The 60,381-nt window shown below is 40.7% G+C and overlaps 4 protein-coding genes across 4 annotated transcripts in view; 2 read left to right on the top strand and 2 right to left on the bottom strand.

Annotated features, from left to right (window-relative positions):
• Window positions 1–5,097: 5,097 nt before the first annotated feature.
• On the top strand, window positions 5,098–9,053 carry mnx2b (motor neuron and pancreas homeobox 2b). The gene is made up of 3 exons (XM_010796460.1): window positions 5,098–5,529; window positions 6,879–7,039; window positions 7,999–9,053. The coding sequence occupies exons 1-3, from the start codon at window positions 5,124–5,126 to the stop codon at window positions 8,392–8,394; spliced, it is 963 nt and encodes a 320-aa protein (XP_010794762.1). The 5' UTR covers window positions 5,098–5,123; the 3' UTR covers window positions 8,395–9,053.
• A 4,708-nt stretch (window positions 9,054–13,761) lies between these two features.
• atic (5-aminoimidazole-4-carboxamide ribonucleotide formyltransferase/IMP cyclohydrolase) lies at window positions 13,762–20,608 on the top strand. The gene is made up of 14 exons (XM_010796461.1): window positions 13,762–13,933; window positions 14,129–14,255; window positions 14,362–14,505; window positions 15,423–15,511; window positions 15,629–15,780; window positions 17,327–17,483; window positions 18,176–18,301; window positions 18,397–18,590; window positions 18,681–18,770; window positions 18,866–18,991; window positions 19,080–19,172; window positions 19,257–19,439; window positions 19,961–20,116; window positions 20,261–20,608. The coding sequence occupies exons 1-14, from the start codon at window positions 13,915–13,917 to the stop codon at window positions 20,378–20,380; spliced, it is 1,776 nt and encodes a 591-aa protein (XP_010794763.1). The 5' UTR covers window positions 13,762–13,914; the 3' UTR covers window positions 20,381–20,608.
• Window positions 20,609–21,197: 589 nt separating this feature from the next.
• fn1b (fibronectin 1b) lies at window positions 21,198–41,312 on the bottom strand. The gene is made up of 45 exons (XM_010796462.1): window positions 41,004–41,312; window positions 40,645–40,770; window positions 40,301–40,438; window positions 39,620–39,751; window positions 39,096–39,233; window positions 38,867–39,013; window positions 38,566–38,754; window positions 38,173–38,355; window positions 37,591–37,767; window positions 36,985–37,140; window positions 36,762–36,890; window positions 36,501–36,644; window positions 35,079–35,200; window positions 34,125–34,293; window positions 33,860–34,036; window positions 33,556–33,684; window positions 33,348–33,437; window positions 33,060–33,254; window positions 32,060–32,338; window positions 31,688–31,951; window positions 31,513–31,607; window positions 31,097–31,265; window positions 30,623–30,709; window positions 30,254–30,445; window positions 28,909–29,100; window positions 28,695–28,784; window positions 28,037–28,303; window positions 27,799–27,915; window positions 27,550–27,711; window positions 27,295–27,450; window positions 27,080–27,196; window positions 26,724–26,993; window positions 26,448–26,635; window positions 26,276–26,363; window positions 25,702–25,881; window positions 25,499–25,588; window positions 24,917–25,105; window positions 24,717–24,806; window positions 23,826–24,280; window positions 23,564–23,702; window positions 22,809–22,970; window positions 22,580–22,705; window positions 22,379–22,485; window positions 22,166–22,252; window positions 21,198–21,854 (listed from the first exon to the last, which is right to left on the bottom strand). Exons 1-45 carry the CDS (start codon window positions 41,143–41,145, stop codon window positions 21,786–21,788), a joined length of 7,110 nt encoding a protein of 2,369 aa, XP_010794764.1. The 5' UTR covers window positions 41,146–41,312; the 3' UTR covers window positions 21,198–21,785.
• A 16,152-nt stretch (window positions 41,313–57,464) lies between these two features.
• psmd14 (proteasome 26S subunit, non-ATPase 14) overlaps window positions 57,465–60,381 on the bottom strand; it is an 11,413-nt gene continuing 8,496 nt past the window's right edge. The window contains exons 6-11 of the mRNA XM_010796463.1: window positions 59,604–59,754; window positions 59,410–59,517; window positions 58,952–59,026; window positions 58,748–58,873; window positions 57,850–57,912; window positions 57,465–57,639 (exon numbers count right to left, since the gene is read on the bottom strand). Of these exons, the coding sequence (XP_010794765.1) occupies window positions 57,541–57,639; window positions 57,850–57,912; window positions 58,748–58,873; window positions 58,952–59,026; window positions 59,410–59,517; window positions 59,604–59,754 (622 nt within the window). The 3' untranslated portion in view covers window positions 57,465–57,540. The remainder of the gene's footprint in view (window positions 57,640–57,849; window positions 57,913–58,747; window positions 58,874–58,951; window positions 59,027–59,409; window positions 59,518–59,603; window positions 59,755–60,381) is intronic.

Genomic DNA, 60,381 nt, shown 5'->3' on the forward strand with positions numbered 1-60,381 from the left:
GTGGACGCTTCGGAACGGAGCGTCCACACAGCAGCATGCGTTGACGCTACGGTATCCGGTAGATGAACAGAGACTGATCATACAGCACCGGGTGATTCACTACCGCTATAATGAATTTTCCCTCCATTTTTGGGAATATGAGGAAATGACCTGCGTAGTCTCTCCCAGCATACACACGGTTTGATTGGCTAGCGCTTGTACTGGCAGATTTGAATAAACGCGATTTCATTGGCTGACGCTTCTGCGAGGCGCCAAAATATGAACATTGCTCAACTTTTGACGGAGCAACGCAAGCAACGCGAGCAACGCGTAGCTACGCTCCCCATAATGCAGTTCGGCGAAGCGTGACGTCACCCCATTCAAAGTGAATGGGCAGAAGCGTTGAAGCTTCAACGCACGCCGCTGTGTGGACGGGCCAGAAGTGGCAGATTTTTTACGGCTGTGTATTTTCAAATTCTAGCGCACTCGAGCTGGTTTCTCCAAAATTACCTACCCCACCTTTAAGTCTGATTGTTATAATGGTAATGATTGTAGTCCAGCTTGCTGTTGGCCATGCTTTTTCAACTACTTTGACTCATTTTTCCTTAAACACACATGTTTTTTCTAGCTCGATAATTGAAGAATACTGTTGCTTTGGTTGTAAACATCAGGGGCTCAGCAAACAACTTCATTTACTTTCCAGAAAGTGCTGATAAACACCTGATAAGAGGAGTGGGAAGAGGCCAAACTAGCAAAGACAGACAGAAGGAGATTCACATCCAGTGGGCTGGATGTCATATGGCAAAGCTCAATATTGGTTAATAAATGATGTGTAGAGGGTAAGGAGGCTGCAAAGAGAAGTAAAATTCCAATAAATAACCTTTATCTGCTTAATGAGACAACATTAATTTTAGTCTCAAGGTCTGGCGGAAAGCGAGTAGATTTATCGTCTGCCTCCAACATTGTGGGAATTAGTCTAATTACCAGGGGTACAGAGAGATGATTTTCACTGCACAGAAAGACCATTGTGCACCCGAATCATTTATCACAGCCGAAGTCAGGCATTGTACTCCAGCCCTGGTGGGAAAACTAGTGCTGATGGACAGTGTCCCTGAACGCCACATGTCACAACAAAGAGCAGACACAGGAATGTGCTCATATGAAGCCAGTTGAATCGAGATAAATCAACACATTTTACAGTAAATGTGGCTTTCATGGTCCAGTGCATGGTGTTGACATGTTTTCATATGATTCATGTTATCAGACTGACAATCTGTAGAAGCTCCTGAACTTGTTTTTTAGTCCCATTGTGTGAAGGGTCTTTAGGTTAAATAAACCAGGGAGGATCAGTGACCCATTGGGAGTCAATAATGTGCTGACACACAGAGGGCACATGGATTAGTTTAAGGACAGAGAAGGCTGTCTCAGAGCTGTGGTAATGATTGAAAAATATGCCTGTAATTGCTGATAAGCTCTTTAATGTTTCAGTAAACTCCTGTTGGCCGCTTAGTTTACTGACGCATAACTTGTCGATAAGCTCTGGCTTTGTAGTGTAACGTCAAGGGCTGGCGGTGGCGGTCCCTTTGAACACATTGTCTTCTCACGGTGTGAAGGGTGTGCGCCTCATTTTGAGAGTTCTGCAAAGGGTTCAAAAGGGTATGTGTTTGTTAAGAAATTTGTGAAAGGAGGGAAAGGAAGTAGTGAGAGTTTTAGTCAAACAGATCAGAGTCAGTGTTACTTTCAGACAGTCACATAATCCATCAGATGAGCTACATCATGTTGTTGTCTTTGACTCAGGTGTGAGCATCATGCAAACTTCTGAAGTTGCTGTCAGCTGCACTGTGGCTGACCCTGACCTCTGAAAGGCTTTTCAAAAATGTATCAATATAGGATTGCATCAATATCTCTGTTATTTAGCTTCAGGTGATACATAAAAGATAGACAAAACAATACATTTGCTTAAAAACCTGAGACAGGTAACTTGAATTTATGAGTTTACATTTCGAAGGGTTGCTATACTTCTCAACTTAAATGTTGTCCACTCATAAACAAAGTTAGTCAACTAGAAACAAATTGTACTTTGCAAAAGGGTGAGAGAAATGTTTGATTTGGGCTCTTGGCAAAATTTCCTCCAGGGCAAGTCTGGGTACAGGTTAAGATCCCCATGACCCCTGGTTGAACTGCATGTCAGGTGATTGATTATTTGAAAATAAGGGATTTGCAACACTGAAGGTCAATCAGGTTCTGCATTAGGCCCATTGTTATTCGGCACTGTCTTGAAGAGGGGCACTGTTTAAAATCAAATCTCAAGACCATAATTAATTGTGTTTGTTTTATGCTAAACCAAAATTCCTGCTGGGGCCCACATATTAATTCGGAACTATGATGTAAACCAAACTTCTTGGGACATTTTGTTTGTTTTCTTTGCTGTTTTGGTATACAGCGATAATGGGCCTATGGTGGCTAAAATTACAGTATAGGCACGGCACCATTTGCTCTTGTCAAGGAGAGCGACGTTGTGCACAACACTGCTCAGTTTCAGGCACCCATTCAATTTAATTTGTCCACGTCTGTCAACAGGCCCGGGTGACGGATTTACCCATGGCTTGACTATTTAAATTACTTTCAAATCATAAAAAGCAAGGAGCATGAGGGGGAGAGGTTGAGAGAAACAGGCAGAAAGCAGCACTGATTTCCCAGGAGCAAATTACCTCTATATCAGCGCGGGAGACAGTCGGTAATCTCAGAGAGAGAGAGAGAGAGAACGAAGGGCGAGAGACAAAGAGGGTAAGAAGGGGCTGGAGAGAGAGACCGCTCCAATTTCCTGGAGGTCAAATACGCGCGTGCACGACGCACGTGCACCAGCCAATTACATATCGTGAGTGGAGGTCTTATAAATATGCTGCAATGTATTTTATTCATATCTTCAGACTGGATTTCAATTTCCGGAGACACACGATTTAGAGCTGTTTTGTTGTGGAGGCTGGAGCTGCAGTTTGATTAGACTGTAACATTGTGACGTCTGCACTGCTGTTTGTTAGTGAGGCTGTTTGAAGTGGTGCAGCACCGATGAAGCCACTTGGAAACTCATGAAACTCCTTGAACAGAAACGAATACTCCTTCTCCTAATAGTGCTGCACCTGACAATCATTTGTGCTATTAATTAATATGATTCTTTTATCGATTAATCATTCAGGCTCTACAATCTCAGTATATTAAACATGGCTCAGCGTCGGTTTCAGAGCTAAGGTGTCACTTTAAAATGTTTTGTTTTGACTGAACAATAATCCAATAAAACACAATTCAAATGTAACATTTTTACATTGAAATGCTGAATTTGTGCCAATTTTCCTTCAAGCAATGTCAATTTGCAAATTGAATGACTTGCTTCATCTCCATTGACTAATCCAACTCAAGTATAGGAGAAGTCATGCAAATGAAGATGTACAGGGCCTACAGGACAATGAGGTCATGTGCTCTAAACGGTGCACATGGTGTAGGCTAGTGTTTTTATACTATTTGATTACTTTTAGGTAAATCTCAGTAAATAATGAGAAGGCCTAAATAAGCCATCTAGTATTCAGACTCTAAAACGACATTTGGAAATTATAGGAAATGTACTAACTCTAAATGATTAACAATTAAAGGCTATATTAGGTGGGGGAAGCCCCAGCACTTTTAAATGCAATAATTTGAATAATTCTGAGCATCATGATGTTCCTGTTTGCATCAACATGCAGATTCTGAATACAAAACAGTTACATTAAATGTCTCTAAGAAGCATATCAAAATTCAAATTTTCCAACAGATTAAGCCCATTTAAAAATGTGTTATTACATTTACATAATTTTGAAATACTGCTTACTGCACATATTCTTATTTCATATTTCATATTTTATATTCTATAACTCATTGCATTCAATTTTGATGTAAATTACTGCTTTATGTTATTGCTATTTACCTATATTTTATTACAGTGTCCTTAAAGATTTTTAGTTTTATATTAGATTTCTTGTTTTATATGGAGATTCTTTGTTTTATATTTGATGTATGCACCATGACATCAAGTCAAATTCCTCGTATGTGTTACCTGGCAATAAACCCGTTTCTGATTCTGATTCTGACATGGTTGAATTTTGTCAGTGACATAACAGTGAATTAGACCACATTCAGCTGACAGACATAAAACCATGTTGAAAAGAACAAGTGAGACTCCACTTCCCCTTTTCAGGTCTTAAAATGGCATTAGTTCACCTTAAGCAGAGGACCAATTAACTTATAGCCTTTTCTGCCAAGTCATTACACTTTTATATGGTTTGTGTGCAATTCCTGATCGTAAACTTTAATGGCATTGGTATGGCCTGAGTATGAGAATGAAGAAAGCCATTAATATAAATGTTTTAAATACTGGAATGGACACAATGCTTGAATTTTTTAACGTCACACAACCAGAGTTAAGCAGAAACATCCAGCATGCTGAAAAACGGCCAATATGTGTTGCCAAGGTGTGGAGGATGTTTGCAGCACTAATAATTAGTTAACTATAATTCTTTGTTTATGGCAAGGTAGCTAGGAGCATCTGGCAGTAAGATAGATACTGAAAATACAATCTGCTAATCTTCTAATGTACCTCCACGCTTTGATGCAGTTGAAGGTGTTTGCAGGCGGGACAAGGGTTGGACATTACCTCACTCTGAATGCTTTCTGGGGGGAGAAACGAGCGAGTAATTAGCTGATTAGAGGCCCGTCACAGCAGCCAGCCTCCAGCCAATCCCAGCGCACACCAGCCTGCAGGGGGGGGGGGAGGCACAGCTCATGCAGGGAGACGCATGCCTCTTCTTGAAGTTAGTGTTAAACACCAGGACGGACGCAATGTTGCAGAGTGACATGTGCAAGTGCAATTTAGCGTCATAGATGGAGGAATGCACACGCAAATGTCAGTAATTTAGTCATAAGATAAGATCATGCTTTAATGCTTACTTTTGATAATTAGGCTGTAACTTGTTTTGACTTGCCTAAACTTTTTTTGAGAATATAAAGAGAACGTATGAGTTTGTGACGCACGGCACAGGGTTACGGTTAGGGTAGGCACCCGCCAAAGTTGGCATTTTTTAAAGACTGCTCTCCTCCTAAGTGAAGTCGTGATGGAGAAATCCAAAAACTTCCGAATTGACGCCCTGCTCGCTGATGAGACTCACCGGGTGAGCCGAGACCTCTCCCCCGGTCTGAGCAGCGACAGCCCGGCAGGCAGCCCGGTGTCCTGCCGCCGCGCGGACACACCTTCTCCGCGGGCCGCACAACTTCAGGGACTACTTCACAAACCGGGTCTCCTTAATCTCCCTCATCCAGGACTGGCTTCAATCCCCGGCATGTATCCTGCCCCCATGTACCCTTTATCCGCATTGGGTGGCCATCACCCCGCGTTCGCATACACCGGTTTCACACAGACCTACCCGGACCACCTGAAGATGGCTGCCATGGCGGGCTCTCTGCCCCTGGAGCACTGGATCCGCGCCGGGATCATGATGCCAAGGCTGCCAGATTACAGCAGTAAGTATAATCAATTTAAAATGTCAAAAATATCCACACTTAAAAAGTCAAGGGATAAGCTAATTGAGAGAAATAACTGTCCTGTTGTGAAAATATTGTTTCATTTTCTAAATCACAGACAGACCCAAATCAATCATGCACCGCTTTCCCTTATCAGGTTTTACAGTTTTTAATTACACTGCTTCACCTCTGAAGAACTGCCAAGATGCTGAAACGAATTTAACAGAAATACTGTCTGATGAAAATGATTAAATTGTTGACTAAGCTTGATTCGTGTTCCGTTTCAATTATTCATCCTGATATTATCGTAACCCAACTGTTGTAGTAGTTAAAATAAAAGGCCTAATTAATAACGATTTATTAATCCTTTGTTTTTTTGCTGGCCTATTTATTGTTTATGGTGTTTTCGTTGTAACATTAATCAATTAAGTAGACCTTAATTATCACGTAGGCCTATTATCAAGTCTACCGAAAATGATCTCTCTTTAAGATTCAAAAGGATTTAAATAAAGAAAATATTATAATGTCTAAGATCATACAGAAACATGCAGTTTCAGCGTTTGACTTCCTTTTTTCAAACTGATAATTTCCTGTCCTAAATTAATTTAGCTTGTATACTAATACTTTATTTTTGTTAGTCGTACTCTGTATTATTTTTTATTTTACTCAATAAACGAGATCTTCATATATTTAGTGGTAATAACAGCCCAACCTTGTCCCGTACAGTATAGCTCTGGTCTGTGTTTACTGCTTATCTGTATTGTCTGTCACATTTAGGCCTACATTTTGGCCCATTTATTTCTCTATAAATGCCAACTCGATGAAAATTTTCTTTGTGTGACGAAGAAACTATAAACAAACACCTAAAACGTTCTGTAGTTCATCAATAAAATCCCAAAAGCCTTCATTGAATTTTCATTAAGTTAATGGCATGCCTGTGTTTTTATGGCCTCTGCGCCTGCTTCTGCCGTGTCCCCCCGTCAACAATAAACTGGAGTAAAGCTATTATAGTTAATGATGGCGAGAGAGTGCGGGCATATGTGTGCTGATCCCTCCCACAAAATATATTGAACTTCCTATGTCCTTGGTATTATAAAAAAGACAGACAGCAGTTGCTTGCAACATATTTAATTTAAGACTTGAAGCTTCTATAAAGGGCAGATATTTCAAAATAAGTTTGATTTGATTTGTCAAAACAATCATATTTAGACATTGTGTGTTAAACTGAATATAACTGAAATAACCAGGAATCTGTGATGTCAAATGAGAAAAAAAAGTGGAAATCATTATTAAATGTTACCGTCCCACTCACATGCCCCACACTGATGCCTTTGCTCTTCCTCCTCCAGCCGGCCCTCAGGCAGGTCTCCTGGGGAAGTGCCGGAGACCCCGCACCGCTTTCACCAGTCAGCAGCTGCTGGAGCTGGAGAACCAGTTCAAGCTCAACAAATACCTGTCCAGGCCCAAACGCTTTGAAGTGGCCACCTCACTCATGCTGACTGAAACACAGGTAAGAAGCACCAGACCAAACTTCACCAGAAACCAGGTTATTTTTAAAGGTGATTTACAATCCTAAGAAACAGAAATGAGGAGCGAACTGAACGTGTTAAACTGAACATCAGACAGTCTGCTACAGGACAGCAGCAGCACACTCTATCAGGATTGCTGGATCTTAAATCACTTCAATAATTAAGGGCAGGCACATTTTGTTTCATCATGAAAAACAACATCACTGACACCTTAAAAACAAGCCATGAGTTCCCTCAAAACAAATAACAAGCAATTCAACATTGCACGAAGTGTAGGCATCGGTATATTGTAGTTAAGTGTATTTGTGAAATGTCAAATTAAATATACCTCTATCATAGCAAAAGGGATAAATTGACAGATGTTAAAATGACATTCTGCAAAAGTGTCACCTTACAGTATGTACAGATTTAAAAAAGAGGAGGATTTTGAATGCATGACTGAATGTCTCCACTTTATGATGTCCAAAGTGAGTTTATCTTCACAAAGAGCAGAAAAAATACATTAGGGTATTTTGTTTCCTCTACATTTTATATGTAAGATTTAAATAATATTATATTTTAAGCACTTATTTTATTGTTGGATGACACAAATTAAGGGAGATCAAAGATACAGAGGGGAGTTTCTTATGCATTGTGGAAGTTCCACAGTAGAGAATTAGTCTTTGCTCTTTAGTTTCAGTGGGAAAATAAAAGGTACAAATATGCTCCATATATTTTTCTTTGCAGCTATGGACAAAACTTGAAACGGAAGGGTCCCACTCAAGACTCAAAAACAGAGAGAAGATATTATACAAATCAAAATAAACTGTCAGTTTTAAAAAAAGAAGTAATTGTTGTTCTAGAGCTGCAAATAAGATATCTGTTCAGACAAACTCTGGATGAAATATCCTAAGTATTACCGTGTTGTAAACATTTTTTTTACTCTGTTGTCCCTCCCCAGGTCAAGATCTGGTTCCAAAATCGCCGGATGAAGTGGAAACGCAGCCGTAAGGCGAAGGAGCAGGCTGCCTCTGCTCCGTCCGACGCACAGAGACTACGCAATGGGAAAAAAACAGTCACGGACAAATCAAATGAGAGCAGGCGAGCTTTGGATCAGGACGACAGAGGGATGGATCTTGATATGGAGGATGTAGAAGAGGAGGAAGAGGAGGAGGACGAGGAGGAAGAAGAAGAAGAGGAGGAAAGCCAGCATGGTTTTCCTGTTGGGAAGCCACGATCAACAAACTTCTTGCAGCGCACCACTGATGTTAGCTACAATCCCCACAGCCCTTTCTCTGATGAGGAGCTGGAGGGGGTGTCAGTAGGAGGCGACAGGAAGATCGGGGCGGGACTTTGAACAGACATGAAGGAAACAGGTTTCACTGAAGAGACATTACACTGGGACATATCTCTGTTTCTGCAAGAGACAATTTCCAAATACACACAAATGACACAAATATACTGTATAAACTGAATAAAATCATCTTTGAGTACTGTACATGTCATAGCATGCCGGGAAAAAAAGGTGCTCATTCCCTTCCTTCCATGTAGCTGTTTCTAGGCCATCACCTTGTCAATTTGTCAATTTGCTCCATCCACTGAAAGCTGGAGCTCAGCCCAGTGAACACACATGACCACATAAATGAAGGATGCAAATTGAACTTAGGTGCGTTCAGACAGCAGGAGAATGTACAGCCTCCACTGCATCATGAAGACAAAAAAAGAAGTTAAACATACTGTGTCACTGAGGAAACAACACAAGATCAGAAACATCCGCTGCTCCAGATGTTTTTGGGGACAAATACTTTGCTGACTATCTTCTGTATTACATTTAGTTTTGTGCATTTTATGTGTAAATATTGATGGGTTTTTCTGTGCTTGATGGTGTTTCTGAATTTGTTCTTGTCACTGACATGTAAATGAAAGTAATTTATTTGAATGGTTGAAAAGATGAATCATCCGTGTATTTATCTGAAACGTGTTTGTGGTGTAACTGTGAAATAAAAAAATGAAAAGGAATTTATTATTGATCAATGTTCCCATGTATGTCCAGTCAAATGTAAATACAAGGGAATTAAAAACATTAAAGTGATATCAATATCTTAATAATGGGAACAGCTGAAACATGCAGTAAAGACATTCGGTCAATGGCAACTCTCCCCAAGGTCAAAGTTGGATGACGCTTTTTAAATGCGTCTAATGTAAGATGTTGAAGAAAATACATTCAGATGCGTTTTGAGATGAATTCTAACATTTCAATTGTTTTGCAGGTATATCTTATATAAGTGTCAACTTCTGCTAAAGTAAGAAAAAAAATGTCAACAAAGACATTAGGATTCATCCGCTGGGGTTCATAAAGGACAAAGCTTCAAAGGGGTAGCGGGCCTGCTTGATTTAAAGGGGCATAAGACAACCTAACATTTGTTTTCAATATTGTATTTGTTATTGTGAAGAAAACTTAATATATTATTAATGTAGGTATCAAATCTCAAAGATATACCATAACGATCTCCTTAAATCTCACCTGCAGAACATCTGTCCATGTTCTTATTGACATGCAACATAGTAGAGGAAAGGTTATCTCTTCTGTTCACATCTTTTTCAACTGCTTCCTGTTCACAGCCACCGCGTTGACTCTGGTAGCAAAAGTCATTCCCAGTTCACCGACTTATTTATTACCAAGGCTCTCAGATATTAATTACTCGAAGGAGTTTACTGATAGCCAAATAATTAAGTTAATGAAGAGGAAGTAAAGCAATCAAAAGCCTGATGGTGATGTCACACAGGCCCATTTTAATTTCCAAGAGCAACAGCATGATGAGTGTGTGTAACTGCGGCGGGGCGTTTTAATGGCCACCCTTGTAAGGGTGGTGATTAAAGAGCAGATTGGAGGACATGCAGTATGGTGTCATTTAGCCCCTTTTCAGACCACAGTCACATGTTTATATAGTGATTAAATGCACTCTTAACTAGCTGGACACACACACACACACACTCACACACACACACACACACACACACACACACACACACACACACACACACACACACAAACACACACACCCCTCTTGTGAAAAAAACAAAGCTCTGCAGTGATTGGAAGTGCCTTTACACACTGATGGGACTTTTAGTGAAGACTTAAGAGGCAGAAGCTTGTGTTTTCTGACAAACACTGACAACAAATCTCTGTTTTATCATGTGCAATATTGGTTTTCAGTAGGGTTTTTGTGCAGTTTATGGGAAGGTTAATGCAAATATATTTGTGTATCCCCAAATCACACAAATCAGTCTTTATTTAGACCGTTATGAAACAAGTTGCCATATATTTATTGATACAAGGTCACACATTTTGATATATGTGATATGGTGTGTAGGGTGGTAACATTTGTGACCCCTAAGATTCTATGATATAAGGGGATAAATTCTAGGAAAAAGACCAGTGGCAACCGTACATTGTCAAGTGTTATCTGCTAAGTATGGAGTCACAGTTGGTGACCGGTTGGTAAATAACTCTCAAAATGTGGGTCCCTGGACCATGAGGGTCCAATAAGAGTAAAGCATGCAAAAAATATTATTTTGCCAAAGCCTGTGTCTTTTTATTAAATGTTTCACTGTCTATCGAATCACTCAGCTCACCCCTGAGATGTCAAACACATAGCATTTACCAGAAACTCCCTTTATTTGCATGCGATTTTAAACATATTTTCAGTGGCAGTGCATTTGCCTGAAAATGAAATTCACAGGCTTGACAAAAATGAAGATAGGAACCTCAGGTAGTGCATCAGAAACAATGGTAAATTAAGAAACATTTATAAATGCTCTGGAGCTTTTTGCAGTTTAATATCTACACAGGAATTTAAGTGACTTCAGAGCTTTAACCATGCCTGGGAAAGGCCTGAGATGTAGCAGCAACAAAAAAAACATGTTCAATTCATAAAATCTACATGTTTAACTTAAATGACTTTGAAAGAGTTTTCGTTGAACTTTTTTAGAATTGATTTAATAGCGTGAGTAGAATACATAACAAGCTTGCAGTCTGAACCTCCATCAAGTGCAGTTTTTAATTTGGCTGATGAAAAATCATGGGAATCAATAGGCGCTCATTTAGTTGTGTGACTTGTCAGCTGCATGACAAATGCCATCTGGCCTGTTTTATGACACAGGCCCTTCTGACACAGTACAAAAAATCACAGCTAATTGATAAGGCAGTGCAGCAATATATGGAGGTCATTGATTACGTCTCTCTCCTAATTTAATCGGAAAACACCAGCCATGTTGATTAAAAATTCCCTGCGTAAATTACAGTTCTGCTGATAATTCTGTCAGTTTTCTCAAGGGCCAGCCCAACTAAAGTGCTGACGGCCTTCCTGCCTCTTTCCTTTTTACCCGATAATGCATATTGAATCCTGTGTCTTTCTATTAAAATGTTTCACTGTCTATTGAATCACTCAGCTCGCCCCTGAGATGTCAAAAACACAGCGTTTACCAGAAACTCCCATTTTCATAGTTAGACAAATAAATGGAGATCTTTTTTGCTTTGTTAGATCATAAATCAAGGAGCCCTTAAACATATTTACACCCTGTAGTTTAATCAATCAGCAAAATGTCGGCCTCATTACGTAAATATGAACAGATTGTGCGATCTTTTAACGTAATCACACGTATTGGTGCAGGTTTCCCGGGCGCTGTCCTGTCACTTAACTAATGGCCGAGTAAAGGAGTGAGTGACGGGGCCCAATAAATTCACATCTGTCCGACTTAAAACGCTGTTCCAAAGCAGCAAAAATGCACCGTTTTTTGCCAATAAAGTTTATTGTTGCAGGAAATGTATGTTACAGGTGTTTTACCAATTAGGCTACAGCCGACATAAGTGATGATGTTCGTGGCACTGCTTGGTGACAATATAACCTTCAGTTGTGCTGATTAGCAAAAAAAATCAACCTGCCTGCATCAACCAAAAGAAATGGCAAATAATCTTCGTTTTTGTATTGCTTATCAATCAATAGATGTGCAAATAAACAATGAACATAGGGTTCTGAAGATTTTTTGTATTTATCTATTGGTTTTCATACCATCACTGTTAAATGATTTAATACATAAATAGAACATTCTTTATTTATCATATATACAATAGTTACAGAGAAGCATTTGTTGACATAATCCACAATCAGGTGTAAGGCTCCGTCCAACAATGCTCAATGAATAAGAGAAAAATACTAAGAAGATCACACAAGTAAAAAATAAAATAATCTTCACGTACTAGTTTAGGTTAGGTTACATAGGCCATTTTTAAAGAAGAATAGACGATGTGCAGTGACTCACAAGTCCAGGCACAGCAGCGTTGCACATACATCATATAGAAATAAAATATAAAACAATGACTGCTTTCCTCCATACATGTGCATGAGCAAGGTCCTTGACTGCCCTCTGGTGGCAAGAAAAAAGAAGACACCGCGTCTGATCTCACTCACTATTTGTTGTGTTCCATGCTTTGTGCAACCCTGTTACAAATACTCATTAAGCAGAAAAATATTTTCAAAAATATTCTTCAATAAATTATTTACTATTAAGTAAAGAAAGTCACATTTACATTAAATACTCATGTCATTTTTGGATAAAACTGGTTTAATTTTATTATTTGAATAGAAAATGATATAGTAACAGGGTTGAAATTAGAGTAACAGGGTTGCGTAAGGTAACAGGGTTAAATGGCTACATTACTTTTGATTGTAGATAATGACATAAAGGTGACAAATAAATACTCAGGACAACAGAAATGTTGTTTGATAATATTGTATTATTTTCCAATGAAGAATTAACCCTGTTACGCTAATTATAGTAACAGGGTTGCAAATCAATGCTAATTTTTGCTTTTACCTCAGGAATTAATGCTAGCCTGCAACAATGTTAACATGCTATGTCAGGATGGAGCACCACTTAGATACTGTACTAAGAAAGATAACATTTCAAAATTAATTTGTGTTTGAGATCTCCCCATAATGTGNGGGTTGCGTTTGTATGAGTGCCACACTCCTTCAAGAGTGACAAGATTGGATATATATTAAAAATAAAAGAGAGGACTTAGTTTTGGTCTACCAATGGCTTGCTGATGTCCTTTGTTTCCACTGTGTCATGTGACAAACAGCTTTTTCACTTCCTCTGCCAAGCTAAAAAAGTTGGGTTGCGCGCATACAGCCTATGGTTGTGGGACACACTCTCAGTGTAAAATTACTGTTATTTAAAATGTGTTTATGATTTAACAAATTGATTTTACCATTACAAGTGACATATCAATAGAATAATACCAACAAAAGTAAATAGAAACCCTATTTTAAATGTTATATTTGACATGCAAGTTGGTCACCAAGAAGCTGGGACAAAAAAGGCAATTTTAGGGTATTCGAGAGCTAGAAGATATTTTAAATAATATTTTGAAACCACTTTTTCTACAACTATATATGCATCTTGTCTCAAGAATAACACAACAAGTGCATGTTTTAGCTTTTTGGGCATGGATTATTTGATTTTTTTACATGTGGGACATTTCCTCCAATTCTTGAATGACCCAGATATCTTTACCCTTTGACATACTATAAATAAATTACATTACTTATCGTAATTGTTGTACTTTCGGTTGAAAATGCGCATTTTCTGCGCAGTGTAGCCATTTTGGGTGCGCTTGTTTGTAATGGGCGGGCCGTCCTCAGCAGGGCGGGTCTTCGCAGTTTTGAAGCACATGATGAGGCAATGAAAACCGTGTAGATTTGTCTCATCCTACACAAAACTTATTTTGGAGTTATCCTTGTATCACAGAGTGGAGACTGAGCTGAACCCTCTCTACAACACACACACTGCAGACTGACAACGTGAATCTAACATGGCCTCCTCAGAGCTTGGTAAGACTTTCTGTTTAAAACTGAACAAATTAAGAAGTTTTTATCTGCGACATGCAGGCTGCTAGCACTCTGGCTAACACTAGCCAACGTGGCCTGCTTTATATCGTTATAACCTACTTGTACTCCTCTTTTGTGTCCGTCGTAATGCTTGCCTTTAAGTTGTTTTGTAAGTATCCTCTTTATCTGTCCTTGCAGCACTTTTGAGTGTGTCAGACAAAACTGGACTGGTGGACTTTGCCAAAAGGCTGGTGGATGTTGGATTGTCTCTGGTCGCCTCAGGGGGCACAGCCAAAGCCCTGCGAGAGGCTGGCCTGGCTGTCAGGTGGGTACTCGAGTAGTCCTTAAAATAATACACTAGTGTGTTTTTCCCAAATTCACATATCAGCTCTGTCCCTCTGTAACCTGTGTGTGCCTCTGCTGTGTGTCAGGGATGTGTCTGAGCTGACTGGACATCCAGAGATGCTGGGGGGCAGAGTGAAGACCCTGCATCCCGCTGTCCATGGGGGCATCCTGGCCAGGAAAACCCCCTCTGACACCGCAGACATGGAGAAGCTCGGCTACAGCCTGGTCAGGTAAGAGAAGCCCAGCAACAAAGTCTAAAACATAAACTCACACCTATCACTGACATTGGATATTTTATTACAGTCTCAGGTTTAAAATAGCATAATGGATATATTTGGGGAGAAAAGGTAGGATTTACAAACATTTCCTACAAAGCCCAGTTTAATCAAAGAGCATGCACGGCCTGTGGCAGATCATAAGCTAGTATAATTAGAATAAAAACTTGTGTTGTCTCATTAGGAAGCATGTGTAGTTCATTTAGCCTCCGAGTTAATAGAAACGTGCTGCTCCTGCTTTCAAGCTAGTCCTGTGACTCTCATTTGATTACCACTGAAATGTGATTAAATCAGACTTTACAGATTTGGTATTTGGGGAATTCAACTGTACATTTGATTAGAAATCTGATAAACACACATACATATCTACTTCTTTATCTTGACTCTTGACCAGTTGATAAATTAGGGGGAGGTTGAGTCAATCATCTGATTAGGATGAAAGATGATTCTTGATCACAGTGTTGCTTAAAAAAACTAAAAGTAAAACTCTCAATGAATTCTTTCTGGGAGGCCTTCAATCAATCAATCAATCAATCAATCAATCAATCAATCAATCAATCAAAGGCCTTGAGCATATACAGACTTTTAAAGCTAGGATTACAATGTAGTTCAATTTGTTATTATTCCTTTAATTCATAGATGTTTAATACAGTTTTCTCTTATGTCTTTATGAATTTTCTACAGCTGCACTGTTTGAATGTTGCTCATTTTCTAACTCTGATATCACTTTGTAGAAAGTCGCCCTAAATGGCAATGTTGTTGTTTTGTATGTGTTGCAGTAAGATATGCTTGTATATTTTTGTGTGTTTTATTTTTTATGATGATGATCTTTATTAGGAGTATGACATTCATTCTGTGTTGTTCTTTTAAAGAGTGGTGGTGTGCAACCTTTACCCCTTTGTGAAGACGGTCTCTAACCCGAGTGTGACAGTGGACGATGCCGTGGAGCAGATCGATATCGGTGAGTGTGCAGAGGAGGCTGTGTGCATGTAGTCAATTACCTGAATATAAGTATATCACTTTACATTAAAACATAGTTATTTAGATTGTGCATCAACAAGTGTTTCTTCCTTCCCAGGTGGAGTAACTCTGTTAAGAGCGGCTGCAAAGAATCATGCTCGCGTCGCTATAGTGTGTGATCCTGCTGACTACCTGCTGGTTGCCAAGGAGATGGAGAGTTCAGGAGACAAAGATACAACCCTGGAAACCCGCAGGACTCTGGCCCTAAAAGTAACGCCACTTTATATATTTTCCCAACATTTAATTTGGATATATACGAACTAGGATATTTAGGGGTAGATTATCTGTATTATGTGTAATACAATTACTCCACACTTCTGGAGCACATTTTATAAACCTTCTTCCCAATCAAACTTCAATATTTGACTAGAGCTCTTTTTTATTTAAACGTTTTAATGTCTCGCTATCAGCCTTTCTTGATCCTTTAACTACTTCTACGTAAAACATCTGTTCATCCCGCCCATCACTGTTCAGACTTGTGTTGAATCCTGCTTTTGGCTCAATAATGATTGAGCAGGTTTCAAAGTGATTACAGTAACCTAACCCATTATATGCTGATTAAACATTGAGGTTTCTGAGGCTAAAGTCAGATAATGTAATGTTGATCAAATAACTGATTTCAGATAAGGTATTTATTTTTCCCCAGTATTCATTTTAGGTTGATTTATGTACGGAGCCCCCTAGGGGACATGGAGAAGAAAAAAAAATGTTATTTGAAAAAAAAAAAAATACATGTTTTGCGAGATATCGCAAAACCTTTGCGAGATCTCGCAAAACCCTGTTGCAGTTTGTAGACTGTCCCTAAGCACTCCTCTCCCTCCTCAAGCTTGTGACCAATTCTTGATGTTTAGCTCGGATGACGGCGTGTATCGAACTGTTCTGATAAAAACGACTGTAGCTCATGTCTACCTTGCTATGATTGTAAAGTCATGTTGTTTGTATTTTTACAACGTTATGTTCATGAGTTATTGATCCGTGAAATTAGAATCTGTCAATAACTCAGCTCAGAGGGACATGCATGTCCCCTCGCTCTGAGTGTTCTCTTGAGGTGTCTTCACTTATGTGAAACCCTTTATATTAATATATATATGTATATATATACACACACACACAGTCTATGTGTGAAACCCGTGCCTATTGCCAAGCACTGATGTTATATCTTTATATTTAAGGCCAAGCTCAAAGTAAAATTGATGAACCGTTCCATTGTTTTGGTTTCTGTGTTGCCGTAGCAGCCGAACTGACCAGGAAGTACATTGAGCTAAATGCAAAGTTTTGCGAGATCTCGCAAAGGTTATGCGATATCTCGCAAAACATATATATATATATATTTTTGTAAATAACTTTTTTTTCTTCTCCATGTCCCCTAGGGGGCTCCGTAATTATGTTTGAGGTTCAGTGCAAGTCAAAGTCCAGTCCAGTGAAGGATTTCTGTTTTTAAGTGTTGAAATATTTGTTTACAGATTTTAACATCAGGACTTTGAAGTCCAACTGAACTTATGGCTAAACACAAAAACAGATCAGTTTTAAGATCACATGATTTACTGCTTTGCTTTGCTTTGGGATACCGATATAAACAGTGCAGAAATGGTCTTAAAAAATATATAGGAATTTTGACCTTCAATTCTTTGGATACATTGTATCTTGATGCCTTAACGAAAATAACTCTGCATTTGGTACAAAACAAAAGATTAAGTGTTTTTAATTTTCATATATTTGGTTCATCATCAGTGTGTATTTGTTCTCTGCTCTTCAGGCCTTCACACACACAGCTCAGTATGACGAGGCCATATCTGACTACTTTCGTGGACAGTACAGCCGTGGTGTTTCACAGCTGCCTCTTCGCTACGGCATGAACCCCCACCAAGCCCCCGCCCAGCTCTACACCCTGCGCCCAGCCCTCCCCCTCAAAGGTAAAGACCCCCCCCCGCATCCCATCACAGCTGTCTCCTCTGACCTGAAGCAGTCATTGTTTATAAGTTTGGCTTTAAAGTAGGAGTTTAACATTTTGGAAAATACACTTCTTTGCTTACTTTGAGTCAGATGAGAAGATACTATACTACACTTTGCTACAATACAATGACTTTTAAAGGCAAACTTAAACTGTTTTTTTATGGCATACTATATGAAGACCTTTTTAACAATTGCCAACCTGTGTAGGGCAGTGAATCTTGAAGTACCAACAACTGCAGTGCATTGAATGGCCACTTGAGGCCTGCCTTTAAAAGAGTCTCCATAGAAAAAAAGCCCAACTCTACAGCAGAAACCCAACATGTTAGCAGCCTCAAACAAAAGCAGTTTTTGTCTCTATAGCTCATTTCGTGCCAAGAAAGAAACTAATAAGTGTAGATGACATATAAAGCAGGCAGTGATTTTGGAAGTAGTGTCCTCTCAACATCGCTGACCCCTAAAATACTGGAAACTACTGATATAAATTAACATATTTCTAGCTCCAGCATTTTACATGTGTTTTATACTGATGTATAATATAACATGCACTGTCCTTATCAAACAAGTAAAAATAACCTTGTCAAAAAAGTTCTGACAAAAAGTACAACAAAAAATAACCTCGCCTTGACATCATTCATTCCCCCCCCCCTCTCAGTGGTCAACGGTTCCCCCGGCTTCATCAACCTGTGTGACGCTCTGAACGCCTGGCAGCTGGTCAGAGAGCTGAAGAGCGCCCTTGGCATGGCTGCTGCCGCCTCCTTCAAACATGTCAGCCCTGCTGGTGAGAAAAGACACGCAGATTCTTCTCCAGGGTATAAATATGGAGCTGAAATGTAGTTCCTTATATTAAAATGACTCTTCGTGTTTCTTCTGAAGGCGCTGCCGTGGGAGTTCCTCTGAGTGAGGAGGAGGCCAAGGTGTGCATGGTGCACGACATGCTGAAGGACCTCTCCCCCCTCGCCACGGCCTACGCCCGGGCCAGGGGCTCCGACAGAATGTCCTCTTTTGGAGACTTCATCGCTGTGTCCGATGTTTGTGATGTTCCCACTGCCAAGATCATATCAAGAGAGGTAAAATAATATGTAAGAAAGAAAAGAACAAATAATCTGTTAGTTTTATTGCTGCAACATTGCTTTGATGATTCATAAATGTGCTCTCAGGTGTCTGATGGTATCATCGCTCCTGGTTATGATGAGGAGGCACTTAAGATCCTCTGCAAGAAGAAGAATGGCAACTACTGTGTGCTTCAGGTGAGAGGTTTTTATCATCATCATGTTTAAATAATGATCATTAGAATGAGGGTTAAGGTAAATGTTCCTATTGACAATGTGCGCCTTAATCCCAGATGGATCCAGAGTATGTGCCGGATGAGGCGGAGGTCAGAGTGCTGTTTGGTCTCTATCTCAAACAGAAGAGGAATGGAGCGATGATCGATAAAGAGTTCTTCAGCAACGTTGTTTCCAAGGGCTCGGTGAGGCACTGTAGTGTACTTATGTCCTTGTTTTAAATAACTATTTTATTGTTTTCACAATCTCATCAAAGTGTTTACCTTTCTGAAGCTCTCAGTGGGAGCTGTGCGGGACCTGGCTGTGGCCACCATCGCTGTCAAGTACACTCAGTCCAACTCTGTCTGCTACGCTAAAGATGGACAGGTAAGAACAGGCAGACAAAGGGAGGAGAGGGGAATCCGAATGAGACCTACACTTTATACTCTAATGTTTCTCTGTGTTTTACAGGTTGTTGGTATTGGAGCAGGGCAGCAGTCCCGTATCCACTGCACCCGTCTGGCAGGGGACAAAGCTGATAACTGGTGGCTGAGACACCACCCTCAGGTCCTGAACATGAAGTTCCGCAGCGGTGTGAAGCGAGCGGAGATTGCCAACGCAATCGACCAGTATGTCAGCGACACCATTGGAGAGGTAAGTGGGTAACAACGGGCAGCAAACACTTTGAGGATAAAGCAGTAGTTAAGTTGTACTGTTGTGGTAGGAAGATAATTCCAGCAATACCTGCAATAATTTCTTACTGCCAGCTCTGTCTACTGATCTGCCTCGGCCCGCGGCAGATCATTGGACCTGCTTTTTACTGCGCCACGGCTTCCACAGATTAAATATTTGTATATATTTATTGTCAAAGCATTTCATTTATTCATTGCTATCGGGATGTTAAGAGCATTCCATGGAATATAACAAAGTGTTTCTGAAGTGAATTACCTACCCTACCTTTTTTAAGTATACACATTTCTCAGTGACTGGTCATTCTTATCAGGTTTGATTTAGCTCAAAACAGAGCTATAGCAACTTAGCTATGGCTGCATTACATCTGACTTGAATACATTTTGTTTATACTGCTTCCACACTGGCCGTCAAGCACACACAGTCCACATGTAATGTTTGAGACATTGAGAGTAACTGAAAGGTCCCGTATTGTGTGTTGACAGGGCCCAGACTTGGACGTTTGGAAGTCGAAATTTGAAGAGGTGCCTGAGCCTCTGTCAGAGACTGAGAAGAAGAACTGGATCAGCTCCCTGCAGGCTGTGGCCGTCAGCTCTGACGCCTTCTTCCCCTTCAGAGATAACATAGATCGTGCCAAACGGGTAAATATAACATCTTTCACATAGGCATGGGTTGTATTGCATGGGAATGGCCTGCAGACACCTGTTTAAGTCTTACCTTGTGGGAACACTTTCAACTTTGAAAATATAACTTTACTAACGTTACTTCCCTGTGTGTTTGTGTAGAGTGGTGTTGGGTTCATCGCAGCTCCAGCGGGCTCTGCTGCTGATCAGGTTGTGATTGATGCCTGTAACGAGCAGGGCATCACTCTGGTGCACACCAACCTGCGGCTCTTCCACCACTGAGCGCCTCAGCACTGCTTAGTGTGCTCTCCAAACTCAACTAACGGTTTGCATCATTGGAGCCAACATATTTTCCTAACACTGCTGATACTTAAAGGCATTCCTTAGTCACGATGCACTGTTTTGTAACAAATTAAAAGCATTCCTTACTTTTGTTCCTAACATAGATGCAGTGCACATGTTCATTCTAGGTCAATAATGTTTCACTGTGTAATAAACTGTTAATGGCAATTCATGAGTATGTTGTGTGTTTTTAGCCATGCTAGCACCACCACATTAGTTCAGATTTAAAATATCTAAACAAGTATCTTTCTGTTATATTTTGTACAGACAATAATGGTTAATGATGTTGGGGATCACCTGACTTCAGCTAGTTTGAACGGGCCCCATTATAATTTTTGGGGATTTCTCTATCGGTTGACCAATCACAACAGAGCTGGCCAGCTAACTAATCAGAGCAGAGTGGACTCTTCAGACAGATGGGGAAAAAGAGGTTTCTGCAGCCCAGGCAGTATGAGAAAAATAAAGACCATTTCCCAGTGGAGGCACAAAATACAAATATGAACCTGAAAATTAACATAACAGGGACACTTTAAGATGTTACAATTATGGCAAATTTATTTTTTAACCCCTGAATCTGATCTGCTCTAATTACTACATATCTCGAAAACCCTTGGCTGATTACATTTATTAGTTGGTCTTCATACTGCGCAATTTTGGCCTTTGTATTCAATAGCGGACATTGGAGGGGTGAAGTCTTTAGCAAGCACTTTTGTAAATAATGCTAAATCTGTTTATATTTAATACAAAAAATGAACACTTAGGTTTCAGGATCTCTCCAGCTTTATTAAAATAAGGGACTTATTTTTGTCAAAAGGTAGGCACGGACAACAAAGTACAAAAATAGAAGAGTTCTCACATTGCAGTTCCCACACATTCACACGATGATATTAAAAGGAAACATTAGTAAAAAGACATTAGGAATCAGAATGTGTCAATCACACACAGTGCGAGCCCTCCGTAACAGCAGGGCTACAAAAAAAGCACATTTTCATGGACAATTTAAACATTGTTAATAACTACATTGACATTCTTTAACACAGTGCTTACTTTCAGACTATTTCTGCTCTTTGATTAGGAAGTGTTTCTGAATATTAAAATGTAAAACATGTCAATTTGAAGAGTATATAAATCTGACAGAAGTATGGAATACAAAAAGAAAATGGCGAGTCTTTAGAGACTCAACAGTGAAGAGAATGGCTTTAGAGGCGGATCACTCTGATCAGGAAGCAGGGCAGTCTTTGGCTAATCATTGGGCAGTTAGTTTAGTCGCAGACAGCATGGCTTTTAAAAATGTGAGACAGTGCAGAGAATGGAAGGTTGGGGATCCAATCAAGTGTCCGGTCCTTTACTCCAGAGGAACGTGTGCGTCTGCCAGCAAGGCCGGTTGGATGCACTCAATGGGGCAATGGATTTGCTGCAGGAAGAGATGAAGAGGTACAGTCAAGGTACAAATAATTCTGTAATTTCATCAAATCTTTTTTCACTCTTCACTAGTTTCAGGTGAGGTCATTTATTGAGTTTGTATTTATTAAAGAGATGATGAGACAAAAGCTTTGAAAAAGAAAATATGGATAATTAATTTGATGGTCTTTGAAATGAAACATTTTTTTGATTTAGTTTTGGACAAAAGCACAGTCTTGGGACAAAAAATGGTGTCAAGAAAATTCCATGTGCTACATCTTGATTAATACAACATTTAAATAATTTGATATGATTTCCACTCACGCGTACTGTGTTGCCCACTCTAACAGGCTGCAGCGGACTGGCATCCACATCACCACCTGGTCTGCGGCAGTTATCACATCTCCAGCCCTGATTCGACCAAACAAACACAAGCCTCCTTTAAACATACTTAAATTGACTCGCTGAATAAAACACGAGTCAATATACATATCGCTGAACATCAGACCAAAAGCATGGGAGGCTGATGTGTCGTACCTGCTGTCCTCCAAAGCATGTGCAGGTGCAGATGGCCCCGTGGTACTCCTTCTGCCACTGGTTTCCCAACTGGTAAGCTTTGCCATCATCGTAGCACACCGACTCATCTGTGTGAGGGTACATTCACGTTAACATTCACATCCTTTACATCTTTTTGAGGCGGTTGTAAAATATATATCTTTGGGTATTAAGAGGCCTTACGTGGTTCACACTTGTACTCTCCTTTGCCATTTCCCAAGCAAGTGCAGCTCAATAATTGACCGTTTTCGTTGCGGCGATCCCACTTCTCTCCAATGCGATAGTTGTTGTTATTGTCATTGCACCACTCTAATGACGAAGAAGACGATAGTTTGACAACACAAGTGAAATATATTCTAATAGAGCTATGCAAATGTACCTACCAGGAAAAACAAATATCCTGAAAACTTACTTGATGAATCACATCTGAAGTGGCCGCTCCCCATTCCCAGGCAGGTGCACCACAGCTTGAAGCCTGTCTCTGACATCCTCTCCCATTCACTGCCAACATCATGGTAGGTTGAAGTAAAGGCATCATAACAGGAGTCCTTATCGGAGGGCACTCCCTCTGTGACTGATAAAAGATGGGAGAGGATAGATATGAGATAAATATAAGAAAAATGTGTTTTTAAGCCGCTAGTTATTTAAATATTGATCAGCCAGAGTAACCACAACCCCTCTTTATGTTGACCATGATGGTCTTTATCTGGTTACTTTTTAAAATGATAGTCATATTTCTAAAAAGACAAAATGTAAAATCTTTAAAAAAAGGTTTTGTAAAATTGATTTATGTAGTAAATACAAATTGTATTTCAGCAAGAGAACCGTTCATATCCAGGGGACAGGGGAACTTGAATTAAAGCCTGTGTTTAATAAAAATAAGGCCTGGTTTTCTATCACTGAGGTTTATCTTTAGATAGACCCTTGATTATTGGCATGAGTTTAGTCACAGCAGTTCCTGTAGGATTTATTGTTGTTTTGTTTGCCAACTATTCTTTTTGCACTGAATCATTTCCATTTATTTCTCACTTCAGTTGAGCTCTTTGTCAGTTGTGCGGGAACTGAGTGTGTGATTCAAGTAATTTACTTGCAAGCCGTATCTTTATCTAACTAAATTCTCCACCCTCAGTTCACTGGTTATCAAACTGAACTGAGTAGGATGCTTACTTGTGTTTCCAGCAGTGACGACCTGCTCCAGTATCTTGTGTTTGAGCGCCCCCATCAGAGCCTCCACGATCACATTGTAGTTGGTTTCGGGGGACAATCCTATCAGGGTCGCAGTGGTGGCTGTGCCTGGCAGGCGGACCTGGACAATAAAGAGGGATGAGGTTTGTCTACATAAAATTACAGAATTCCTCTAATATGATTAGTAAATATTGCTCAGATTGCATGAGGGCCTGGACTGGAGACCACTCCCCTTGTCTCTTACCTGGAACATCTTCTCGTTAAGATGAGTGAGGGGATGGCAGGACACTATGTAGGCGTTGCTCTGCTTGTAAGGCTTCCAGGAAAGAGTGGTCTGAGTTTGGGCTTCCTGTGGAACTCCGGTCTCGTTTCCAAATGTGGTGCCGATGGGCACATTGAGCTTCAGTATGGGCAGTCTGCGGCCCTCTGCATCAGGAAGGGGCACAAAGACCAGGGGCTCACGAGCTTGCCCATAGGGGGACAGTGGGTAGCCACCGTTACCATTATTTCTGTTGTCTCCGTTGTTGTTGTTGTTGTACTCTGTGTACTCCACAGTCTGGCTCTGACCACTATTCCCATCCTGGCCATTGTTGCCCACTACCTGTACTGTGTTGTCAAACTCAGGTTCAGGCACATCCAGCCTGTCATCATAACCTCCTGGGTGGTGGGGTAGAGGCAGGGGAAGCAAGGACTCTGGTTCTGTGCAGGAGAGACGGGGTTAGGGAAGCAAGCAGGTTAGATGAGGGGGAGGTAAAGCAGAGCTGCAGTAACATATCTCAGCCAATAGGAGGCGACAGATATGCAGCATTGCTGGGTTACTGCTCACTGGCAGCATGTCTTAATGCAGTATTATGGACACACATGATATTTTGAATGGCATTTTCTGAAGCATTCAAAAATAAAATAAAAAAGTATTATTCTTTTACAACCCTAAAGCTGATTGACGGCACAGTTTATCTCAAGACCTCTGAGCAGTTGCAGCGAAACATTTTGATTGAGCTAAGCAGATTAAAGCTGCCATTCAAGCCCTTACATTTGATAGGATGTTTGACCATAATGTGTTTATATTGGCGCTTATGACATGATTTAAATTCAATACATTCGTCACTGTACAGACAGAAGTCTTAATACTCACGAGTCCTGATTTTGCCAGCCAGAGGTGTACTCCTCTGTGTGTTCTGGATGGCAATGATCTTAATGATGTATTCTGTGGATGGTCTCAGGCCTGAGGAAAGAGAACAAATGTATCATATAGTGGAATAAGTAGGTTTCATCCTTCTCTGAATTTGTATCAATCTAAAACCTTTTTTGGTTTGTTCAGTTGACATGGCATACCAGAAATGGTGGCGTAGTTCTGCCCCGGGTGGGGTCTTGGGATGAGCTCTCGTGGTGCTCCTCCTGACACCTCGTAGGTGACGTAGTATCCTGTGATCTGTGTGGCAGGAGGCTGCCATGTGAAGGAGATGGAGGTGGGGGTCAAAGACGTAAACTGCAGGGCCGTGGCAGCCTGGACCACCGGTGCAGCTATGAAGGAAATTATATAAAAATGTTAGATCATGTGATTACTTGTTGATGTGATTAAGAACTGACTAAAAATAGTACTCTACCAATTTAATGGTGCACTCCAACAACCTTGTCTTCATTATTCTGTAACTAAGTTTTCCTTTTTCCTTAATTGCCCACAAAGCAACTCAACAGCCGAGCTTAAGACTTGGTAAACTCACTCCCTCTCTAGTGTGCCTGCATTAACTAAAGCATTGTGTGTCTTCTTTTTTTCCTCTCTCTCTTTAACATTGCTTGCATTCACATTAAACTGTAAACATTTCTGGATGTGGAAAAATCTGATTATAAATTCAAATTATGAAGAAATGTATTCCCAATGAAGCAGAGAGATCATCACACAGATTTGTGTAGTACCTGTTTTAAAGACTATATTAGTTGGGTCACTCCGTGTGTTGCCATTCAGAGTATACAGGTTAACAGAGTAGTCGGTGCCGGGCTGGAGACCTTTAAAAAAACAAAAGAATAACATGAAACAGTGAAATCACACTTCCAAACATGTAAAATGTGTAAACTGTTTCCAGCTTTTAAGTTGTATTTAGCAGTCAGATGTAGTGTACCTGTCAGAGTGTAATCGGTTGAATCTCCTGGGATGTTCTTTCTGATGGTGGGGTGGGGGCTACTTTTGGGCGATGCTTCAACAAGGTAACCAGTGATGGTTTCCCCCTTTGAGCGCCATGTCAGTGTGAAAGAAGTATCCTTCACATCAGAGATACGCACACGTCGAGGAGGACTGACATCTGCATTGAGGGGAAAAAGCAGTGGGTAACGACTGATGATGGGTAATGCTTTTCACAGGTCCTTAAATTCATGAGTATTTGTGGAAAAAAACATTAATAGTGCTTGGATGTGTTCATTTTGTGCAAGAATAAAAGTGTAAGGGAATTTCACTTAGCTTTCAAACTTGTAAATAATTGTATTGCTCAACTTACACAATATACTGTTTTGCTGTCCTGGGAAATGTCATAAGGATGCCATTGTCTATTGGTAACAATAATTTACCCAAATATATGTCTCAAATGACACTTCGATGGGAATTTAGAAGAATTGGTTCTGATAAGTCGTTGAAAGAATTTGATGATTAAGAAGGTGTGTGTACCCTGACGTGTTCATTTTTACAGAGCAGCCAGTTACCTTCCTGTGTGGTGGCCTCGCCCTCCAGCGGTCTGCTGGTGACAGAGTTCTTCAGGGCGTAGACATGTATCTGGTATGTGGTGGCCACCTACGATACACAGCCATACAGTTTATATTTACTCACTGACTGACTATAAACCCATGTGAATGCTGAGATAAGAACTCTTGTTACCATGAGGCCTGGTACAACAACACGCGTGCTGTCGGGCGCAACGTTCATCTCTTTGGTGGGGCCATTGATGTTCTTTGGGTTGACGACCACACGGTAGCCTAAGAGGCGTGCATTGGGCCCGCGCCATGATACAGTGAAGGTGGAGGGACCGATCTCTGTTATCACTAGGTTGGTTGGAGCAGGGATCACTAAGACAACAAAAATGCATACAAAAGTTAAGTCAAGGAACAAATGAATTAGGTCAAGATTATGTGGATGCTTTTGGTGTATTTCTACCTGTGGCCTGGGTTCCCACCAATGGTGTGCTGGGTGTGCGACCATGCAGGGCGATGACTTTGACAGTGTACTCTGTCCCGGGGAGAAGGTTTCTCAGCAACACGGTGTCCTGGTCACCTCTGGGTGCTGGACGCAGCTCCCTCTCGCTCTCCTCTGAGCTGGAGTACAGGACACGGTATGATGTCACCGTGCCGTCTGGACTCTCCCAAGTGATGCGCATGGAGTTGGAGTCTATCTCAGAGAAGGTCAAGTCCTTGGGACGGTCCATGGCTGCAGGAGAAATGCAAGACGTGGAAATTAATTTCCACTCTGAACAGTTGTTTTGATCAGCTCTTACTGAATTGAGTCCAACTTACCAGTGATAGCATTATCCACCACAGGGGAGGAGGGTTGTCCATCATTGCCCAGCGCATAGACACTCACAACATACTCCACAGTGGGCATGAGACCGGAGAACGTCATCTGAGTTTGAGCTGTAATAGACATGAATAAAATGAGCCAATAAGACGATGATACTGTGTTGGTAAAAATATTAAGTTATAAAATGTTTTCTTTTTCCGGCCTGTCTTACCAGGGGCCACCACCTCGGAATAAGAGGGTCCCAGGCCATTCTTGGGGACACTAGTGACTCTGTAGCCTTTGATTGGTCCCTGAGCAGGAGACCAGCGCACTGTGAGGGCGTTGTCAGTCACTTCTGTCAGTCTCATGTTAGTGGGGGGCTCGGTATCTATGAGACAGGTGGACATATAACAAGCTTTAGATTTAGTTTAACCCATTAACATTTTCTTTTCCCCCCAGGAACTGTTTTTTTTTCATGTTGCTGTACCAGTCTTGTGCATGATGGAGACCGGGGTGCTGGAGGAGGGGCTGTCCCCCCTTCCTGTAACAGCAAAGACCGTGATGGTGTAGTCAGTGCCTGGTGACAGACGGGTGATGGTGGCAGTAGTCTGAGTGCCGGGGATTATAAACTCTTGGGGAGCCTCGCCACCTAGATTGAAGAAGGGTCACGTGTTAGATTCCGACAACAGTTGAGGTTAAGAGGAAACAAGGAAATGATTAAAAGTGTTGTGCAGACTTGTGCTTTCATAGCTGATCTTGTAGTTCTTCACAGAGACAGAGGGGGCCTCCCAGCGGATAGTGATGGTGGACGGGGTGGATGATGTTACCTCCAGCTCTGTTGGAGCATCTGAGACTGGAGAGGATAAGAACAGGAAGAAGGCTTATAATAAATACATTCTATAAAATCACATATGAATAGTTCTGATCAAGATTCGAGAAAAATAAAGGTGTTAGAAATCAGAAAATAAACTCACTGGTGGCCTGTGTGCCAGTCAGAGGCTGACTTTCCTGATCGTGGGTGACAGCATACACATATACCAGATATTCTGTCTCTGGTGTCAATGCAGTCAAAGTGAAGAAGTTCCTGGTCGGGGGAAGCTTCTCGTCTTTCGGCCGCCCACCACTCGTTTTTGAATAGCGGATGCGGTAACCTGTGATACTAGCGGTCGGAGCCAGCCAGTGAACGGTGAAGGAGTTGGTGCCAATGTTTGAGAAGTCCAAGCCAGTAGGGGAGTCCACAGCTGAAAGGTAACGGAGAGACATTTTAAATAACAAGCAATGAATTGCATTAAAAAAATACCAAAGCAAAAGATCTACAGCGACATCAGTGGGTTGTTTACCCACAAACATTGGAACCGCAGCTAAAATGACCACATGTTTATCTATTATAGGTTTGTATTTTATTGCCTTATATATATTTTGTTATTGTTTATTAAAAGAAAAAAATGATGCAATAATTTCCTGATTTTTATTTTATTTTATTATTTATTTTTATTTCCTGATTTTTTTATTTTGCTTCCGTTCTCTCTTTTTTTTTTTTTTTATATGCCTGAAACATTTTTTGTGGGGGATTAAACTCTAATGAAAATGCCCATATCATTCACCCACGTTAGAAACCACTGGCATACTCACTTGTCCTCTGAGTTCCTGTGGCTGGTTCACTCAGTCGCTCCCCGTACACACATACAACACTGATACTGTACTCAGTGTTGGGCAGCAGGTCTATATGGGAATAGAGATGGGTACACCGTTAGAATGGATTGACGTGGAGCATTGCAAAGAAGCCAACTTCATTTGGGCTTTAAACACAGCTTTCTGTCAGATGGGTTTAAACAGATAGTCTTACTCTCCAGAAGGAAGGTGTTGGTGGCTCCGCCAACATTAACCTCCTTGATGTCATCGTCTGTGGCTACAGGGTGGTAACGGATGATGAACCGAGAGATGTCGCTGGCTGTGGCAGCATGGGGAACTGTCCATGTCACCCTAATGTTGTCAGGACCAACCCCTGTAAATTGCAGGTTGGTGGGAGCTGGAATGGCTGAAAAAAGAGAGGTTAAAGTTAAAGCCATCACAGGAAAAAGAAAGTGGTTGCTGATTTAGGATGTTGGAAAGAAAATATTATGAAAGTGATACATTTCTGATATGTACTGTAGTGTTTGAGTTAGTCATGTGAGTTATTGAAAGGTTTGTAAATGTGGCTTCATCAGTTTTCACATAAAAAAAAAAACCCAGCCCTTCCCATGGATGGGGTAAAAGAGATACATCACCAGCATGCGTTTGCTTTGTATATGTGGTTGGCTCGCTTTCCCCCTCCTCTGTAACAGTGACGATACTTATGTCATAGTCCACACCCGGCTCCAGACCACGAACCGTGTAATAACCAGCAGATTCTTGCGCCATATCTTGAAATATTGGCAAGCTCTCGCCTGAGGTCACTACGGTTATCTTGTAAAAAGTGGTTGGATAGTTCTGAGGGATCCAACGCAGGCCAATGGTGGTGTCAGTAATGTCGACAAAGTCAATGTGTCTCAGTGTGGGGATGTCTGAAAGGGTTAGGCCAGTTGCAAAGTGCAAGCATAATTAGAGATATTGCATTAGTTATACCAAACACATTCATTTCATTCCCAAATAAAGCAGTCAGAGATCCAGAGTTGTAGCCATGCAAAACAAATATAAATACAAATAACTGAAGTTCATAAACATTAACAGTGGACTTATAAGAAAGGCATTTTAGTGATGATTAATAAAACTGTTCTCTGCATGCTCCAAAAAATAAAGTTAATTCTAAATAATAAACATGCCCCCCATGCATTATACCAATGAGAGGTTAGTTATAAGTTATGATCATTAAAGCTGCATTAAAGAATGTGCTTTGTATAGGAGTTGCTCTTGGTAAAAAAATATAATAAATGATGGCCCAACTCTGCTTCTGTATGGACCCTTTAGCCTATTACGCATCTCTCAAACTAAAGTGAGTGAGGATGAAGAAGAATACATTCTAAGGATGAGAATACTGAAAATATAACTGTAATGACAGGTGGAGTTAGCTGCTGTTTGATCGCAACTCAGCCCTTTCACCCAAATACAAATCTTTATTTTCTCTCACACAGACACAACAGTCTTTACTTTGGACAGAGTTGTGTTTTTGAGGCCTATCTACATGTTTTCAATGGTTTCCTGTTGGCCCCTACCTGGTGTGACAATTGTGGAGATAGGCACACTTTCCAAATGGCCCTTGGTACTGAAGACACTGATGTTGTACTCAGTACCCGGATTCAGACTCTCCAGCATAAATGAGGTTTGATCAGCTCGGAGTAACTCTTCCAGGGTGTTTCCTCGCTGGCCGTCGGTAGGTGTGCTCGTCACTCTGTATCCTGTGATGCCTGAAAAAATGGATAGGTAAACATTACTTCAAGATGTTCCTGAAATGTATTATCCCAAAGGGAATACTGGGAAGAATCATTTGTCCTCGTGGAAAGAAATACCATCCAAAGGCCAGGGTCTAGACTTGGCAATATTCAATGTGCTGGCAGTGCATAGGGAGCACAGTCAATATTTACCTGGGGTTTTGGAAGCTACCCAGTAGACGATGAGATCTCCTGTGATTGAGTTGGACTGTACTCTGAGTTCAGTGGGGGAAGACAGGGCTGCAAGCAAAGGATAGAAGATTATGACACAAGTATGTGAAACCTGTTTCATTGCAGCAGTAACTTCTTCGTGTCGGTCGACAGAACATTCTCCACTCTTTGGCCAAGGTTTTTGCCCTAGGAGGCTGAAATTGTGTATGTTTGTGATGATCTGAGTTCATGCCAAAAGGGGATGTGGCAATGCCAGTGGCCAGTAACCAAAATGTGCATGAGTTCGAAACAAATTCACATATCATGGCCAAACTCATAAACTAGAACTAGAACTAGACTCTGGTGGGAGGAATCATTGCACTGTGCATTGTGTGGGAATTAATTCACATGGAGAGGCATACATGTGCAATATTACAACTAAAGCACATTTGCAAATTCTCGGAATTGGGTACTCACAAGTCACAACGGTGCGGGTAATAGGTTTTCCACGGTTGCGTCCGTTGAAGATGGGCTGAACGCTGTAGATGTACTGATTTCCAGGGATCAGCCCGGGAATATAAACACTTCCAGTTTCAGAGGTCTCTTCTCTGGGAGACTCGCCTTCCACACTGGGGAGCACAGACAGCTGGGGAGAAGGAGGCAAAGGCAAACCCAGTAAATATACCACTGCAAAAGACACTAAATCTTCATTTTGAGTGTTAATGTTTGGCCCTCTAGGAGAAGTATGACCAGCTGCAAACAAAATACTGACAAAACTCATGTCACTCTAGTGTCCCCTTTCACTTCATACACATTAAGTCTGATTATGACCAGGTTATCTCTAAGTGTAATGATGAAGTAAGTTTTTTGGACATGATAAAAAAGGATTCTACCTTGTAGCTAAACCTGCGGACAGGTATCCAGGTCACGATGATAGAGGTATCAGTGACCTCAGTGCTGAAAGCAGGGTTATTTCCCATCTGGGGAGCTGGGAGGAAAAAGACAGAAATACAATTAATTTCATTGCAAAAATGTATTTGCAGATGTATTGATTGTTTTCATACTGACCGGTGGTAAAAAAAGTAGTGACGCCCTCGCTGAGGTCATTGTCCAGCTCAGAGTGCAGGGTGGCAGTGTACTGGGTTTCTGGGCGTAAGTTCTTCAAAGGGAACTGGGTGACCCTGCCAGGGATCCTCTTCTCTATGGGGCTGGATCCTTCAATGCTCAGGTAGAGGCGGTAACCACTGACGATGGCACGGGGAGCCCCCCAGATGGCCACGGCACTATCGGGCCTGATGTCAGTAAAACGCACATCGGTGGGCGAATCAGGTTCTTGAGAGGGGAGAAAGAAAAAAAAACATGTGTATGAAAGAAAGTCTCATCTTTTATTGTAATCCCTCTGCGTCTAACTCAAGCTCCTTTGTCCATGACAATACTTACTGGTAGACTTTTCTGCCACAAGAGGCTGGCTCTCCGATCCACCATTCATGGCGTAGATGTAGAAGCGGTACACTGTTCCTGGCTGGAGATGGGTTATATCGGCATATGCGTTGGGTGAAGGAGGCAACTGCAGGACCCTCGTCTCAGAGCCATCGGGAGCAACGGGGGTGAAGTGGACCCTGTAACCGGTCACCTCGCTGGGTGGACCGGTCCAGGTGATGCTGATCTTCATGTCTGAAACCTCGTAGAACGTCAGGTCTGTGGGAGCCGGGACCTCCTCTGTGAGAGGAAGAGGTAGATTGATAGACAAAAAGGTAAAATCAGAATCTTTATTAAAGTATCCTTTGGAGTTATTCATCACTATTGATGTAGCAATGTTTTAATCATGTTGTACTCATTGTGTTAGGAGAACGCCTCAACGCAATCACCTTAAGCTTTATATGTACTGTATGGGAAAAATAAAGTACAGTAAAAATATCTAAAAGATGAATGTATATATTTCAGATAAACTGAGGATTTAGAAAGTGTGTGTGTGTCTCTGTGTCAGCTGCACATGCATGTTTGTTTTTCATGTGCCTGTTTCTGAGCCCACCGTGAACTAATGAAAGGTCATTCAGGGGCCACGACAGGGTAAAATAAAAAAGTCATAACAGACTGTGATAAGGATAAGAAGATATTACTATGCTGAAGCAATAAAGCATAGTTTGACATAGCAATGTTTAGTCAAGCTTAGTATTTCCAAAACAGTGGAGAGCGCTGCCTTAAGCTCTCCGGCCCTATAAGGAATCTTTAGCTCTGTGTGTAGTCCTAATCTGCCATATGACGGCCAGAAGATAACGTTAAATAAGAAAAGAATAACTGAGATTTTAAATAACATACAAACGTACTGTGAATGTTTTAATAGGAAAACATCTTTCCATTGGCTTAAGTTATGAGGCATTTTTATGAATATAATTTTTTTTATCAACTGAAAGATATATGTCTATTTAAAAATGTGCACCTGGGAGAGGGGATCCAGCGGTGTTGACCTGTACGAAAACAGGCTCACTCTCCTGGTCCTCCTCCACGGCGTAGATGCTGATGTTGTAGAGGTGACCGGGGAGAAGGTCAGCCAGGGTCACGGAGGTCTCGGAGTCGGGTAAATTCAGCTCAGTGCTGCTGCCTTCCAGAGATGGAGTGTACACCACACGGTAACCTGGCAGGCACAGAGACAATAAAATGGATCTCTACATCAAAAACGACGAATTTGAATCACTTGTAAACAGACAAACAGAGACATGCTCTTTACCGGTGATAGGAGCCTGAGGCCTCGTCCAGCTGATTCGGATGGAGGACTCTCTCACCTCATCGACCACATGCTGAGCTGGGGAGTCAGGAGCTACAGAAGGGAAAGAAGATGAAAATTGGTCGCTTTGCACCATGTTTGAAAATTTCCAAAATTGGGATAGTCCTGACATTTGTTTTCATGACAAATAGAAGGAGAGGGATTCTCCCACCTGTAGTCTGGGAGGTCGTCAGGATAAGGTTTGGCTGTCCCTGATTCGGGAGCTCGTAGACGTTGACGTTGTATCTGCGTCCTGGCAGGAGGTCACCAATGGTGAGAGAGGAGGTCGTGCGAGGAACATCTGGAGACACCAATACAAAGTTAGTTATTATACGAATCAGTGATACAAAATTAATCTGAAAGAGGGTTTCCATAGATATATAAGAACCTCAACTGAAGAACATGCCAATGAATCAATCCATTCATCATTTGCATGAGACATAATGAAGGTTTCAGTGATGCTCAAATTATCTCACCAAGGACTTTGGGCTTGGCCCCATCCTCACTGAGCTCGTACTCCACCCGGAAGCCAGAGATGGTGGCAGACGCTGATGTCCAGGACACAACGAAGCTGTTGGAGGTGATTTCTGTCACGGACTCAGAAGTGTCCACCACTGCAGGAGGTGCGGTCGTCTCTCCCTCCGATGTTTCCACTTGAGAGAAAAAGGGATATAATGTTCCTGTGAAAATGTATTTAGATCTGTGTCCTTGAGAGGTCACTAACTGCTTGAGTCTACTCACAGGAACCGTGGGTGGTGGTGAAATCAAAGCGCGTGACCTCGCGGCTTCCGTAGCGCAGGATGCTGATCAGCTGACCCTCGTAAGTGATGCCTGGACGCAGCCCGCTGATGGTGTACGATTGAAGGTGGCCGGGGACGTTGACCTCTTTCCAGGGTGAATTGGTTTGTTTCTACCACAAGAGGTACAAAAATAAAAGGTGATGAAGGTCAGGTTTTCATTTACTTGAAGCATCAATTGGCCTGACATGAAATATGCTATGCAAAAACAGCTACTAGATGTAGCCTGTAGTGAGATATTTTCACAACTGGTTATTTCAATGTTTAGACTTTAGGCATGTGTAAATCGTTAAAATGAAAGCACAGATATGATAAAGCTGAATAGAAAGCATTATGTGCAGAGAATTGACTGGAATAAGTCTTAAAATTAGGACTTTATATGGTAGTCTGTATATTTTGGACTGGACTCTGGCTCGGACTCGTTTACTGCCATTTCCTGCTTTAGCGGTATTTAGACTGGCTTTGCGCTCTGTCGGAAAGCTTTCTCAGCGGGAGAGCCAGACGAGGGCGTTAAGTAACATTTATTTCTAAAATACACAACCCCCTTCAGAGGAAATCAGTTTGAATTAAATGTAAGCTTCATAAACATTTCAGCCAGCTTGTTAGTTTTCGAGGTCTTCAAAGAGAGAAAAAATGTGTAAGAAAACAAAATCCCAGGAAGGGAGATGTTTTCCTTGGAGTCTGTGTGTTGGTGCATGCAGACTGTAAAGGGGAGTTAATGTAACCTCTAATCTCATAGTCTGTTCATGTTCAAAAGTTTAGTCAACATTACCAAAAGCAATTGACTGTTTGCTCACCTTTACTAATACTACCTGTCTGAATATTTATAACAACCCATTCATTAAAAAAAAAAACATACTTTATTTTACTAAGTCAATATATAAAAAGGGGGACTCACAATTCTCCATTTGAGGATGTACTTGGTAATTTGCACAGATGAAGGTGCGTTCCACTGAATGGGATGGGAGTCTGGCTGTTTTCCTGCCTCTGTGATGATCACCTGCACAGGTCTGTGGCCATCTGAGGAGTTAGAGCAGCATTAGTAGGAGAATATTCAGGGGAAGACATCAGGAGAGAGTTGGAGAGACCGAGAACAAAGCTGCTATTAGCAAAGAGAAAAAAGAACTCACACACAATGTAACAGTGTGACCTTTAGCGAGTGGGGGTGAAAGTTGGCTACTCTTTGGTGAGACTCTTTCATATGGATTCATCGTTTTGAGACAGAACCAAACCACCAGACACTGCTAAACCTGCTCAAAAACCCACTGAACTTACAGTCCCACCTAACACTGGGTCACTATATTCATCACAGTTTACCTAGCTAACATAAAGCTTCACTATCTGAAGCACACAGCTTTGATCATGGTGAGATAAATGTCGCAACTGCAGGGTTTTGAGGTCAATGCTTGTTTCAGGATACACAATGTGCTTCAGTACAAAGTACCACATTAAGCAACTTTATAGGGAGATATTGGAGGCAGTATTTGTTTAACCCCCCCCCCTTCCCCAGCCCAGCATCGCTTTCTCCTCAGCAGGTCAGCAGAAAAACACCAGGCGGGGGAGGAAAACTTCTCCTACTACAAAGATTAAAAGGGAGAGACGGGGGTGATTTGATTTGCAAGCACTTTTCCATTTGGTAACTTCAAAGTAGAGAAAAAACACCAAACCCCCGCTTCTCTCCACAAACCTGAACTTTATGAGGGCAACGTAGGAGGGTTGAATAAGTAGAGATAACACCAATAAAGATCAAAAAGATGTCTGACCATCTGCTGGAAAGAACTGAGAGGCTAATTAATTCACTTTTAAAGTCAATAATACTTCCAAATTAGATAAGAGAAAAATTATTTGAATAAATAATCCAATTTAATAATACATGTTATCTGGTAGATGCCAGGGGTTTAGTATTTAGGTCGCTCACCCCATAATTAAGACCAGGGTTATCACAACTATAACAAATGGATCGTCCAAAAATATAGAATTTAAAATGGAGCTGAAGTTGCAATCTGATTGCCGTTCCTTTTTCCTATGATCTTTAAGTGGACTTATGATAGTAAATCCATAATGGACATCAGAGATATTTAAGTGAAAGCCATTAAAACTCTTGATATGTATATATGTGTATCATGTCTTAAGTATACAAGATCCATCAAAAGGGCACTGGTTAAAATCTTCTAGCGATTTTTCCATCATGTTTGTTGTTCTGGGATATATATAAAAACTTGAACCAGCATATTCCAACCATGTGGACTCTGCAGAAACAGATCAGTTGAAGTGGAAAGCGACTTTAAAGCGATGGTGCACGGAGGATTTGTTTTCTTACCTTGCCTTGTCTGCTGGGGTTCACATCTCAACTCTCCAACCCCGTTGCCATAGCAATAACAGCGGTAGTTGATGCCATGGATGGATTTCTCCCATGTGTCTCCGATCTGGTGAAAGGTCCTGGTTTGTGGCTCCTGGCACTGATCTATTAGTTAAAAACAGAGGAAGACAGCAGAGATAGGATGAGACAAAGTAGGATTGGGTGGTCGTTTTCCTATAAAAGTAAATCATCATCAGCCGAGCTATTGAGACATAAACGCACCGAGAGCATCACACTTCCAGCGACCACGTCCCTGTCCATAGCAGGTGCAGTTCATCATGTAGCCCTCGTCGTGGCGCTTGGAGAAATCCTGGTTTATATCATAGTTCAGGCCATCAACAATACACTGATCTGGATACGTAGATAAAGGAGGAAAACCAACTTTAAACTTAAGCTTTAGGACAACAGTTTTGTTTCAAGTCCAAATGGGAGTTAGCTCTCTGACCTCTCAGCTGTGAGTGAGCGACACAGCTCCACTCCCCGCGGCCATTGCCCACGCATGTGCACTCCATCATGTGACCCATGACATCATGGCGTTTGTCCCACTTGTCGCCTACACGGTGCATGGCTCCATCGTTGGTGGTACATAATTCCTCATGGGCTACACAAAGAAAGACAGGAAATAAGAATGAATAAAAAAGAAACGGTACCGTGGGGGGGAGTAATTACTTTTGGTTCAGTTAGGCCAGTATCAGCCCTCTTTATGTAATAAGTCAAAAGTAATTACTCTTCCTACAAAGGAAATATCTCCATAGCATGTTAGCATTTATACAAATTGTATCTTTCACTTTTTTGTTATACAGGGCCTTTAAACAGAGCTAAGCTAGCCGTTTCCCCCTGTTTTCAGTGTTGTCATGTACTGGCTGTATAGGTCCATATTTACCTACATATATTTAAGGAGGTATCAATAATTCTCGGAAAGAAAGTGAATAAGTGTATTTCCTAAAACTATTCCTAAACACCTTTTATTTTCCTTTTATGTTGGGAAGGTAAACTGGAGACATTTCAAAGCTATTGTTCTGATACTGTCTCTAAAAATACACACACTCACCGGCCATGGGGCAGAATCCAAAGCGCTGCTCTGTGTCGTAGTCGTGGGTGGTGCCACACCACCTCATGCTATCACGTCGCCCGTCAGAGGTGCAGTCGGTGTAGTTGCGGCCGCTATAGAGGAAGGGGAAGTGGCACAAGGCACCATGGGAGTTTCCACCTCGGGTTCCCACAACGGCTGGAATAGAGACAGGGAGATCTCACCTTATAATATATCCATAATGCCATGTTATGTCTTCTTTATATTTTGGGGACTGTGATAGATTTGTCAATTCTTGCAATATGATGTTGTTGTTGTTATAGCAAAATGTATAAATATTCACGAATTCCTAAGTGGGAACATCAAGTGTAAAAGGAATTTATGTTCAAACAGAAATGAACAAAAACATATTTTGATTGATGATAAATACAATTCTATGGCAGTTTCTACAGACTTTTTCAAGGCAAGATATTGAGAGGGAATATTAAATATGATTTTGACAGGCAATGGCTGTATTTATAAAAGGTCAACGTCAGCCCAGTATATCTACAAAACCAAAACAATGGTCAAGCCCAGGTTGAAATCCCTGTTCCTAATTCTCACCATTCTTCTCAGTACAGAAAGAGTACTGCTGGTCTTTCTCATAGTCTGAGGTTGTCGAGCACCAGAGCTGTCCATCCGTGCGTCCGTCTGAGGTGCAGGAATAGAAGGTCCTTCCCATGAACACAAACGGGAACACACATGGCTGGCCGTCAGAGTTCCCACCGTATTCCTGCTTCCTGGACTCTGCACAGAGTCAAGAAAGTCAAGAATGAGGCAATTACAGCGGAGACAAACCATATGCATCTAATAATGGTGATTATGGTGGGTGTTGTGACTTGAATCTGGCGCTCTAAAAGGCATTTAATGTCAAAGAAACCCAACAAGAAACATAAAGGATCCCACATTTTTTATCATTATTATTCTTTCTTCACAGAGACCCCTGCTTTCACTCACCCCACTCCTGGCAGCTCACTCCATTGCCCAGACAGGTGCAGAGCATCTGCGTGTTGCCCTGGCTTCTGAACCAGCGCTGTCCATCGAAGTAGGCGGCTCCTGAGTCGGTGCGGCACGTCCCCTCAATGGGGGGCTCAGGCTGCTGCAGAGTCAACGAATGGTCGGGGGTCAACACGACAGCAGCTGAGGCTGTATGCCACCAAACAGAATGAAAGAAGGATGAATGTCAGAAAAGATCACAGAAAAGTTTTTTAAAACTTTTAGCAAATGTAACCTTGAGCAAAGAGTTTTTGAGTCTCACTTCGGACTGCGTTGTGTCTCTCACACTTCCACTCTCCGCGACCATTTCCTAAGCACTGACACTGCAGGGTGTGTCCACTTGCGTCCGCTTTTTTCCATGAGTCTCCGATACGGTAGGACGTCTTGGTTTCCTGGTCGTTGCAACGGTCTGGTGGGAGGACAACAATGGTCAACAGCCAATACTGAAGAATTTAAAAGTGTGTCCATGTGTGTGTCTACACTCTTCTTACTCCTTGAGGTGCATGTGATGCGTCCATTTCCCTCTCCTAGACAGGCGCAGTCGAGCATCATCCAGCCTTGGTACGGCTTCTCCCAGGTCTCCCCCACGACGTATGATAATGCCACGTTGTTGTCGTAGCAGCGCTCGGCTGCACAAAAAACAGAATATGTATTGCATCTGCAGTAGTTTACAAGACACAGTAAGAAATCACTTGAAATCACAGCTGCTAAACCACATGGGAAAAACAAACCAAGTGAAAATCAATAGCTGTGGTGTAAGATGGGCAAAAGAGGAGGGGCATGCTCTCTTGCTCACCTTGTTTGCCTTGACTGTTTTCAAATATTGACAATACTATCAAACTCAGTCATGCTTCTGAGAAATGACCCTGTCAGTAAGTTTGTGTGATTGTGTGATGGCAGCTGCATATAAAAGCTTGCATGTTAGTGTTAGGGTTATCTGTATTTCAGAATTCTTTTTTGGTGTTCACGTCCTGGTCACCCCACACGTTTAAATGAATCAGGTCAAAGTACTCACCCACAGGTTTGCAGGTCCACTCTCCTTTTCCGTTTCCAAGACACACACACTCCAGCATGTGGTCAGCCGTCTCGTGAGGCCTCTTCCAAGTGTCCCCGATTTTATAAGAGCTCCCACCTTCATGGCATCGATCTGTGGAGAAAAAAAAAATACTTAGCTGCATTTCTTTGAAATGATTGCACTATAATAATACATTGGATTTGAATATAGCGCCTTTCCTAATGCTCAAAGACACTTTACATACAATCAGAAACAGAACCAAATAAAAACAGTAGTCCTAATCCAAGTGCGAGTATAGTGTGAGGGGGGTATTGATCAGAGTTTGAAAGCTAGAGTGAATAAGTGGGCTTTGAGAGATTTTTGGATGGATTCTAGAGTGTTGGCCTTTCAGTATGACACATATCCATCATTCAAATTTGATATGCAGTCATTAATACAATTTGCTTAAAACATTTAATTAAAAAATCATGATGTCATTTTTTCTTTCTAATACATGTAAGGAGCAGGAAATACCTACCTCTTGTTTTGTCAAGAAAATATCTTGATTAATCTAAAAAGCTTTTAATTTGAATGAAATACAACACGCTTAAATTGATTTGAATTACAATATTTAATTGATTTAGGACAATATTTTACAATTGTTTTTTGAAGTACAGGTATTTCATTATTCTGGTTACTCACTTGCAATGGTACAGCTGATCTTTCCACGTCCAGAACCGATACAGGTACAGTCCCATATCATCGCATCCTTTGACCTCTCGTAGGTTTCACCCACCCGGTAAGACTGGTCATTGTACTTATCATAACAGGACTCCTCCACTGAGAGAACAACAGAGGAATAATGTTAAGAGTGTGTTGATAGCGCTGAGTGCTCCCAAGTGTTTTTTAGTTCTGGTGTTTTAGTCATGGTGTTGACATTGACACAACATTCTGAAACAAGTGGCAAGGAGCCAATAACTCTTGTAAATCTTTTTCCAGATGTGGAAGTGTTAAGACATTTCTGTATGGGTCGGTTTCTCACTGACCTGCAGGTTTAGATTTACACTTGATGCCTGCTGCTCCATTGCAGGTGCACACCAGGGTACTGCCGAGGTAGGGTTTGTCCCACTGCTCGTTCAGTCTGTATGAGCGACCATTCTCCTCACAGCCGACTAGAAAATCAAATACATGGATTATGACAAAGATTATTAAGCATTCAAAACCCTAAACCTTCCATTAAATATGTGCATGATGGCTAATCGTAAACAAAAAAGCAGCCAACATTAAATTGGATCAATTAAATCACAAAGAATGACAAAAGTGAAAGAAACATTTTTTTTTTTTTACATTCAGGATATTAAACTAAAAAATGTTTGATATTTTTGATGGAAATCCTTGTACCAACCTGTAGTAACGGCGGCTGCTTCCCGGAACTCTGGATACACCTGATATTGGCCGGATTGTCTTTTGCTCTTTTTTGGCAATCCGTGGACTGCGCTGCTGACGCACAGCGCAACCAGCAACCCTGTCAGCGGGCCACCGGTCATTTTGTAGAAAAGTAAGAACTTCAAGGTTAAGAAGAAAAAAAACGAAGCAAGTTAACGAAGCAAGTTTTGCAAAAGAAGCGCGTGCAGAACTAAAGTTTAGCTTGGAAGGGTCTGATTTGTTTTACTCTCTGCTCCTAGCTGCCTCCTCACAGCTGGTGCACCAGGCCGAGCAGAGGGAGCGCGCTGCTTTTATACCCGAGCACACCGCTGCAGCCTGCAAGAGGGGAGGGCTTTAACCGGAGCTCAAGACGACCCGCCCGAGTGTGAGCAATACTGACCCTCAAGACAAAAGACCACAAGACGAAAATAACATTAGGGTATAAAGATGAATAAGCATTTTAAATTAAAATGTCTTTTAAAAATGTCTTGTCAGCAGAGGAGACATAAAACATGAAATATAAAACCCATTATTAATCTAAGAAATAGTGATGCTATCAGAGCCAACTATTTTTTAGGGTCTATGACGCTTTACTTTTAAATCATGGGCAAAGGTTTTATCCAATTAAGTGCACTTTATGACTATTACAATTCTATGAAACATTGCTATCAATATGCCAACACAAAGGGTAAAGATATACTGATAAGATTGGTTAAGCACTCCCAATTTCCCAAACATGGTAAAGATCAAATGTATCATAATCCCAAATATTTGGGTTAGTGCTCTGATTTAAAACCCCAGAAATTCCAAAAGGGCCGCCCAGCTCTTGGGTTTGGAAGTGTGCATAGGGAACTATAACCACATCAGGCAGTATATCTATAAGATTATTTTCTGTTCAAATCGTTTGGGAGTCCATGGTGGCTTAACGCCCCTGAGCAGCAGACTCCGGCACTCTTTGAAACTTTCTGCATCATGTCTGAGTTCAACTTAAGGTTTCTGGCAATGTTGCAAAATCACCATTTTGCATATTTAAATCACTTGAAACAGTTTAGGATACCACTACATTGACCTTTAATGTCTACAGTTACCTGCTTTTAAGATGATGTTCTACTGTAATCAGTATTACTGAACACCTCAGAAAGTTTTACTTCAATCCTATTCACCTTCCACTGCATAATCAAACACACGCATGTCATCTATACATGCTTTTTCTTAAATCATACTCAGACTGCCTTGTGTTCAACATTCTAACACTAAATGTCAGTTTCATTGTGAATCATTTATAATAACAGCTATGTGCACTCTGAAAGAAACTCCTGACTGGCTCCCAGCAGGATGAGGTGTTGTGCAGCGAAGGCCTCACCAAAGTTAAAAGTAATCTCTGAACTTCGACAAGATAAAAGAAAAAACAGACAAAATCTCTGCTTAAATGACGTCATGCATTTGAAGACTGATCACTATCACGCATTAACTCAAACATTTGATTTGTCTTTATGTTGTGAAATCTTTTGGTTGTTGATCCTGTTGATGCTTTAATGTTTTTTGAATGTGCCGATTACAATGTTATGTGGTTGCTGCTGTTGTTTTAAAGTTGATATGAAGCCTACTGTCTTGTATTTGTTTTTGTATACTGTTCATTTTGTTTACAGGGGTTAGGGTCAGTAACCTTAGGGTAAGTCTTTCTCTGTTTCCTGTGCAGGGACTACAGATGAAAATAGCTATAGCTAACTATTTGCACAGTGAGAATCTGTGCAATGTCCAAAACAAAAGTACATTAAATACAAGGTAATTGAGGGTAAATGTGCATCACAATTGTATTAAAAACTTAAAGTTTGTGAAACATTCTCCTTTAAGATGTTATATTTACTGTTTGTATGGATAAATCCAAATGTTACACACTTTTACCTATAACTAAACATATTGTATTGTGTGGAAACCTTGGGGTTTTATGGAAAATAAAGATATGTGATTTAAATATGACATCACATGTTTAGTTGTTGTTGTTTACCCACCAATGTGTGGGTTAATTTGTGTGCAGTTAATTATCCTGCAAGGACACAACATGTTTTCATAAAAAATGCACTTAAGGGGGGAAATAATAATCCGGACCACAGCATGTTGCCTCTGTCATGTTACTGTGGTGGAGCCGCTGGTTCCACTAAAGTTACTCATGGTTCTTCGGCGGGCAGCTACTGTGTGTGAGACTGTGAAGCAAATTATTCCTGTCATTGTGTATCGTAAGTGAGAGCTGAATGAAAAAACAGATGGTTTTGGGGAAACAGAGGAAGAAAACAGCAAAATAACTGTACTTGTTTTAAAAGCAAAACTGAGTCACCAATTTCTCCCATGTGGAAAAAACCAACGCATACTTTCCAGTTGTGAAACAGCCCCAAACTGCAGAGGATCAAAACACAGGACAGTTTAAAGCTGCAGAATCTTACTTTTAAAGTTTATCACAACACATCTTCCCTGAATTGTTCCCTCATGCAATATCAGGGAGGACCATGGTGTAAAAGAACGTATAAATATTTGTGGACAAAGGAGACATTGAGTTCTTTTCTTGCTAGAATGGGGTATTTTGCGTATGACTTAATTTCCTGGGCTGTTTGGGCTCACTTTAAGATTTATGAGCTGTCTCTGTCCAAGTTTCTGGAAAGCTGCCTGGTTTATATCAGAGTGATTTACCTCTTCTTCTCTATCTGTCCCCCTCTTCCATACATAACACCAATCTTTCAAAGTGATTTTTTGTTGACCCTACGTGTGAGTGATTTGCTTTTGGGAGTTTAGCAGCATGAAAACCTGATCTGATCTGATCATCTGGAACCGGGAAGCGTGTTCTAAACCATCATGCAATATTTTAGGTTTGGGTTTCCTATATAAGTTAGTCGTCATTTTTAATTTATTTCAAACAGCAATAGAAATCAATTGCAATCAACACAACATCTGTATATATTGCTGTCAAAGTTGCATTAAATGAATGCATTACTAAGAAACAATATTGTATCTTCAACAAAAATAAAATCCTAGATTACATAAACAAACTGTTTCAGAATATTGATTAGTCTGCTGTACAGTAATAATGTGGTGGTGGGGGGGGGGCGGACAACAGTATGCATTAATGGTAATAAAGCATGTGTCATTTTAAAACGCATTTGATATCTTGCCAAGAGTTGGATGAAAACAATTGCTTAACTTCTCATGTCTGGACATTAAATATGAAGCTCGCACCAGCAGCTGTTTAGCTTAGTTTTGCATGAGAATTGAAAACAGGAAACAGATAGCCTGGCTCCGTCAAGATGTAACGAAATACACCTCTAAAATTCACAAATTAAAATGCTGATTTAGCATTGCATTCCTATAATTGTCAGACAATGCACAATTATAAAGTTTTGGTAACAGTGCTGTGGAGTCTTATAGGATTTCTAAATCTAAAAAAAGCTTTTGTAATGTGTGCCAAGCTTCAACATCTGTAGAGCCTTGGGAGTGCTTGTTTTGAATGTGTGGTTCTCCACGCCGGCTTCACCAAACTGTGGACAGGCAGTCTGGAGAGTGGGAGCCAGATGGCCACAGCTGGATGAAATAATTGGGGTGGGGGGAGGTGTGAATTGATATAGAGGTGGAAAGAAATACAGTTGAGAAGCTTTAGAAGAGAGGTAGGTGGCTGGTTGATGAGAGGTATAGGGTGAGATGGAATAGGATCATGACTGACTGTGTCTCACACCCATTTATGGCTGTTTTCCTGCTGTTTGCCTCCAATCTCCATTTTAATATGACCAGTAGAATGCAGGGCACATTTAAAGGTCTACAACGTGCAGAAGTTGGGACTCCAAACGGCCAGCGAACGGTTGAGCAACCTAATTTGAGGTTGTCAGCAATCTCACTGATCCTCGTCATCAAACCGTGAATCAGTCAGAATTTTCAGCACAGGATGTGAAGATGATCTGCCGGTCTGCTTACGACAAATGCTGGAGGTCGCAAGGAGCAGCCGGCCTGTGAGGAGACAAACTTTCTGACGAAGCACTTCCCCAGATTCCACAACACGGTGCTATAATACAGTCACCGTGGAAACCAAATTGGGTGGAGCATGCCACCAAACAGGTGGACAGCAAGGGTTTGACTTTATGAGTGCGTTGATTTATCGACTGAATTATATGTTGAGTCCAACACGACACTTACACACCCTGGAGATGGTGTGGCAGAAGATCAGACTAAATATTTCATCTTAAAAAACTTTGGTCTGCATTTATGAAGTTGTTTTCACACCATGACATCAGGTGTAAAAAAGCATGACCTTAACAGGGTAACACATTTGTGTTTCCATTTCTTCAGTGTTGTGTGCGTTTTTTCAGATAGAGAGAGAGAGAAATAGTAAAAGTGGACGCTGTTTGCTCCTTCAGCCTGCAGACTGCATGGTGAATGCAAAAAGGATAAACTTTTCCTGTGGTGTTAATTTCCCAGACTGTCCCAGTGGTTTTAATAAAACCAATAGCAAAAATAGAGCAAACATGTCTGCATTTTGTGTACCTGCTGGAATGAAAAGGTTGCTAGTTGTTAGTGTTGCAAAATGCACTTCAGAGGTTTGCATCGAATTTGGGAACCATGTGAAAATGTCTGTGCCGTTTCCTGTTGTCATTCCAGCTAAGAGTGATTGTCATATCAAACAGAGGACAGAATGCACCACATTAATGAATTCATGATCAGACAGCCAGTGGAAAGGTGAGGATATTCACACAGAAAGGGCATATTTCCAAAGGACTTACAGTAAGCTCCAAAGGAAGTCAATCTAACTGACCTGGGTCAGTCTTGTTACTCACACTGTTGGGGTGTGTCTGTGACGTGCGTTTGCACACTGTCATTCTGAACAAACTTCCTCAAAAACTCCTGGAGGAATGGAGACAGAGGAGGGCTTTCAAAAGGTTTGCTGGCCTTCAGGAGATGTGAAACAGGCAAATGCAGATTCAAAAAGCCAAGACACAGTCAGGCAAATCATATACAGGAGAACACAAAGATGTTTTTGGAACAATTTGGATCCATTTCCTCGCTGTTTTACTTGTGGTATGTTTCGCTGTGTTCCAAAACAACCGTTCCAAATTAGTAAGCATTAGTTTCCATTATGTTCTGTTTCACTATGCACTTTATTAGACAATAGGCTGTTTTCTCTAGATTGTTGTAAGCTGACATGCACACAGCATAGAGCATTCACAGTTCTCCTGCCTGCCTCCTAAAACTTCCTGATGACATCACCAATGTGAAAAACACTTTCACTGAGACGACCCCGCAGGGTGGAAGAAAGAAATTAACAAGACTCTAGCAAGTAAAACAAAAAAAATGTATTCAAAGTTTCACTCTCTCTCTGCCGTGTGTTTTTGTCATTCTCTACACTTTCCCGTTCTGTCTGCCAAACCCTTAAGGCCTGATGGTAAAACTGCCCAACCAAAGCAGCAATAATTTGTCGAATCTCTTGAACACTAGCGCCAGAAACACACACAAACATGTGATTATCGCCTCCATAATGCATACACTGTTTCCAAACCAGTGAGGGGAAATAATATAATTAACTGTGTGCCTTGCTGTTAGCATCACCATTACTCACTCATTCCCGTCTAGACTTCATCGACATGCCAGCTCACCTGGGGCAGAAGGAGGAGGCCCAGCTGCTTCATCCCAGGTGAGGTCAGCCTGTTTTGGGAAATGCATGACAAGCTCCAATGAATGTATTAACATTACATGGTAGGGCTTGATGGAAATTAATAATCAACAGAAGGAAAACAACCAATATGCGAGTGTGGGAACCAGAGGGTGGCTCGTTCATGAACTGGAAAGGTCTGTAATGAAAGCACTCATGTACAGACCACCACAGTCCCCTCAACACAGACACCTCCACAAATATACACAGAAATACACAGACACCTTAGCAAACACAGTCTGCAAAGTACGCCGACATTTGTGTGTTGCATGTGTTCACCTCAGGACCTTGTAAATACATTGAAGAAGTGCTTTAGTGTCCTCTCACAGCTAAATATGACCTCCCTTTTTTCTGTTAGGCTGACACACTTGTGTTAGGCTTCTGTTTTGACACCACTACTAGAAATTATTCACTGGCCTATGTATCTGCCGTGCCAACATGAGCACAGTGGGCTGGAGCGGCTTGATTCAGAGGAGGGATGGTGGAGGAAGGGCTGAGCAGCTGAGGATGAGAAGTCTGCTGTATAGCTGCTGAGTGAATGTTGGGTCACAGTTCACACCCGGACATTGATTCTAGCAGTGGCTAACAGGAGGGCTATAATAGCATTTCCTCAGCATTGCTAGGGGGTGATAATGTTAAGACTGTGCCTTTGTCCTGCAAAGACAGAAAAGTACTGCTATTACAAGCTGCTAGACAGAAACCTAGATTCTGCAAAGCCTGAATTTATTTTATATCACCCGGCCAAGGATTTTTTTTATTGTTTAATGTAAGGAAACAATTATGGTTGTGGCAAATGGTTAAATTGTGGATATGGTTAAGTAACTAACACACTTGGTTATGTTTAGGGAAAGGATGACAGACGATAGTTAATTTTATGACATTAGACAACATCAGCTTCCCATGTTAAATGCCCAATTACCACCCCAACCTCAATCCTCTTCTAAAATGTCTAATTCTTAAAGAAGTAATAGTATTTAGATATTTTTTGGTGGTTCACACAATATTGACTCATTGCCATGACACCTGATAGATTCATGATATTTAAGTTAAATTGTCAAAAACAAACACTGCAATGTTAATTTGGATCTTGGATCAAAACTGTTTACAGGCAAAGGGAACGTGCAGGCAGTTAAATCACAGCAGCATCATTGAAGAATACCTTTACAGGGATATCATACTATCTTGGATTGTATTAAACCTTCTTTTGTCAGGGCACCATCCCCCCCACACTCCTTTTCCTCTCCACTACCTTTTTTGGTCTTAGTTTGAGCACCTCTCTCCATTTGGCCTCACATGAGACTGACTACAGCCCTCCTCGCAACATTTGCCACAGAGCTGTTTTCAGAAGGAAATGTTTAACAGACGGAGCCAGAGAGAGCTCAACACTTAAACGTTGCGTTTGCTACTTGGATGAAAGCATTAACGGTTCACTATGGTGCATCTTTGACATCTCAGACGGACAGCCAAATAAATCAAAGTTATTGTTGTAATAAACTCTGGGACTCGTTTGGCTATGGCAATACTCCAGGTTGGTTGTGACTCAAGTGTATGGCAATTCAACACAATCAAATCATAACCAGGCTGTGAGAAAGTGACTCACAGTATGTGCAAGGGCACACTGACAGACCCTATTACATTATTTCCCAGCAGAACACTTTTCTGCATGGAGAAAACATTAAGAATTAAGTGAAAGGAGTTTCCCGAAGCTTTACCCATACAGACCATAGTTCACCACAGCGAGTGGAGTAACAAGCCTGTTAAAAACACTCTTGGAAACAAACTTTTCTCGTAATAAATCTATTTCATTACTCAGCAGTGCCGGTAACATAAATGTATGATGATATGCTCACAAGAAAAAGGAGAGACAAAAAGGCTGCAAAAATCACAAAAGGTCCAAAACACAATCAGAAGTTGTTTTAAAACATTGTACCCGGCCTCACATCCACCTTGGCTGACTTAGTTGTTTGTCAGACCAAATTCAAACTGTCAACTCTGTGTAATCTGTCATGTCTTTCAGCATTGAAGACCAGATGATGTGTCTCTCCCTTTCTAACCCTATAATTACACGGCTCATCATCCCCTGAAGGAGAAGACATAAAAAAGCCAGTTATTTATTCAAGGTGAAAATGGGAACATCTTCATCATGTTCCCACATTAGAGGTTTATGTGACTTATCCAGACTGTGATGCAACAGAAGATGTGAAGTGCACACACAGGTAGGGCAGGGGGAAATAACCACCTGTTAATACCGGCCTGTATAAACAAAATATCTCAATCTCTCCTGATATTTATGAGGATACTGTAAATGGTTTCATAAGACCTCCAGACACAGAAGTGTTTAAATCACATAAAGTGAAATATAAATATAACTTCTGATTTTGCAAATGTGACAAATACATTGAAGGCATTGTGAAAGTTTGTGTTTGTTGTGGAGATACTAAGGTCAGTGGTTAGTTTCTACGGGCAAAAGAGGAAGTCTGGCGGTTACTGAGGTGAGGTCACATTGCCTGACCTCTTAGGAAAAATTGTGAAATTTTATAAAAACAGGAAGTAAAACTATTTTTTAAAATATTTTATATATGAACTTATTATCATCTTAAAGAACTGTTTATGGATCTCTGGACTTTTTCATCATACTTTCTCAATCGAATAGCCATACTTTGACTGTAGTACTAGCAGCATATTAACCTCAGACAGCTAGTGGAGAGTAGATCAAATATGCCAATCAATATTTATTTGGTTCTTCAGATAATTGTTGATTTAAATTCAGATAAAAGCCCTTTGCAATATCCAAAATAATGAGTGAACGTTTTGGCTTATTTAAGTGTGTCTCCATGCATACATGCCTCATATAGAGATACATCTGTTATAAGTCTGCAACAAGGGAAAATACAAAAGTATCATAGGAATGAATTTGGAGTGCATAAATGGTATATTGGGAATCAAGCAGGAGCCTGAAAAGATTATCTTTGTTTCTCAAAGAACAAATTCTGACACTTCACATGAGTCTCTTCAGGGCATGTGTGGGTTGTTTCATTCAGAGCAGTTTAGGTATATCTCTAATCCATAGGAAGTTTAGAGTTGTTTAGATTTCTCGAATCCACTACTGTATATTTGATCTCTTTTTTTAGAGTCCGACTTCAATTTGCTGTATCAAATTGCATTGACATTTACTTTATTTTGTCTTCATCAAACATATTATTTGTATTGAATCAGACAGCACAATGTCATCATTTGGCAGAAGACTTTGACAAATTAAATATCCTGTTCTGACATTTTAGATTTACCTAGTGCCTTTTCCCAACTGTCTGCAAGGAAGGAGGAGGGAACAAAGCAGAACGGCTGTTTGACATCATTTCCCACCAATATTTTACCACAGGTTTTAGCCTCCCCATAGTTCAAATGTGAAACTCAATTATGGCATGATATACTTCATGCACAAATACAGAATTTAAGAAAGTATTTTTGCTATTCTCCACATTCCCTATGTCATTACAACCAATCTAGGAGGTCAAATGTTTAAATGTAACCATAAATTCATGAAGGAAGAGAAAATATATTTGACATGGATAGCTGCTTACTGTCTAGTGTGTGTTAGTAGTGTGTGTATGTGTGTACAGGAGTAGAGTTCATTGTTGACTTAAACAACACCGACCCAGACGGTGAGTCCCTGAAGGCCAGACCAATGACAACAGCACCTCTCTTTTGTGGTTGTACTCAACACACCCCTCTGCCCTGTGCAAACGCAGCCGGTCTGACTGAACGACCCACACACACACACACAACTTTAAATCTCCGCAGACCCTCTGCTCTGGTGGAAACTCTGCGGACGGTGACATCATCATTCCGAGATCACTGAGTAACAGAACAGAGAAGAGAGGAAATGTCCCGGCCAACGACTACCATCACAAAACTGCAGATCCTTGTTACTGTCATTACTGTGCCACAATCACAAGAGCAGAGGATGTGCGTGCGCGCGCACGCACGCGCGCACGCGCGCGCACATACACACACACACAAAACAGGAGAACAGGCATCTCTCTGGTGAGACAAAGTTAGCTCAGTTATTTTCCTTAATGTTGTCGGTTTCCCAAAAAATCTTGCTTCATGATTAAAACATTTGAGACATAAATCACCAAACATAATATGCAGGATGATCCATCGCAGAATCCTATAAATCATAATACTGGACCACAATTGAAGCATTATAATGTTACAGCTGGTTAGGGAGCTCTTTTTTTAATTTTGTTGTTATCATCTAAATCTACAAAGTAACCAAAGCTGTCAAATAACTGAGAGGAGTGGAAAGTAAAATATTCTTCACTGAAATGTAGTGGGGGAGAAGTAATAAGTAGCATTAAGTGTAAATACTCAAGACTAGTACGAGTACTTGAGTAAATGTACTAAGTTACATTCCAGCAATGATTTGTTTTTATAATGTATCACTCCATTATCTAAGAGACAACTTTAAACAAACACTCAGAGGGGGGGCTGTTCCCTGAAGTGTTTATCCGAGCCGTAGGAGATAAGAGGTTCTGGTCAATTATCCTGCTTATTTGTTCTTGACTCTCTCTTGCCGATTGGAAGCATATGGCTTTGTTACATAACACACACAAAGAGGGCAAACAGGGAAGAGATGACTTCACATAATTATTATAAATGGTATGTCGGTATAGACTCCCCTGTGGGGCTACAGCTCGGAGTTTTGGCCACTGGCCTTCCCTGCAAAACCCGAGCTCCTTAGCACATGCCTGAAAACAAACGGAGTGTTAGTCAGTGTTTCCTTTTCCCAGGAATCAGCAGTTTAACACAGTTCGAAACAACCCAGTGCACAAAGAGTTCCCCATCCACACTGCAGCATTAAACTCACATCTCTAGAGCTTGATTAACTTTACTTTAATAATCGTTCAAGGTATGCATGTGTGCAAACTAAAGCATGCAAATGAAAAATGGTGAAAACCTGGGCTCTATAAATAATAATAATTTAAAAAATGAAGTTATAATGTTAAATAGCCTCTGGGATCGAAATTTCTCTCTCTGATTTTGCTTTTACAAATCAGTATTCCTGAAAACACAAGAGCCTCCACTTAAGTTTAAAATGGATTTAGGAGAACCCACTCTTTATTTCATAATGCCATACATTATTTGTTTTGTTAAAAAAAGCTTTAGGCTATTTGGCGAGTATAGACGGAAGACTAACGAAAAGGCGGAAATACTTCTCAAGAACAAAATGTCAGCATAAATGTCACCACTGTAGGAGTTGCTATAGAGAGGCTGCCTATATTGTTGTTTCATTATTAAACTGTAGCTAAAGGTGTAACCCCCGACCTTACCCTGCCATGACGCGCCTAACCCAGGCCCGGACTGGCCATCGGGAGGACCGGGAGGTTTCCCGATGGCCTGGCCTGTTAAGTGGCCTGCTGGCCTGAGGATTATTTCTTTTTATGTATATATTGTGAACGCAACGCAACGATGCCCCCAGACCCCCCTAAAGGATTTGAGGTCCACCTCCACTTAAATATGTTCACATGGATAGGTTCCTAAATAGATTTGCAATTTTCTTTTAAGTAGTAACCCATGTCCATATGTTTATTCTGGGGCAGTAGATTTAAAGTTTAGGGCTATCACTATGGGCAGCAAAGCTGTAAATATTGACAAATAAATCCAGGAAAATGGCACAAAAGAAAACTGGTAGTGGCCTGGCTGGGTGTATAATTCCCGTCCTGACTTATTGTCCCAGTCCGGCCCTGCCCTAACCCCAATGTATCAAACTCATCAACATGCAACAGCATGTGTATTCTTATGTAAACAAAACGGTGCCGCCTCTACCCAGGACGGGTGCTTGCTATCAGTCTCAAATGAATTGACAGGTCTTGGAATGCATAGATTTACAACAGACAACAACAACATTTACTAAAGTTAATCATTTTAAGCTTTGGCAACAACAGAACTGTCTCAACTTAAAGTTTGAAGATACTAAAATATTCTGCCTGGTAACAAAGCTTCAGGAAATCCACATGCGTTCATTCAAAAATAAATGTCAAACCAAAATAATTGAAATGCACTAGAACTGGCATTTAAGAGACCACTTCGTCATCTCTGCCAGGAAGGAACTGATTGTTCAAACTTTGTTCCAAGACTTCTCTCTGGTTTTGAGTTTGATTCAGAGCCAAATACAAATGCAGTCCACATTCCACATTTCCCACATGCCATGCCCCCTCTCACAGTAGCAGGCACCATTTTTCACATGTTGTGTATATTAGTATTTGCCAGAAAACACTGCAGGTATTAACCGCCCACCGGCCCTAAGCTGACCTGGAGCAGAGAGTGCAGATCTGTTTATCCTCTGGCTGGGCAGATGTGTTGAGAGAGGGGAGATCATTGCTGGTTAAGGGCACTCTGACTGATGGGAAAGGGTACCGAAGAAGGGAGTCAGACTCAGCTGATACAACGCAGCTGTCTGGCAGATTGTGTTACAAGAAAATGTCCAAATGATCCTCATTTACTTTGCTTGGTTACATTTAATGGGCAGTGAGGAAAGGTGAAATATAGTTGGGATCGAGAAAGTGCTCCATGGAGACTATGTGAAAGCAGATCGGGGTTGAGTGTTTATCACCCCAATGAGATGCTCCTCCAGATGTGCAGAGTACAACATAAACACATGTAAAAATTCACATGCATGCGCAACTATAAACAGGCAAACATACTTTCTCACAGTCCATTATGCACACTCCTTTCACCCAAATGAGTGTGCAGAATAAAGACAGAAAGTTGCTCAGCACTCTCCTTCCCATTTGTTAGCTGTCCTTGAGCTTTTGATTGTTACAAATGAATTTTTCTATCAGAAAGAGTTTGCCAGTTGTAGAAAACGAGGGGTTTACAGCTTGGCTGCTCTACGAGGCTGTAGCTTACCAAGTTAAAGCAATGTTTAGAGCTAAATGCTAATGTGTTGTCGTTGCTTAAAATGATCACATTGACAATAAAATATGCTAAAGTTTAGTGGGTAGGGAGTATATTATGCTCCAGCCTAACAGCCTAAGAAATGGACCGTGAAGGCTCCCAACTCTAACTCAACAAAGAATTTTGAGTACTTCACAAAAACAACAATGTGTGTTTTGTTAAGCTGCCATTGTTCGAAATTTATTATACAATGACCATTTACTTTATGAGAGCATGCACTTGAAAAGCCTAAACTCAGTCCTCCTCTGGCTCTCGGCCCTGAGGTGGGGTACAGTGTTGTGTTTACTCGGCCTCCTGGGAGTGATCTGACCTCTGAGACCATACCAAGCGAGACAACGTTTATTAAAGACCCTTTCTTGTTTACAGCCGCCCCCTTTAACTCATCTGCTTGGAAGTTGTTAGCAGGGCGGGGAAAGCAGGGAGAAACATACTGTAGTGTTGTGTAAATGGAAGCCACGAAGGAGCAAGAGATGAGTTGGTTCTTGTTCGGGCCTCCATGAGTAGGACCAAGTCGGAAAGATGTTGGAACAATAGCATAACATAAATGATCATCTGCACATGCAATAACAACCAATTGGCAGCAAACTTTCAGAAGAAGAAAAAAGCAGCTTATCTGTTTTTCTGCTTTCAGAAAGAGACCCAGCACAGAAAAGCTGGTTCAGACTTGAGTGCTGCACTGAAGTTTTCTGAGAGGAAGTCTCTTATCACGGCCCGGACAGATAACATTGTGTTGCTGTTGTCCCGTACGGCTCCTGTGCAGGTTGCACGCTGGTTTCATTTGAGTCCCTAATCTCAGTGAGACATCTTGTGAGTTTTTCAAAAGCACAAACCATGTCTGAAAATGTCTCCATGATTTCAGCTGGCCAGAATGAAAATACTTCTCTCATGATTCAGCACTTTTGTCACACAATGGAGGTATGAATACAGAGCCATGTGCATACAGACAGGCTTTATAAGGCCCTGCAAATCTTTTTGGTGTTTTGAGGTAATCTCTAAAACATCTATTATTCAATCTTTAAAAAATCCATTATATTAAAGTTTTCATGAACCTTTTACTTCAATGACATCAGCACTGTCATTTATACAGTGAGTCCAACAGATACAGTTTAATACACAGTAATTCACACGTAATTATTTCTATGAGCTAAACCAAACTACTCCCATCCATTTACTAATGTGTAATGCTTATTATTAATTCACTTCGGTGTTTGACTTTCACTCTGCATAAAGATTAATGTGCAGAGTTTGACACATTAAAGCTGTTCATCTGCTGAAAGAGGAAGTTTTCTGTGCTCACCTCAAATCTGAGTTCAACAAATCTACATGCAGGCATTGTTTTGTTACACTACAGCTAGTTTCAAGGCGATGTGGTCCACTTTGTAACATTCACAAACTGTAATGTGGGAAATTTAAGTTTCTAGGTGCTTAAACACTGAGAATAGATCTTGTGTTTAATCGTGAAACCATAAAGCAATACGTTGTTGCACATCATCACATTCTTCAGTGGAAGGAGGAAGTAGAGAAGGAAATCATTTATACTTTTTTTCGTGGAAAACATTAGACACTTTTTTGTGTTTGTTGTGTCGTATGTTTCTTGTTATGTTTCAATACAATATTGTCACAATATCACAAATAGTGTAAATTCAGATTTTTCAGATAACACTTATCTGTTTTTACGAAGGTAAAGTTAAATGCATAACTTTTGTTTGTAATTTAGTACTTCAATTGCTTGATTCATATTTCTAAAATGTATGCAACGAGTAGAAGTCTATCATATAAGCGTGTAAGGTATCATAAACATGAACACCCTAATCTTTTTACAGAATAGCTTTGTTTTTCATGTTTTATTTAATTTAAAACCGTTCTACGAAAACAGTTTTGACAGATTTTCAAATCAACATTTTAATATGCTACAAAACGTCAAGTTACAACCCAGTCCTCTCTAGCATACGTTTAATATGATCTAGAATTACATATTTTTGAAAATAATTTCTCCACATTAAGTAATGAGTTGGACTATGGTGGAGCCTGCTTTTTCATCCCCCAAAGGCTTGAAGAAGGGTGTTTCATTTCACAGCCCTTCATTTTTACATGTTTCAGTGTGCTCCAAGAGAGACCCAATTTCCTCCAGTGTGGGTTGCAAAGATTTTTTGTAAATGATGTAACCTGAAGACTTTTCAGGTTGATGAAATGGCAGGGGGCCACATCTGTCCTAACTCTGTGTCCAGTGAGTATATAGTGGACAGGGTGGAGAAAGACCATATGCTCCGTGCTCTCAGGAGTGACTGCAATCTGAGCTGCTTCTCTGGCTGAGGTCCTGTAAACCCATTATGGACGTTTTCCCCCTTCAAACTGTAATAAAGTGAGAGGGATATTGGCTGACTCTGCTTCCACTTTGAGAACACGACTTCTCTCACAAGAAAACACTCAGTTGGAAAAACTGTTTTAGATAATCTGTGCTAATTTGGATGAGGGGTGTCCCGGAGCATTTTCAAAGTATATTGCGTGCAGAGAATTCTGTTCAGAAAGATCCCCAGAAGTAAGAATTGTTTGTGTCAGGTTAAAATCTTTACCCTCCCATCCGTTATGAAATTAACTTATTCAAAACTGCCATCATTGCAATTCAGTAGACATATTTAGAATGTCCTCTTGTATGTCTTCGCTGCTGATTACTCACCTCTTAATTTGTTGCATAACTTCACGGACATTTTTTACTTTGCTGAAAAGCTTTTTTTCCTAAATGTTCCAATGGTATCATCACAAATGTCTGTATATGTCAGGGACAAATAAAGTGCAACAAAGTCCTTGTTTTCATATTTAGACAGGATCAGTGGAGGAACAAGCAAACAGTGCTTCAAAGATTGTCAAAGTGGAACATAAACATCTAGAGTGGAAACAGGAAACAAGAGGATGGGTTTTTCTGATGTTTGCCCCTGAAGTTTGTCTTGCCATCTGTTACGCAACAACATTCAGATAACAAAGGTCTGTTGAGGTGATTTAGATAAGGTAGGAGGACACATTAAATGTTCCTATAATATCACATTTTAATTAAATGAACAAGTCTATATGAGAATAAAAGGGTTATTTGATGTCATTTAACTTAATGAAATGCACTTCGAGAACGCATAACGTTTTTTCTGTTCAGTCAAGTTTTTTTTTAGTGTGTAGAATTATGGACTAAGCTACAACAGCATTTAGTTGAGCAACCCTGTGTTGCATAAAAACAACATGATCAGAACTTTTATAGTATTGTCATATTTTATTACATTTTACTGCACTCAGTTTCCTACATAACCATATTTAGTGTAAATACTGTCATTATTCTTCATTTGTTGCAATTGTCTTAGCTTTTATAATTGTGCTGTTCTTTTTATTTTTGGTTACGTATTCTTCTTTGTGTCTACACTTATACGAAAGCAAATTCCTAATATGTGCACACCTACTACGGATTATTTCAGTTTGTAACTTGAAACTCTTGCACCCACTAGTGGTTAGGACCGGTATTACACCAGGAAGATGCTCTTAGAGGATTTAAAATAAATTGTCCTATACAATATTTGGATTCTATAAGAAATTTTAAAAAAGTAGTCCACCGTTTTTTTAAGAATTGTATGAGCATTCAGATAAACACAAACACTAGATTAAAGTGAAATTATTCTGTCAATTATGCATTTGTCTAAAAATAGACAAAGGAAGATATTACTATATTATATTTTGGTTTAAGCACAAATGATGTGCACTGACAGATTTATGAAATGTATTGCTTGTGACGTTTAAATAAAAGAATCACCCATCTTCATTTCAATCATACATTTATTTTATATAAAAGAAAACAAGGGTTGCAATATTAACAGTTATACACACAGGCCCGTCACTGGAAAACTACGGTATCCAACATGGCAGCTAGGCACTGAACGATGTTGGAAGTCATTAAAACGTCTACGTGCTCCTCCAAGTGCCTCTTGGGATCCTGCAGGGACAGAACATTAGGACAAACGTCAACAATGGGATTTGTAATGAAGTGTTATTTAAAAAATACAATTTCTGTTTAGACAAGTTTATGGTTTCAAAAAAAACTTCAGAAGACTTAAATGACATTGAAGCAGTTTGACACATATTGAAACAAAGAAACGCACTCTGAATGATTGTTTTTATCTGAAGATTAAAATGTCATCTTTACCTGTTTTCCAACATTCTTGATAGCCAGCTGCTCTGGGGTCATTTTGTCCTCCTCTTCGACGGCCTGAGGTGGAAACACGAAGATGTTTTCATATTTTGTGGGAGCACACCAGGAGCATCCCATGCATGCTTATTTGTAACTCTTTTGCAGAGAAAATACACAAAGACAGAGAGACAGAGAGAGACAGAGAGAGACAGAGAGAGACAGAGAGAGACACAGAAGAGACAGACAGACAGACAGACAGACAGACAGACAGACAGACAGACAGGAGTGTGTGTGTGTGTGTGTGTGTGTGTGGACCAGCATTAGTATGATGGGATTCTAACTGCATTAGGTGTAATAGCCGTAAAGCCACACAACAGAAAGTCACTCATTGATCCTCGGAGTCCAGGGTGGAATTCAATGATTGAGCAGTGATTTTCTTTGGTCACAAAACTGCCATTCAACCACTGAATACTAAGCGTTCTTAAGAGGCACAAGGAGTAGGATTCATCAGGTGCGGTTTGTAAACACGTTTTCACCGCTATTTGCGGTTTTTTTTTTTTTAGACCTGTGTCCCTTTTTTTTTGCAGTTTCTTCTTGTATGCTTGCTTTTGATCTGGCTTAAGCTTAATACATTTGTATAAAGTAGACGCCTAGAAACATAGCCAAAACAGCCAAAAGGAAAGAAACAGCCACATACTTCTAGTTGGTCCTAAGAAGCTCAATGAGCATTTCATTAAATACTTTATTAAATTGTATGTTAACATTTTAAAGTCAAATGTACTACAAACATTAGATAATTAAAAAAAAAACGCATGTGTTGTGTGCCGTTTTAAAGGCCAGTCAAGCCCTCTGAATATTTTTTATATATTGCAGTTTCCATATATTTGTTTGGTGGATGTCTACAAAGTTGTACCTTATTGTAGTTCTTAGCCAGCTCCAGCATTTCCTTGACGATGGTCTCGTTGAGCTTGCAGTGCTCGCTGTAGTCCTGCAGGGTCAGGCCCTCCATCCAGCTCTTCTTATGCAGGTTCAGCAGCATCTGAACAATAATAAGAGCTGAGGTTATGTTCTATTAATAAAAGTAATAATAAATGTTTCTGTAATTTTTTTCTCATACCTTCTGCTCCAGCTCATTTTTCCTGTAATTGATGGTGATGGAGTAGTAGTGTCTGTTCAGTCCATGAATCAGAGCCTGAAACATAAGGAACCTCAAGGTAAATACATTAAGCAATAAAATGCATAACCTCTGGGGTCTGACAGCAAAATCCACAACATTACAATTCATATTCCAATTTGTTGTGATGCAATGCGGTTTGTATCTTTAGCAGTAGTGAAGGACATAGTCCGACTCAAGATTTATTTAGTTTTGGCTTGAAACGAGACCAAATGTACTCTCATAACGATATGGTGCCTGATATGCTGTTAATCTGACAGCTGATGGCAACAAAACAAGTCAAAAGTTTTTATCTGGCCATTGTTGATTATCAAGTATTGTTCAAGGGGGGTAATTTTAGAAGAAATAGAAGAAGAAATCGACCCTGAACGGAGGGGATGGTGCTGTGTTCAATGCGTTACCTGGATTGAGGGCTTGTTCAGATGACCCAGGTTGGAGGTTGTTTGTCTTGGTTCATGACCCAACACCATCATGTTGGCGTTGATCAATCTGAAGGCATCAATAACAACCTGAAGAAGTGGGGGGGCGCACATTAGACCAGTTTACCAAAAAGTAGGTCATTTCAAAATCTTTCTTATTTCTTCTCCATCTTTACCTTTCCCTTGACGCTCTGAATGGGGTCAACCACCACAGCGACGGCACGCTCTGACAGGGCCTCGAAGCTCTGCTGTGTGTTGATGTCCACGCCGGACAACCAGCAGCCGAACCCAGGGTGACTGTGGTACCATCCCACCACCATCTCTGGTCTGATGCGGCACATGGGTGGAAGAAAAAAGTGAATATGTTTAAAAGGTATCCACAGAAGGGTTTACGTAGATAAAAGACGTGTGTCGTTTCAAAAATAACTGTTGCTTTATTAAATCTGGATTTACACTTAAAGAGCATCTTGCAGGTTTTTTTTTTTTCTACATTTATGCTTAAACTTGCTTGAAAATTACAATTAAAAAAGTGAATGTAAGATTTGATATGTTTTACGAGACATAAGGGCAGGAATTCAGAGGGAAAGGAGCAATTTTGAGCTCTGCTCTCAAAAACGGCTTTTTTAAGACATAACGTCAACACGGCGTCATATACATAAACAAGGGGAAACATCTCGCGCCTCCTGACCTCAGGTACAAGTTATGTAGTTGCGTTGAGTTGAGGGCGTTGTGTTTAGTGATGGCCTGGTATTTCGGTAGTTTTACATTGTATTGTACGGCATTTGTAATCATTGTGCAGTATTGTGTTTGTGCAGGTTGCCACAAACTCAGGGCCTGTCAGGACATCGAGTCCACAGTTTCCCTCCACGGGAAAAGACCGGAGCTAGCGTCTCGTTCCCTGGTGCGTTGTCATCCACCTCCTGCAGCACATAAGCTCTCCGCAGCTATCAGGGA

Source organism: Notothenia coriiceps, unplaced genomic scaffold (assembly GCF_000735185.1).
Source record: "Notothenia coriiceps isolate Sejong01 unplaced genomic scaffold, NC01 NC01_scaffold00037250, whole genome shotgun sequence".
NCBI classification, from domain to species: domain Eukaryota; kingdom Metazoa; phylum Chordata; class Actinopteri; order Perciformes; family Nototheniidae; genus Notothenia; species Notothenia coriiceps.

Bases quoted from the DNA above. Each gene is read 5' to 3' on its own strand.
- atic (XM_010796461.1), top strand. The intron at 19,173-19,256 runs GTAAGAACAGGC...TGTGTTTTACAG, and splicing joins GCTACGCTAAAGATGGACAG to GTTGTTGGTATTGGAGCAGG. The intron at 19,440-19,960 runs GTAAGTGGGTAA...GTGTGTTGACAG, and splicing joins TCAGCGACACCATTGGAGAG to GGCCCAGACTTGGACGTTTG.
- mnx2b (XM_010796460.1), top strand. From the start codon at position 5,124: ATGGAGAAATCCAAAAACTTCCGAATTGACGCCCTGCTCGCTGATGAG. The intron at 5,530-6,878 runs GTAAGTATAATC...TTCCTCCTCCAG, and splicing joins AAGGCTGCCAGATTACAGCA to CCGGCCCTCAGGCAGGTCTC. The intron at 7,040-7,998 runs GTAAGAAGCACC...GTCCCTCCCCAG, and splicing joins TCATGCTGACTGAAACACAG to GTCAAGATCTGGTTCCAAAA.
- fn1b (XM_010796462.1), bottom strand. From the start codon at position 41,145: ATGACCGGTGGCCCGCTGACAGGGTTGCTGGTTGCGCTGTGCGTCAGC. The intron at 37,768-38,172 runs GTGAGAATTAGG...TCTCTATTCCAG, and splicing joins TTTCTGTACTGAGAAGAATG to CCGTTGTGGGAACCCGAGGT. The intron at 24,281-24,716 runs GTGAGTATTAAG...TCTCCTGCACAG, and splicing joins GGCTGGCAAAATCAGGACTC to AACCAGAGTCCTTGCTTCCC.